Source organism: Cryptomeria japonica, chromosome 9 (genome assembly GCF_030272615.1).
Source record: "Cryptomeria japonica chromosome 9, Sugi_1.0, whole genome shotgun sequence".
NCBI classification, from domain to species: Eukaryota; Viridiplantae; Streptophyta; class Pinopsida; order Cupressales; family Cupressaceae; genus Cryptomeria; species Cryptomeria japonica.
This window is the reverse complement of record NC_081413.1, coordinates 317,924,671-317,996,759: the sequence shown is the minus strand read 5'-3', so window position 1 is coordinate 317,996,759 and position 72,089 is coordinate 317,924,671. Positions and strand designations below refer to the sequence as shown.

The following is a 72,089-nucleotide window of genomic DNA, read 5'->3' as shown; positions in this document are numbered from 1 at the left end:
CCTAACAATGTTGGTTGACATTGAATAATTTTATCTAAACACTCCCACCTCCTGTCGACTTTTATCATAATTGTGTAAACATCGTCAACCTCCTAAGTCATAAAGACTTCCAACACTTCTAATCATACTGTGTCTCAAACTTTTATAAGGCTAAAAGTTCAGTTTGGATGTTATCTAAATTTGACTTATTCTCATCATCACAGGTGCATTCAAAATGAATCACCTTTTTTTTTTGTAGAAGTTTGAGACTTTTTTGTGATCAAGTGGGATTCATTTTATCTACCACTCGCTTGATCTACAAGAAAAGGTGGCATTGATGAAAAGCCTAGCATCCTTGAATGGATGTTATCATTTTTATAAGGATTATAAGGGTCCAACACATTTGGAGAATGGTTATGATTTGGATTATAGTCTTTAAAGATGACTTTTGAAGGCCCAATCTCATAAATTTTGATAATTACTTTAAAGTTTATCTTAAATTGACAACCAACTCACAATTTACTATAATAGGTCTATAATCCAATTAAATGTCATGTTTCAAAACTTTTGAAGATTTCAATATGATTGCATCTATGTTTCTTTAAGTTTAAAACTCCAAGTGCAAAGGATCAATGAGATTTGTGGAGAAAATTTAATGTCATTTCTAAACAAAGTAGAGGAATGTTCAATTTTAAGTGCCAAATTAAATTCAAACAATTGGAGACAATGTAAAATGTAGGCATTCATTAGAACCATGAAATAAAATAGCACAAATATGACTATTGTTAAAGGCAATTTTATGAGTCTACATAAGTGTTCTTCTAATTGACAAGGTCCAAAGTTAAACATTTACATTTTATATCCTTGCAAGATCCATACAAATGATGTGAAATAACAACCAAAACACATAAAATATATTGAAATTGGGTCCTAGCCTAAGACATAAATTAAGATCCAAATCAATATCATTTATTGGAGAAAATAGCCAACAAGATCCAACTTCAGTCCTAAAAGAAAGTTGGATACTATGTATGATTAAATTTCTTTTTTTTATTTGATTTTATTTGAAGTGTACATGTAATGACTAGGTGAAATGATGCAAAATTATAAGATTTGGCATAAACATATAGAAACATAACAAAAAACTAGTATAGAAGGACAAATATGGCAATGAGATGTAGAAAACTTGTTACTGAAATATGGAGCTAAAAATGTTGGTCAGAGGTGCTAGGCACCTTAGACCTAGAGGTGCTTCAATTAGTTGAGGCTTCAAATTTTGGATCACAACTTTTTGTAGATATTTCCCTCCAAAATTTAGTCTAAAAGTGTTGGTCAAGTGTGCAAGTTGACATAGACTTAGCATTTTCACCTATTCAAAGTTTGGGACTATGTGACTTAGTCTACTCTATGCAAATTTGCAACTCTCTACTCTCAAATTTGTAACCTACACACATAGAATACTTCAAGATTTAGAACCTATATAATAATTTATGATTGATATATTTTGGCATTTTTATCATGGAGAACTAGGTCTTTGGGTTCAACTGCAACTTTGAGATAAGCATCCTAGGAGGAGTTCCTTGAGGCCCTAGACCTTAAGGTATCAATACATTTTTATGATTGTTTTTTGTTTTCACATATATTTCAATAGTTTAAAGTTTAAGTTATAGTAGTGGGGATTTAGACACCGAATTCACAATTACATTTATGTATGTTTTAATCAAAGTTCAAAAGTGGTTTTCGTAATTCAAAAGTTCATTTAATATTTGATAGATTTTCTATGTACAACCTCAATGTCAAAATCCAAATGTAATAAATTCAGAGTTAAGATTCATGAGGTGCAAATTAGACTCAAATTCCCTAAGTATTAAAGTGGTGAAATTTGAACCTTGGCAACATTTAAACTCTGGAAAGGAAGCTAACCATTCATGTCTCATTTTGAATTTTGAAAATTTTAAACCCAAAACCCAAATTTAGAGTTTAAGAGAGTTTATTCTTTTTGGAGTTTGAAATTATGAAAAAAAAATGTAGCATTTAAAAATTAAACCAAGAACCCTAATTTGCAAGCATACATGTTATATAATCTAATAATGATGCATCTTTAGGTTTAAACATTAAATGGATTTTCTCATTTTTGTAAGCATTCTAAGGTTCCAACACATTTGGAGAATGGTTATGATTTGGATTATAGTCTTCAAAGATGAGTTTTGAAGGCTCAATCTTTGATGGTCATTCATAATTTTGATAATTAAATCCAATTTGCAAGATGCTTTAAATTTTAAAACTTGACAACTGTGTGTGTGAAACTTGGAATCTGTATCTAAAACACAAACACTCAATAAATCATTGCATGCATGGTTAGTTGATCAAAATCAATAAATGTAAAAACCATAACAAATCGACCTATTTCCTCCTAAAAGATGTGAGTATAGATTTGCTCTCAGATTTATCTAAGCAATACCAGTGACTAGACTACACCAAGATGGAGGATTTAATCTATATGAATGCAAGATTAAGCTATATGAAATCTAGATGCAAGAAATAATTATCAAGTTATATGATTCTATCAAGCTAACATGATTAAGCTAATATGCAATAAGCTAAGATGCAATATTCTCAATGACTCTAGAGCAAAACCAGCATGACAACAATAAAATCTCTAGAATCCTAGATTGAGAGATGAGAGCCTAAATTTATAGAAAATCTAGAGAGAGACCAACGGTTGATATTGATTGATGAGCGGTCGAGATTCTCCAAGAAGAAGCACAATCCTGGTGAATTGAGATGATTGGGTGCTTTTCTCAGTTTCAGGGGAGATAAGATTGAGTTGATCTTGAGATAAATTCAATAAAGCTTGATTTAATGCATTTGGATTATAAGTCTGAGTTTACATTGGAGAAAAATTAATTAAAAATAATTGATTTAATGCATGTTTCCTTTATTTGCTCAAGATTTGTATGATTAAAAAAAATCATAAACGACTATTTTGCTTTAAGTTAAAATTAGAGAAAACTAATTTATTGCATATTTTTATTCAATTTTGAGATATAATTGATTTAATTGCTTTTCTGAGATTTCTCAAGTTATCTCAAATTAGATTTTCAAAATATATCAAGTTGATTTCTTTTCTCAAATTAATTCCTTTTTTTCCAATTAATTCCTTTTTGATGATTAATTTCTTTTTTTCAAATTAATTCCTTTTTCGCTGAGTAAGATGCATTATGGATTCATCTAGAAATTCTATGTTCAGAGGTTGATTATCTTCAAGCGGAGCACCAGCAAGTTGATTTGCAATGACTTGTCCTTTTATAGCTTTGCGTTCTACATACTCAATGTCAAATTTTGCGAGTATCATAACCCATTTATCCAATCTCCCTATGAGTGTTGCTTTGCTTAGAAGATATTTCAAAGGATCAATCTTAGCAACCAGTTTGATGGAATGTGCCAACATGTAATGTCTCAATTTTTGTGAAGCGAAGACCACTGCCAAACAAGCTTTCTCAATGATAGTGTAGTTCATCTCATAGGACACCAACGTCCAGTTGATATAGTATATAGCTCGTTCCTTGTTGTTCTCATCTTGTTGAGCTAAAAGTGCCCCCAGTGATGTGTCAGTAGTTGATACATAGAGAATCAAAGGTTTGCCTTGAATTGGTGGCATCAAAATAGGTAGATTGGAAAGATATTCCTTGATCTGTTTCAGGTGTTGTTCACATTCTTCATCCCAGTTGTATGTAACTCCTTTTCGTAATGCTTTCATGAACGGTTGAGCCTTATCTGCTAGCTGAGAAATGAAGCATCTTATTGATTGGAGCCGCCCTTGTAGAGTTCTCATTTGACTTACATTCTTTGGAGGTGGCACTTTCATTATAGCTTTAGCTTTTTCCGGATCAACTTCAATCCCTTTTGTTGAAACAATGTATCCTAGCATTTTGGCAAATGTAACTCCGAATGCACATTTCTTAGGGTTTAGTCTAAGTTTAAACTTTTCTATTTTGTCTAAGATTAGACCCAATTCTAAGAGATGTGTTGATCTTTTCATAGATTTGACTAGGGTATCATCGACATAGTCTTCCATGTTTATGTGCATCATGTCATGAAAGATTGCAGTTACATCTCCTTGATAGGTAGCACCTACATTCTTTAAGCCAAAGGGCATGGAATTCCAACAGAAAGTTCCCCAGGCACATGTGAACGTTGTTTTCTCTTGATCTTCAAGTGCGATTTTGATGTGGTTGCAGCCGGAAAAGTCATCCATTAGAGAGTACATTTCATAACCAACAGTCATGTCCACTATCATGTCAATGTTAGGTAGTGTAAAATCATCTTTTGGACATGCCTTGTTTAAGTCTCTGAAGTTTGTGTAGACGCGGATTGATTTATTAGGTTTTGAAACAGGTACAAAGTTGGATATCCACTCAGCATAATCAACTGCTCGGATGAATCATGCTTTGAGTAATTTCTCTAGCTCAGCTTTAACAAGCAATGCAATATGAGGATGCATTTTTCAGAGTTTTTGTTTGACAGGTTTGACTTCAGGAGCAATAGAAAGATGGTACATTATAAGGTCAGGATCTAGACCCAGCATATCAAAATATGTCCATGCGAAGTTGATATTTTTCTCTGTGAAGAAATTAGTAAAATCTTTCAATTATTCTGCTAATAGGGATTGAGCCACATGTATCATATGTTGATTTTTCTTTGTTCCAATGTTCATTAGTTGTGTAGGTTCAATCAGTACTGATGATCTCTCTTGAAAGTGACTAGGAAGAATATCAAGCATCTCACCTCCAATTGCCTCGAGGAGGTTTTCACTGTCAAATACATCTTTTATTTTTACTTTCTTCGGTTATGATACCGCCACAGTGTGGTTTTCGCCATCAGAACACTTGTCTTTCTTCTTTTGATGTTTGAGACTAGGATACTTCAAATCCGCTTCTATCATGTTCACACTTTGTTCATTGATGGAAGATTTCATGGGTTCAACTGCATTAAGGTAACATACTAAGGTATAGTTGTTGGAAAAAGTAGGGATATCTATGGGTTGGTCTTGTAAAGTACGGTCAATAAGCTCAGGGTGTACAAGGGATAAAGATTCGATGGGTTCGAGGGAATTCACAGTATTGTCATCACAACCTTAGACCGTCAAGTTGAATTCTAGAAGACTACCTTGCATTAGCATCTTGAGATCAGGAAGAGTCATAACATGATTATCGAATCCTATGTTAGCGTTTAGAGAATCTAACCCAGCAGACCTACCAATAGACCCTTCTCCTACTTCAGATTGGACTATGTATTGTGGTTCAACAGCAATAGCTTCTTTAGACAGAGTTTCAACATTCATGACAAAGTAATCATAGTTTGGTGTTGAATAAGTAATATCATAGATGGAGCTTATTTCAGGTTGATCAAACTTAGAAGATGAAGCATCTGACTCCTCTTCAAGCGACTCAGTAAAAGAATGTATGGTATCAATATGAACATCTTTTATGCTGCAAGTTCCTTCTTGTTCTGGTTCAGTGATAACCTGTTCACATAGCCTTGATGACTTTGTCAGTTTATGTCTTCTTTCCCATTCAACTTCTTCTAGACTGATGACCAGTCCTACTTGACTAGCCTCCAGTTCTTCAGTTGTGTTCCCATACCTGATTTGTTTTGGCTCATTAGATGGAGATACAATAGATGAGTGATTTTCTTGTGCTTTATCTTTTCTCAGATGTTGCCCATAAGCTTCTTGTCTTTTTAGTCTAACTTCCTCTAATTCTCGTTGTAGCTACATGTGTGTTATTTCTCATGCTTCATCTATAGTATCATTGGATTCTTCGGGATTTTCTTCAGTAGATGCATCTGATAGAGGTTTCGGACCCCATTCATACTCATTTGATTTTGTTTATGAATCTCCTTCTGGCATCATTCCCCTATATGTGATAGGAATGTGTAATGGTGCAAACATTTGTTTGATTCTTTCCACATGTTTTCTCATTTCTTCTGGAATTTCTACTTCTGGTCTTTTTCCTGCTGGTACCTTTGGAACTTGGTTATAATTTCTTTTGATCGCCAACTCTTCTTGTTATTTCTCATATTCTTCCTGAGTTTGTTGTCTATTTACTTCCTCTGGTGTTTGATGTGGCTTATAAGATTGTCGCTTTTGACTTGATCATTTATCTAGATGGTATCCAAGTCTGGTTTTATCCTTTGTAGACTTGGTTTGCAGCTTGATGGGTTCAATAATTCCTTCCTTATGTTTTCCCAAAGGACTTGTACCTGAACACCCCATGCGTTGGATTATATGATAGCCTTTACCATATTGTTCAAGGGAAATTTCACAACGTTGCACTTCTCTATCTTCATTTTTTCCTCTGTAAAGCCATTCGACAACAGTCATCTCTTATGTTTCATTTGCAAAGGAAGTAGAGGATTGCACAAAAGTACTATCATAGATGATGTTTGTAGGTGAAGTTTGTGGTTTCATAGCTTCAGATGGTTTTCCAGACTGTCTAGGTGATGGGAGAAGAGACATCAGTGAAAGTACAAGTTCTATCTTGTATCTGCCCATGTCGGCATCTGTGATTTTTAGTTTCTTTTCTAAGTCCTTCATCATAGTTTCTAAACTCTCAACTATAGAGTCTTCTCTGTTGTGAGGAACAAGAGCATCAATACATTTTTTTAATGTGTTGCAAGTGTAGCTGGTATCAACAAGAACACTGACCTCAACTCCATTATAGGGAAAATGTAGATGGCATTGCTTGCATATCATGAATCCATGGTCTGCCCAGCAAAATATTGTAAGATAGAGGAAATTCAAGCACCTGACAGATAACATCTCTTTCCATGGGTCCTACCCTGATTAGTAATAGCACCAGACCCTTAGAGGTTCTCTCTTCTTCATCATAAGCTTTTATTGTTATCTTCTATCTTGGATTTATAACATTCTCAGAAAACCCCAATTATATGAGTAGATTGTAAGTACAAATGTTTAGCCCAATACCTCCATCTATCAAAACACATTTGACTCGGTGTTTATGGATCATGACTTCAATGTGTAATGGTCGATTGGTGCAGGGCACCTAGCACTCCAAGAATGTAAGCTATGATTTCTTTTTAGTTTGTAAGTTAATGTGTGATGCAATAATGGACCAACCATTGAGGACTCGGTAGAGCCACGGTTGGGTCGCCCAAATTTTGGTTTGAGTCAATTGTGCTCAGGATCTTGTTAACCTGAGAAGTGATATGCTTAGGTAGTTCACAGGCAAAATACTCCAGATGAATGTATTCATGAACTAGGAGTAAATGGAGTTGTGTTTAGGTCTTGTAAGGTGTTTGAGGACCTTCAAGAGTCTTAGAGTGCAATAGAATGCAAAAATTGCATCCTGGAGCAAAAGTTGTCAAAAGTTGCTGAGCAACATTTTGCAATTTCTTGCAAAAGTTGCATTTTTGGTTATGGGTGTTTGGTAGTTGGTTGAACCGATAAAAAATAGTGGATATAAGCCAAATTTCACTTCATTGTATGGGTTGGAGGATTAGAAACGCAAGAGCAAGTTTTTGGTTTGTGAAGCAATCTTGTTTCCATTGGTTTTTGACAATTTTGTTTTGTTTTCATTGCTTGTACGGTCCAGTACAGACTAGATGGTGTAAAATCATTGCCATCTTGTATGTTCATTGTATTTTCTTTCAATAAGGTTGATTTGCAGGTTTGATTGTTCCAGGTTGTAAAGATTTCTCTCATTCTTTGCAACTAGGAGCAAAACCCTTGCAAGTAGGGTTTAAGAGAAAGAAATGGCAATTGTTGAAATCATTAAGAATGCTAGGTTAGGTTTTGTACATATTTTTTGAATAGGGTTTGTGATGTTGCAGGTCCAGGAGGAGAAACAATGAAGACCTAGGCTCGCCACTGGGAGTAGGTGAGTTAGGACAGTAAGCAAAGTGCGATTTGTGAGCACTTGGAGATTAATGCAGGCCCAAGTGGCATATGTATGGAAATAACTCAGAGTGTCCTTGAAGGTTACCAAGGTTTTTAGAGCAAGAGTTTTGACTGGTGGAAGGTTCTAGACCAATTTTGTCAATCCACCGATTAAGCCTAAAACCCCACAAAGTAGTGCAGCATTGGAAACCACATCTGTACTGATAACCCAGATGCCCTTTTCAAGTATTGTCTATAAATTCCAAAAGGGTATCCAAATCCATGATTTATTCCTATGCTTGTTTGATACTTTTGCAAATTAAACCCCAAAAACCGCTTAAGGAGAGTTAATGCAATTAGGCCTATTTAGGTATCGGTAGAGACCTGGAAAGCTTGAGAAACCATGGCGATGGAGTTGGTGAGTCTTAAACTTCAAAACACAATAAAGACACCTTATTAATACATTGGGGAACCAAAGAAGAGTTGTTGTGTTAAGATCCTAGCAGGAGTGGTTGGAGCCCAGGAGAGGTGAGTGTGAGTAACTGAGGTGACAACCTCAAGTGGAGGAGTTGATTGTCCAGAAACCATTGGCTATACCTAGGAGGCAAGTCAAGAAGGTTCAGACCTTGGAGGTCTCATTGTCATAACCCTTACCAAATGCCATAGGAAGGACTTGAGTAGTAGTAGGGTTGAGTAGGACAAGTCACTCAAGAAGATGAAACAAACAAGGCTCCAAGACTCTCTACATCATTGATTATGTGGATGGTTCAAGGAATTATCATCTTCTTCAGAGAAGGACAATAGTGAGGTGAGGTTAGGTGACCCACCATAGATTGAAACTGATCCAGATTTAAGTCTTTAGAGACGGTGGTAGCAAGCAAAGCTTTGTCCAAGATCTCTCTATGAGTAGGAGAGATCTTAAGCAGTTTGAGAATAGAGATTTGAATAGTAGTTCGTTTTAGTTGCTCAACAATGTTGTAACCGGAAGAATATGGTGAAACCAGCTGTTTAGATGGAGAAGCCTTAGCAGTGATTGTAGTTGGTTGTTTGTTTGAAGATGTTGGCAGTTTTGATGATGTCCATGGATTTGATGATGATGTTTGATCAGAAAATGAGGAACCAAATCCTTTGAGAATAACTTTTCCTTGAGCACAAGTCACAACATTTGCATCTCTTGGTTTGTTTTGCTCCTCTTTGACTATGATTACATTTCAATGCTCTGATTGAGAAGGTTCAAGCATGTTGATGATGTTATCATTGTTGGTATAGGTGTAATTTATCTTGGCACCTCCCTTGGATTTAGAGGAATCTCCTTGCTCATATGTAGGCAAGGGATCTTTGAAAGCTTTGTGATCAAAGTTGGTTGCATGATTCCCAACAATAATTTTTCCATTATCGATAAGGTCTTGAATCTCATGTTTGAATTTCATGCCTCTATTAGTTGTGTGACCCTTATTTCGGTGATATTCACAGTAATCATTTTCCCACCACCATTTGGGTTTGACTTCAAGATCATGTGGTTTGGATTTGTCAGGCAATGTGATCACATTGTTTGTCAACAGAGTCTTAAGAGATGTTTCATATGATTCTCCCAAAGGAGTGAAATCACATTTAGGCTTTGAAATCCAAGGCTTATCTTTAAACCACTCTTCTGATTTCTTAGGAGGGTTTTCCGTGGCACTTTCAGCAACTTTGAGGCCCTGTGTGTCACTAGTCAGATTAAATATTGTTGGTTTTGGTTTTGGTTTTGGTTTAACAGTATCAACTACTCCATTGTTCACAACATTTCTATTATTATCTTTGTCATATTTCCAGTATTTGTTTTTCTCGTTAGAACTAGAGTCGTGTTGTGTTTCCTTATAAAGTGAGATTTCTCCTTTCTTCACAAGCACATCTTCTATTTGAGAGCATTGTCCACCATCTTATCAAATGAAGGAGGTCCTTGCATTTGAATTCTATATTATAACTCAGGAATCAGATTGTTAACAAAGATGTCCATCTTTTCAGAATCAGGAATGGGTCATGAATATCTAGAGAAAATATTTCTCCAACGTTGCAGGAAAGTGAGGAAAGGTTCTCCTGTTCTTTGTTTTGTATTGCAGAGGTCAATCATGGTGATTGGATGACGGATGTTGTAGGAGTATTATTGGAGAAATAGTTTGACCAGCGCCTCAAAAGATTTAATTCTCATAGGCAGTTTTCAAAACCACTCCATAGCTCCTAGAATTCTTGGGAAGAGACGCATAAGATATGTTTGTACATGCATAAATTCCATACATAGAGCATAGAATCCTCAGACATGGTCTTGAGGATCCGAGTTGCCATCATATTTGTCAAATTTAGAAATTTCCGCTCTTGAAGGAAATGGAGGCATGTGAAGATTCTTGTCAAATGGAAATGAGCAGATTGTGTCCAAGGAATATTGCAAAGAAGATTTATCTTTGCCTTTCATTTCTTTGATCTCAGTTTAAAATGCTTGCAATTGTTTGGTTACCAATGATAGTGGTGTCTCTTCTTCTTTAGTGATAATATTTTCAATGTTGTAGTCAGCGGGAAGTTTGGCTCCTTGTTTAGACAATTCTAGAAAATGTTCTTCTTTTTCTCAGACCATGATAATTTTCATCATTTTTCTGAAATCCTTGTCATTTTGACATTTAACTATAGTATCTTCTTTGGATTCAGAAGGTTCAGAATCAATAAATGAGGTTTCACTATCAGTAGCATGAGTGTTAAGGTTATCGCGAGCATTGTGTTTAGAAGCCTCTCTTTCTTGTCTTTCCCCAGACATATTGGAATATGAAGGTTGATCAATAATTGGTTGGATTGAGGATGAAGGTTTGTCAAAGATTAGTTGGCTTGAAGATGAAGGTTTGTCAAAGATTGGTTGTTCTTGAAAGAATGGATTAGTTTGCAATGAGAAAGATTGTCTCTTTCTTTTGTTAGAATTCTTATGAGAGCTCTTGGTTTGAACAGGCATTTACAATTGATGTGACCAAGAGCTAGAAGTGATACAGATGTCAAGATCAAATTGAAGCTAGATGTTTGTTTGAGGTGATGATTGGATGAAGAGATTGAGATCAAGTCTAGTTTTAGGAATGATCTATCCTGTATAAAACGTGATCTAACCGGATCAGATTCATCAGATTGATGGATGATTGATTGAATCAACTAGGATATAATCGACAAAATTATGTAACACAATGGCAGGGGCATACTATCAAGATGCTATGCTCAGGATGAAAAATATCGAGTATATGTTGTCCTGTGATGTATCAGGTTTTGACCAGGAAAGTATGACAGAGATCTATAAAAGATATCAGAATCATGCAAACAACGTTTTCTGGACTCAAGAAGACATATTTCCGTATGACAAAATGCCTAAGACCATACGACAAACTTAAGGTAATGAGACGACAAACTAGGTTACTCGTATGAGATGTTGTTATAAGTGTTCAAAAGTTGTTCAAAGCAGACAGTAAAATTTGCAGGCTCGTACGATAATACACAGAGGCTCATATGATAATTCTCATATATCATTACAACAAACTGGGCAATTGAGGTCTTGACTCGTATGAAATAGGATCAGACAAGAAATGAGTTTTTGACAGGGAACAGGGTTTTGATCACTAAGTTTGATGCTTCAGTTGATTATTTAGGTTTTCCAGTTTCAGTTTCAGGTTGTTCAGTGATAGTTTCAAATAGTTCAAGGATAAAGACACAACAGATACGCAAGATGGAAAGTGAATTCAATCACAGCACGCTAATCCTAAGGAAGTTGGCTGAGAGAGAAAACCTTTGCTTGCAGACTTAGGTACACACCTAATAGCTAATCAAAATACGGTCGCTGAGTCTCATGCAATAGATTCTCAACGTCGTAGTAGCCGACTCCAAATGCTAATGGGGGCATGATATGGAAAGTATCTTGGGAGAGTTACTATCTCTCTTGCACAAAGATTATCCCCCTTTCTGAGGTGAACCGGGTAGCTTCTATCCTAGAGTTCTTAGTAAATGTTTTTGTTTGAAGTTACCACTTGAAGTCGCACAAGCACAATTGAGGCCTATAGCCTGACAAGGTACCAAGCAAGATGTAGTCACGCAAACGTGATTGAGACCACTAGGCCCTACAAAATGCCCAATATGAGAAATCTCAAAGAGAAAACTCAAATAACTTCGTCCTTCGAGACTTTAATCTCAAAGAGGCCTATTTATTATAGTGAGTCAGAATGCTTGGGTCTACTTGTACTCACTTGGGTCGTTCTCACAAGGTGATTAATTTTTCCCACTATGATAGGCCCGCTAAAGGAACACAAATCTCAAACTAGAAAAGTTTCAAGGGTCTGGATTTTTGATTGTCTGTGCAGACAAGATCATACTCTCCTACCTTTTAAAATTTTCTCAAACACAAAAAACAGATTTGTTTATTTACTACATCACAATTTAGGTGCCTACAAAAAAATTAAGAATACATAAAGTTTTCTTGAATCTTCTAGGGAACCTACAAAAATAACTAATTAGTAATCATATTGTTTTTGAGCGATACAGGCGTATTCCTGGACAAACGTTCTACAAAAACTTTTCAGGCTGTGAAAATCACTTAGATAGATAGAAAAAAAATCAAGTTTAGCATTAGTGCCAAAAAAATCAAATTAGAAAAACCCCTAAAATTACTCTGTTTTTCATGCGAGAAAGCAGAAAATTGTACAAACTTTCTCACCTGACCATACGAGAATTCTCACCTACCCAGACGACAAAAAATAGAATATCGTACTAAAATAAATAGAATGTCATATGATATTTTGTAGAGAATATATAGACATAATCCGAAAGATGAGAATTTGATAATGTGCGATGCCAAAAAATTGAGTTTCTGGCCCCACGGTGGGCACCAAAAATGTGTGTGTGAAATTCGAAATCTGTATTTGAAACACAAACACTCCATAAATTATTGCATGCATGGTTAGTTGATCAAAATCAATTAATGTAAAAACCATAACAAATCAACCTATTGCCTCCTAAAAGATGCAAGTATAGATTTGCTCTCAGATTTATCTAAGCAATACCAATGACTAGACTACACGAAGATAGAGGATTTAATCTATATTATGAATGCAAGATGAAGCTATATGAAATCTAGATGCAAGCAATAATTATCAAGTTATATGATTCTATCAAGCTAACATGATTAAGCTAATATGCATGAGTAAGCTAAGATGCAATATTCTCAATTTGCAGTATTCTCAATGACTCTAGAACAAAACCAGGATGACAACAATAAAATCTCTAAAATCTTGGATTAAGAGATGAGAGCCTAAATTTATAGAAAATCCAGAGAGAGACCAATGGTCGAGATTGATTGATGAGCGGTCGAGATTCTCCAACAAGAAGCATAGTCCTGGTGAATTGAGATGATTGGGTGCTTTTCTCGGTTTCAGAGGAGATAAGATTGAGTTGATCTTGAGGTAAATTCAATAAAGCTTGATTTAATGCATTTGGATTATAAGTCTGAGTTTGCATTGGAGATAAAATCAATTAAAAAAAATCGATTTAATGTATGTTTCTTTTATTTGCTCAAGATTTGTTTGATTAAAAAAAAATCAGAAAACGTTGTTTTGCTTTAAGTTAAAATCAGAGAAAACTGATTTATTGCATATCTTTATTCAATTTTGAGATTTAATTAATTTAATTGCTTTTCTGAGATTTCTCAAATTAGATTTTCAAAATATCTCAAGTTGATTTCTTTTCTCAAATTAATTCCTTTTTTTCAAATTAATTCATTTTTTATGATTAATTCCTTTTTTTTCAAATTAATTCATTTTTGATGATTTAATGGCAAATTGTTTTATTAATTAAATATGCGAGGATATTTAATTAAATAAATAGGATAATTTTTTAAAGAGATTTGATGATTTATTTGATTGAAGTGATTAATTTGCTATGTGACATTGATGATTTAGGACTTAATTAATTAGATGCTCAAGATTGATTTAATTGTCTTTGGTTAGGACCTTGGTGATGTAGTCAAGATTAGGGGCCCATGGTTTAGATATCCATTTTTAGGGTATTACAACAACCAACTCACAATTTACCATAATAGGTCTTTAATACAATTAAATACCATGTGAAATTTTTGAAGATTTAAATATAATTGTATATATTTTGTAAGTGTGAAGGACTAATGAGGTTTGTGAAGAAAATTTAATATCATTTCTAAACAAATTAGATGAATGTTCAATTTTATGTGCCAAATTAAATTCAAATAACTAGAAGAAAATGTAAAGATGTAGGCATTTGATATAACCATGGAATAAAATAACACAAAAATGACAACAATTGTTAAAGATTTTATGAGTCAACATAAGTGTTCTTAAAATTGACAATAAAAGCTAAACATCTACTTTTATACCCTTGCAAGATCCACGCATATGATGTGAAACAACAAACAAAACACCTAAAATCTATTGAAATGGGATGCTAGCCTAAAGACATAAATTAAGATCCAAATCAATATCATTTATTGGAGAAAATAGCCAACAAGATCTAACTATGTATGATTATTTCCTCTTTTATATTTGATTTCTTTTGATGTGAATGTGTAATGAATAGGTAAAATGATACAAAATTCATAATATTTAGCATAAACAAATAGAAACATAAGAAAAAGCTAGCATAGAAGTACGGATATAGAAATGAGATATAGAGAAAAAATCGTTAAAGAAATCTAGAGCTAAAAATATTGTTCAAGGGTGTTAGGCACCTTAGACCTAGAGGTGCTTTCATCAACTGAGGCTTCAAATTTTGGATCACAATATTTTGTAGAACTTTCCCTTCAAAATTCAGCCTAAAAGTTTGGTCAATTGTACAAGTCGACATAGACCTAGGGTTTTCATCTATTCAAAGTCTGGGACTATGTATCTTAGTCTGCTCTATGCAAATTTGTAAATAACCTACATGCATAGAAAAGGGGAAAATGGTTGTGTTGTATAAAGGATTCCCTAAATCAAATGGTGTATTGGTGTTTCCACCTCCACTAAAACTATGATGATAAAAAAAAGAGCTTATCCTTGATAGGACATAAGCTAAATCAAAAATGAAATACTAAATTGACACTATTATACCTTAGGATTATTAATGATGGTGATGCAATTTCCTTTAGATAAGTCCTCCAAGTGTTGATGCAATAACATGACAAATCATGTAACAAAATCTATCATGAAAACATACTTGAAGATAAGGTGTTGTATCTTGATGCTCCTTGAACTTAGATCTTCTCTTAATGAAGGAATTGGGTATGCTTGAATTGTAACTAGTAACTTGTGACTTTAGATTTGTGAATGATAAATAATTACCTTACATAAGGTTCTCAATTTATTATTGCATTTAAGCTGACTTCCAACAATCATATGAAAATATCAGGATTGGATCACAAATGACAGGAACCAACACTCACACACATTTGAATTTGGACACCTTTTGGAGGGACTAGGGCACTAGATGTCGAACTGCACCCAAAAAAAGAACAAAACACAAAATAGGCTCAAAAAGTGGCTTTGAAGGAGGAACACTAAAGCAAGGGCCCAAAAAGAGTGTGAAATTGTAAAGGGGATACAATTTATGACACTACATTTAGTCCCCACTTTAGCAAGAGCATAAATTTACATTCATACTCATGGTAATGTAGAGATGAAGAGATAAGGCAGCTGAGAGAAATACAATCTAGGGATGGGATGACACTAATTTGAGGGATTATTAAGCCCCCAAATTTTGGATATTAATAATCCACACAAAACCTTCAAATATACACACAGTATGCAATGTTAGTACTAAAGAAAATAAAAAATTCTGAGTCAACTAGCTGAAGAGACCTTGATGTCAAAAAATTTCTCAACAGCTATTATCATTCTCGAAATGTTATTTCAAGAGCATAAGTGGACATATATAAAGAGAAAATATCATACATCAATTCAAGATACAAGGTTCCATCAAATGCCATGGAGAAGGCATGAATTCCACTCACCAACAAGGTGTGTTATGTTGGGTGATTCATGTAGTGCAACAAAATTATCACACTAGCAAGCTCAGTTATACTAGGTAATAAATGCCTCAGAAAGCATAAACAACAAATATGATCATGCTAAAAAGTTGTGTTATGCTATGTTTGGTATTTGATGTCAAAGGGGGAGAGATATATACTCTCTGCATTTGTATTTTGATTTCTGGTATTGATCTATTCTGGAGATTGTTGGTTTTTGGTTTTTGGCATTCTGTTTTGGCACTTAGATGTTTTTTCATCTTGTGTTGTCATCAATGCCAAAGAGGGATATTGTTGGTATTATGGATGTGTTGCATTGGTTTTGTCATTGATGTCAACACTACTGGAGATCTTTGGTTATGTTGAACCGGCACATTATGTTCACCGGCAAGTTCAGTGACTTATGCACAGTAACTGGTAGGTTATATTGTTCACCGGCACTGAGGATGACTTGTTATCATCTGAAGATCACTTGGTTATGTCAAAGACATGGTTTGGAGACTTGGATTTGGTATTTTAGTTATTGGTCTAATCGGGTTGACATATTTGTTGTTACCGGCAAATTGGTCTAGGTTATGGACCGGCATGCATTATCTATTCTAGATCAGCACGGCACATTATGGAGATGATTTAGTTAATTGGACATTGTTGTAAATATATTGAGCCGACATGATACATCGCATCTTGACTTATTTGTAATTGGTTTATTGTAATATTCTTGGTAAGCCGACCTACACATTTGGTCTTAGGTTTTGGTATATATGTAAGATCTCATTTGTGAGATGATGTAATAGGTAGAAGGAAGATAACGGTTTATGGTATAAGGTTTTGTAACATGGTATGTACGAATATTGAAGATCGTATGAGCAAACCATAGAGAAGGTCCAAGGAAGGTTTGAAGGTGATTATCAGAGCTTAACCGGTACTGAATCTAGCATTGGAGATGCTACTTTGAGCAGTACATCATCATTGGATTTAACCATCCAATTGTAGTCAATGTGACTCCTATTTTGTGATTGAGCAATGAGCTCTAAGCGGTTGGTCTTTCTGCATGTGCAGACCCCATTTGTATACACATGCTATCTGCAGTAGTATCATCTGATTGTGGGTAAGGTTTTCCACTGTGGTTTTTCCCCTTATAGGGTTTCCACATACAAATCTCTATGTTATGTGTTGTGGATGTTGTTTCTCTTTTTGTTTTATACATTGAGTTTCACCGGTATTAATATTAACTGCTAATTTGTCAACCGGCATTAAGTTTAGTTTACCAGTATCAAGTATCAAGTTTGATTAAGTTATATTTGGGTTGAAATTAATTGACAACTGATTCAACCCCCCCTCCCCCCCCCCCCTCTCACTCCCCTCTCACTTGCCTCTGGGTCCTAACACCTTTGACTATTCAAGCTAGGATTGCTTGAACCCTTAGATTTCAAGTTGGTGTGCTTCCTTTTGTTTATCTTGGGATTCATCTATCGAATCACGCATTGCCTAGGAGATTCTGGCAAGATATTTTGGATAAGCTTCACAAGAAGGTGAGTTATTGGACTTATAGATGGCTTTCTGTTGTTCAGAGAATGACTCTTCTGAAATATGTGGTTCAGGCCCTACTTCTATACAGATGTTTTGTGTAGACTGCCCCGGTAAGTTTTATTAAAGAGTTTTGACTCCCTTTCTAGGCAATTTCTCTGGCCCAGCAATTTGCTCTCCTCTAAGTGGAGTCTGGTAAAATGGGACTCTGTTTGTAGGCCTCTAAAAAATGGTGGTCATGGTTTACATCAAGTAGGTATGAATGGTTGTGTTTTGGCTGGAAAGCTTTTTTGAAGATGGTGCACCTGTCAAGAGCACATTTGGGCTAAAATCCTAAACTTATAATATCTAGGGGGAGTGGATAGCACAGATGTTCCTAGATGCAATATGACAGGAAAAGGATATACGATCTAGAATACTCTCAAGAAAGGAGCACATGTTGTTAAGAAGGGTCTCTTCTGGATTTGTAACAAAGGAATTGAAGCTTTATTCTGGCACAACTCCTGGGATGATTTCCCTCCTATTCTTTCACAATTCCCTCAACTTCGGTTTATTTGTGATAGATTCTTAAGATCTAGTTGAAATAGGGTTGAGGATTTTAAAGTGTTCCAGAGATTGCAACTAGGAAAGTGGCTAGATGGAAAGAACTGCATGAATGGCCTATTGGTTGATCAGTTGAGGCTTGAGATGAGCTGGCTAGAATTTTAGCTGGAAGAATGTGTAATTCCCTGAAGGAGCGAGATGTCCTTGCTTGGGGCCCAGATCTGAAAGGAAATTTTCGGTTTCCTCGGGGTACTTAGAGTTGGATAGTTTGACTTATGGAGAGGTGATTGTTCCCTGGTGGAAGCAAGTTTGGAATAAATTCTCTTCGCCCAAGTGTAATTTCTTCCTATGGCTTGTGGTTTAGAAAAGATGTCTAACTTGGAAAAGTCTTCGTAAAAGGGGATTTCATGGACCCTCTAGATGTTTTTTGTGTAACAACAGTGAAAAGAGCACTTCTCATCTCTTCTTTCAATGTGATTTTTCTAAAGAAATTTTTGGTGGGGTGCTTGGCATCACGCTTGCATTCATGCCAGTACGCTATTAGAGTTCTAGAATAGTCTCGATAGACCCCCGGCTAAAACAAACTTCCTCTATGTACCTTGGGATATTAGACCCTCTTTTATTATTTGGCAATTGTGGTTAAAAAGAAACTAAAGGATTTTCCAAGATGAGGATGTTGACTTAGCAAGTTTGGCAGAAATTTATTAGTATGTTGCAAGAAACTTTGTTGGCAAAATGTGATCTCTCTCATAAAGTGGATTCAAGTGACATATCTATTGTTCAAAATTTGAACATTCTGGGGGAAGTTAGTAGTGTTTCTCTTTTGAGAAGGAATCGACAAGTCAAATGTCGGCATGCTAAGAAGAAGGCTCAAAGACTTGGTAAGTGGTCTCTATAAGGGTCAATACACTAATAATCTTATGGAGCCTTTGGCTATTCTTTATGCTCTTGAACAAGGATGCACTCTTGATTGACGCAAGATTATCTGTGAGTCCGACTCTCAAGTGGTGATGGACATGTTGAATAAGCAGAATTTGGAGTATATTGACTAGCATCTGACAATGGTTGGTAGAGAAATTTTGTGTTTGACAGATTCTTTGGAATTAATTTATTTCTTCTATATTCCTAGGGAATGGAATAAAGCAACGAATTGTTTGGCTTAATGAGCTTTTGAGAGGATCATTGGCTAAAATATTAGGAGTAGTGATTTGCCTTGGGATTGTGCTCAATCTCTTGATAAGATTGTTGAGGATGATATGATAAGGTAGTTTGTGGCCTTTTGTGTCACTTCTTGTTTGGTGCTCTTTGTAATTTCCGCACTTTTTATTCAATAAATTTTTACCTTTTTTTCCAAAAAAATCTCAAGTTGTGAATCTTATTAACATAAAACTATTATGAACTACAGTAAATAAAACTATTATGAACTACAGTATTTAAAACCATATAGAAAGATGCAAATTTAAAGTACATTCAAAGATGAGCAAAAAAAACTCTAGACTCATTATAAATGTCCACGTAAATTTTTTATCAGTTCACAAAGCAATCTCAACATTGCCAGATCACCATCAGTCATATAATTTTAGAAAGCATTCTAATAGTTTACAATATTGTATTTTAGTGAGTTTCATTAGCTTGGACATTTCCAGTGTCTCTTATTTACAGAATATGTTTGCAAAGGAAAACAAACTAGAAAGTGGGGGAATTGGTAAGGGGATGGGGAACAAATCTATAAAAGGAATAACATTAACTCCTAACAAATTTAAAATGCTTGTTCTTGAAAGCAAGAACTTTGTATGATCTCTTCAGATTTGCACATTTCAAAAACTACAATATCACAAGTGAATATGGTATAAAAAGTCAATCAGGCCCTTGGTCTGCTAATGAAGTTGAATGGTTCTGATTGATCCCACCAAAGATCAAGTCTTCATAAGATCAAGGCTCCTGTCTGAGATGAGACCTGTCTGAGATGAGACCGTGATCATGCCTGGGACAACTTTGACAGAATGGATAGTTCTTGATCATTGGCTCTTAGCCAAAGGGGTATCTGCATAAACTCATGCTTCCAAATCGAGTTGCAAAAATGGTCTGGATTTTGACATAAAACCCTCTGTAAAAACAAGGAAAAAAAATAATAATAGCCATAAGGTGAAGCCTGCTATTATGATTAACCAAATAGGCTATGCACCCCGTGTGTGATGGGGAACATGCATTCTTCTAGAGCATTTACTGATTAAACTGATTAGATCTCGTTTCCAAAACTCGTAGCATCAAAGGCAACATGAATAAATATAATAGTGTACAAAAGGCCATATACATATGATATTGACCAAAGCCAGGTCAAATGTATCATTAATCATTACGAAATTTATCTGCAAACCTCTGGGCAAAGATTGGTTTTGATAAACAGTATTGGCTATTTCCCATCAACAATTATAATTTTATAGATATGTAACATTGAAAAGTTAATTATGTAAAATATTATTTTATCAACAATTCCCTGCACTTTGTAGATATGTTCTAATTTTCCATTTATAGCTATATTTATGAGAAAAGTTCAAAAATTAGATGCACTGCCTAGGTATGATTTAATCTTTGCCCAGCAGTCAAACTCGCATGAAATTTACCTAGATTAACCATTAAACCAGATACAAACTACTTCAATTTTTCCATGTATTTCCTGCATTTCTTGGAGTTATTTTAGATTTTACTATTATTCATCATAGCATTTAGTACCTGCGCCTAAGAAGGGTAATGATAAATATGAGCATTACCCTTCTAATTTCTCACTTCTCGCTCTAGAATAACATAACAAATCAGATCGTCAGAAAATAAAGGCAACCTCATGCTCAAAGAACTCAGTAAAATTTTAAATTATCAAAATCGTTGCAATTTATCCCTTTATTTGAAATACATATTCTCTCACAACTCTTCTTTCTTGTCAATGGTATCGTCACCCAATAGCTCATCAAGAGAGAACTCATCTTCCTCTAGAATCTCTCCATCTTTCCCATCCCAGGATTCAGTCTTCTCAAGGACAGGAATGGATTCAAGAGGGAGGTTACCTTTTCCTCCCCGCCCTGCATCCTTCACAAATTCCCTGGTGAAATTCCAGCATGCACACAATTAACTCTTCTCGTATTTAGCTAGCCAAAGTTTGATGCTTTTTAACTGAGACATTTAAAATAGAATACTCAAGATGTCTAATTTGACTTACACAATGTGTTCAAGTTCAAATGCGCTACGAAGTGGAGCATAGACACCTTTCTTAACATTCAAAGCTACAAGGGCAGGGTACCCATATCCACCAACACCAACTGCTTTTTCAAGAGCAGGCTGCTTCCCAGCCGCTGCCCAAACATAGCTGTAATTTTGCAAAACAAATGTCAACCACAAGATAGAAAAGAAAAGATGAACTGTTAGCTGCTGCTATACAAAAGATCAGTGAGTTTTGTTCAATTAAATTTCTTTGAGATTCTTTATAGTGTCTATTTCAACCTTGCTTCTACCACAGGCAAAATATAATATGGCCAGAGTTTCTGGAAACACTAATACATGCATTAAAGACATGCCTGTAGGATTTTCTCTTGAATTTTTCTGCCACGGACAGAAGAAGTTCTAGGTAATTATTCCTTCCTTCTGCCTTTGTGTCTAAAATGTCAGGCAGAAAACTGATAAAACAGATTGCTGATGCTGCACACTTAGTTTCCATCACATCCTGACGAAATAATGGAAAAATATAAGTATGGTGAAATATTTAACCATATTGAGTTGTTTATAAATATGCTCCCACATACCGGTCCTGTAAGTTCAACTACTTCCGGAGGAGAAACATTTGTCTCAAGCTGATCAAGAGCAAAGGATTCAATGGCAGACGCAGTTCTAGCACCTTCATATGGCACTGGACTCTCCTTGTCAGTTCCAAAAACCAAGATTGTAGGGAATCCTTGGACATTGAACCTGCTCATCAGACTCTGCAAAAGCAAATGGGAAAATTGTAAATAAAAAAATCATCTATAAGCATCATATATGTCAAATGAGTTTAATTAGCATCCATTTATATGATTATATCTCATCAAAAATTTGAGCTTTTTATAGAAGAAAAGATCAAAAATTATTCAGTTATATTTAAGAGGATGTTCTGCTGAATGGAAGTTCAATTAGAATAATAAACATAATGCAGTGTTAAAACTTATGCTTAGTGTCATTCTCAGCATTCTGTGAAAATGTACTAAAATAATAGCATTCACTACGAAATTATTTCTCTCTAATTCTAGGTCGTCTTAGAATAAGTTGCTCTAATATATAGAGGAATATATTGATTATCATTAATAAAAACAAATAGCCAAGAACATTAAGTTATTAACATATAGAGGAATGTATTGGTTATCATCAAAAAAAGCAAATAGCCAAGAACATGCCCAGAAACTGATATAACACTGGCAGAATGATCTAATCACATCAGGTCCTGTCCATGGAATGACCTTGTGCTACAGAATGGGTGACACAAGATCGCTATCAATTGTTTGCTCTCTGTGTAGAATGGATTTAATCATAGTTCGCATACTCAGACTCAGCAGACCGAAAATTTCCAACTTGGCAAAAACTCCACAAAACTCAGCAGCTTAAAAAATCCTTCAAAGTCTTAACAGAACATAAATTAGTGCAAAATACATTTTAAATCCAGCAAACGATGGAATTGCACAAAAGGGTAAGTAATGCTGGCAGTGTGAATGAAAATAAGCAACCAATCTCAAGTGGCATTAGGGAACAAATTGCACAGTGAAGCAGTGGTTGCTAACAGGGATCATCATGGCACACAATCTGTGAATGTTTGACTAGCGAAATACCTACTTGTAATCTCATGAAATAACGGAGACGTGATGGCATAATTCATCAATTTACATGTATACCTCCAAATGTGCCAACAAGGGCATCTATTCCACATAATCAAAGACAGTAGCAAAACAAATGGATTTGCATGGCAAACAGAAAAGCACCACCGATGACCCTAACCCCGTGGAAAAGGCAAGAAAGTTCACATTAATAATGAAATTGCATGAAAACCTTGTTTTTCGGCATAAAATCTGCATCACAGCAAGGTTTAGGGTTGTACTTGCTGAGTCGTTGGACTACCTCAGCCCAAGAACGTGATATCCTCAACTCAAATCATGAGGATTAGTAGCACATTGGCTTTCCTTTCCTTGGATTACCCAAAAGGAACAGGACTTGGAGCATCGATGGGTTAGATATGGAGTTCTTGGCTTACTCTAAATTCTATTGTTAAGTTGTGTGCATGTCTTTTAATGCAACTTAAGTGAGCTTAAGTTATTTTAAGAGAACTTAAGTTGTTTTAAGTTATGGGCTCGTCTTTTTAGGCAACTAAAGAGACTTTTAGACAAAATACTTAAGTTGGCCCCTTTTCATGCACTTAAAGTGACTTTTTAAAACATGTGACAAATTGCCAAAATGGGGCATACATCTGTTAGGAGCTGATAAGAACATATTTTAAGGTTTTATTTTGGGCCATTGGATTAAGAGGTGGAATTTTAAGGTGGAGATTAATTCATCTCTTTAGGAATTGTTATATAACTCCATAGGGCTCAGTTTGAGCTCATTATGTGAGGAAGTTTTCTGTTTATTGCTGTTGCATCTTGGCTTGAGGATTGAAACCCTTAAGTATCCCTGATTTCGGTGAGACATATGGGCTCTCCCAAGTCGGAAGAGTGTGTTTTGGTGGAAGAACTCCGGTTTGTAACCCTAGCACATTATTATTTATAGGCTACAAGTATTCATCAGGTTTGGAGACCAAATTGGAGGAGAATCTCAGTGCTGAAGACTCAGATCTGGAATCATCTACAGCTACAAACCATCAATTTCTGAGCACTTTACAGATGGCTGCTAAGGAGCACATAAAACAGACCTAGCATTGACCATTTTGAAAGCCTAGGGCCATTTCGAGGGTTAGCTAGGGTTGAAATTATTCTGAACTAATTCTTAGGTATTTTTGTATTGAAATCTGCATATTTATCCCTACTCTTTTCTCAGAAAGTTTAACGAAAGACATTGTATTTCAGTTTTGAAAATTCTGAGAGCAGTAATGAGGGTTTTTGTTGTATTTTCCTAGCTCAGAAATAATCTAATATCTATATCTTTTAGCAGAACAAATCAGATATTTCAGATCAGAATTATGGTTTTGAAACAGTGAACCACCAAAACGCGTCCCCCCCCCCCCCGTCAAGCCCCATGTTTCGAAGACGTGGAGAGGGGACAGCACGTCCTACCATTGTCCCACCACCGTTGTGAAAAGCGACGCTAATCTTTTGGTCAACATAGAATAGAATGCTGAGTATCCTATCCTCTCTTACATAAGGAAATCCCTAATGCTGTTCTAGATGATCAAAGGGGACAAACTCAAGGTTCCAACTGTCAGCTCTTGACGGCTTGGGATAACTCAGCGGTAATGTGTTTTGCTGGTAAACACAAGGGGACTTACGAATACAACAAGCTGGCCTGCATCTAACAATGCCTTGATTCTCAAACTGAGGAAATAAAAGCAAAAGGATAGGGTTTAGGAAACCTAAGGACAATGATGATAACAATTGGTGTTGCGGATAGACAAATTTCAAATAAACTAGTTCCTGCTTAGCCAGAGATATACTCACAACTCCATAGGAATAGTGCAAGCTCCTAGGAAATAAAAGATTTTCAAACTATGAATATTCATTCACACACCCAATTCTGGTGCAACTTGAGGCAAACACCCACAGTTGAACTAAGAACAGTATTGGGTTCAGACTAACCATGCACAAAGACCTACAATCAACAAGCCCTCAATGGTATGAACCTAAAATCACATCAAATTCCCTAGCACTTCACCATTAAAATCATCAAACATTAACTAACCAAATGAAGAGAAACCATGCAAACAAATTAGGACAAACCACAAAACACCATGCTCCGATGATCCATTTATTTGTTCTAAATGCCATTACAACAATTTTTGTCTAGCCGCTTCTACTCTATTCTACTTCTACTCCAAGTCTATTAACCGTCTAACTATTCTAACTCTTAAAATCTAACCCTTTACAAAAAGAGAGGCACTAGCCTTTATGGATTTTACATTCTAGATCAAGGGCCGAGATTCAACACATCCAATGGCTGTGATTTGCCTTCTAGAAGCCCTGGCAGCTTTAACCCATACCTAGTAACTCTGATAACTTCTCAGCTGCCCTTTTTCAACCACTTCAACTACCACAGGAGTGAATAGATAGCATTGGGCAGGTGGAGAAATAATTGACTTGTGGTACCCCTTTTTGAGCTACATTAAATGGGGCCCACAAGTAGCCATTTTACAATAAAGCCCCTTTGTAATAACACTTGGATACAAAAAACACAGAAAGTCTTGTATTGGCCTATTGAAAAATGCCGAGTTTGAGACACCCCACGATAACAACACCTCGGTATTTTTATCGGCGTTACAAGAAGCAACAACAAAAGTACTTTAAAGCATTCGAATTTTCACTTTACTTTTGTTTCAGCGTCTTAATGTTTCCTTCGAGCCTTTCATCGGCCTTTTCATCGCTCTTGTGAGGTGTGGCATAACAAATGCACTTTGCTCCCATTGACAACATGAACACCCTTTAGGTGTTTTTACCAAGTTTTTCTAAGACGAATATAAGACTCCCTTTTCACTTTAGTGTCCTTGATTCATTTTATGCATTTCAATATTGGTCCTGGTCTTTTCGGTATTTCTTTCAATCTTTAAAACGCCTAATAGCAAGAACTTTCCATTCTTTTCTTTTTTCCTTGAGAGGACGTCCACATTCTTTGTGTTTAACTCTCTAAATGACGTCGTCTTGACATTGTTTTCGGTATTTATGTCGGCTTGAAGGGACTTAATGTTGTTTTTAAGAAATAATGTTCAAATTGTATTTCATTTGACATTTCGATTTCACTCTTAAAAAAAATAACTTAACACTTCCTTTGCTCACTTCAACTTTATCTCAGCACTTGACTTTTAAACGCATTGATTTTGACACTATGCGGGGTTTAATTCAGCATTGGCTAAAGGCGGAATGACAAAATGGCTTATAAAGAGAAGGCCCGAAATTAAAATATTTCGTATGTTTTGACACTTCTTAATCTTTTTTGAGCTTTTCTTCGAGGATATTTTTGGTGATGACTGAGGCGATTTTTTAAAAAAGTCTTGGCTCTATAGAAGGCACGTGAACTTTATTTCATGCACTTCAACTAAAATCCCGACCCTTTTTCGGCATATTTGTCGGTCTTTGAAGGATGATTTTATTCTAAAACTATAGCAAAACCTTCGATTTATGAAAGATTTCATCATATTGCAATGTACAACTACGCCTTAGCCTTTGCGGGATGATCTTCGATGTTTATTTCGATATGGACAGGGAGTGCTTGGTTATTCTTTGCTTCAAATTTAGCATTTGACAATTAGCGGGAGGAGGGGGTTTCTATCAAGTTTAGGTGATGGCTAAGAACGACTCCCCTGAAATCATGCATGAACTTCGTTTCCCTTTGAAATTACTTTTTGCATTCTCAAGAGGCCTAACGACATATGGAGGCAAGGGAGGTTCCCGTCAAAGATGGGGAAGGATGTGCCATGCACAACAGGTTGGAAGTCTCCAAGACAGCTCGGAGATGACTGGAATTCTCCAATATGGCTCGAAGATGCCAAGGCGTCCCTCGAGTGTCTCAGAGACTTCCAGGTATCTCCCAGTTTTCAACATGGCAAAACAATGTTTTGTTTTTATATTTCAATTTTCTTTTTACATTTTAAACAATATTGACAAACCCTAATCTTATGTGGGCCCCACATATGCCTGCCAAAGCTTACAAAACCCCCTCAAATCCTCTCATTTTCTCACATTTGGTTTTCTAATTTTTTAACCAGCTAGCTGAAGACTACCACTCTTGCCATTTGTCTGTTATCTTAGGTTTCTAGTTCTTCAGCTATTGAGAGGAACTGATCTACCTATAGCTTCATCCACTCTCTTAAGAGAAAAACTTACCTCTAGGAGAGCAAAAAAGCTAGTGGCGGTACATAGTGCTTTGCGTCTCATTGACGGCAAGACACAAGTGTACAAAGAGAGTCCAATAGTATGATGGGATGTAGAGTTAGAGGAGCCAGCACAATTTGATGAGGATGCTATGCCTTCAGATGCAAAGCTGGTTGGTGTCAATTTGGCGGGTCTTGACCATGAGGACTCCAATAGTTCCAGTGAAGGAGTTTGGGGATGAGTAGAGGCCTGCCTTTACTACAGTTCCTACTTAGTCTTATTTTGATATCATGCTACTCATTGTAATCATCCTTATGATATTTTGATATATAATAGAAATCTCCAATTCGACAATTCATTTGTCAAATTGCAATTTTTAATTTTATTTAGCATTAAAGTTACAAGTATTTAAATTTTAAATTTATAAATTAAAATGGAAATCATAAATCTTAGTATTTAGTATTTGCAATTTTGCTAATTTTCTGATTTCAACTGGATAAAGTTTCATTTGAAATGTAATTCTTATACATCTTTTCATAACTAGTTATTCAAGTACTATGTGTATATCAGCACTGCCCTCCCGCTACCCCCCACCATCATCCCCAAACTTAGGCCCATTGTCCCCTCATCCCCGAAACTCGTACCCCCATCTCAGAACGCAGTGGAACACTGGTTTGAAATGAAAATATTTATATGCAAATAAATTTCCAGATTTTGTGCCCTAGTTTGCAGAAATTGTCTTTGTTTTTAGCACCCCTATTTGGAGATATTACAATGGTATCAGAGCTGCAAGACGTGGCAATCTATTTGGGTTGGTTGTATGTGTGAAAAAGGTGGTCATAACCTCGAAAATTGAAAAACAGAAGGAAACAATGGCTGACAGCAATCAGCCACCATCATCAAGTGAAGAGGAGGCAACATAAATGTTCGCAGAAATGCTAAAACAGCTACAAAATACCAATCTTTATTTGAGTCAGATGACCCATAACACAGCAAATGGAAGAAATCTGGTGCATATGGAGAGAGAGGCAAGTAACAAAGCTGCAGAAAATAATGATCATTCTACTACCAGCAAACCTACAGGTTCATCACAAACCAAACCTTCCATGCCTACCTTTATGCAAGAGGATGAGTCTACACAAGAGGAAACCATGGAGGACACTAAGGATGCTGAGATTTTGGCTAAGTATCAAGCTTTGGGGGAAGATTTTCAATCAGCTATCTCTTTTAAAGACTACTTGAAGATCACCAAATGCACAAAGCCAAAGCAGAAACAATGGAATCAAGGGAAGCAAAATTATGGGCTACAAAAGAGGTTGAGACAACTATCCTTACCTACTTTTGATGGATCATCCAAGTGTATGGCTAGAGCTTCGATTCAAAAATGGGATGCTTATCTTGCCCTGAATCAAATGAAGGAGATTGAGGCCATCAAATTTGCTACCCTTCACCTTGAAGGAGCTGCACATGAGTGGTTGGTATATATTGATAGAGTGGGTTGACCACAAAGATTCAGAGGCACACTCCAAAGAGTTGGCTCAGTTGAGACATGTTGGGACACTTGATGCATACATTTCAAAGTTTAGGCAATTGTCAATTATGGTTTTTGATGTGACCAAGAAGAGATTGATTTCTTGGTTCACAGAGTGTTTGATAGATCCTCTCAGGGGTTGATTGAAAGCTTTTGATCCACCATCCTTGCAAGATGCTATTAAGAAAGCAAGGAATATGGAGCTATCTACACCACAAGCTAGGTTTATCTAGCAAGTTTCCACAGAGACCCTTATCGCAAAGCTTTCTGCAGAGGAAGGACAAAGAATCAGAATATACTAAGCCAATGGGTGAGGTGTCTAGGCCAATTGGTGGTGCACCTCGTGAGTCGAGGGATGAGTTGAGACGAAAGAGGCTTTGCTTTGATTGTCATGAGCCTTGTACACCGGGACATAAGCATAAAAGTGGGGGCAAGGCCCACTAGATTGAGGTCTTTGAGGAACCTAGTGATGATGAATTTGAGGAGCCATAGGTTCATGGTGAGCAGCATGAGCAAACAGATGGAGAGATAGGCACAAATGAGCATCAGGATGATTTGGCACAGATGGAGGATGCAATTGCAACTCTCACTACCACTCCTCATTATAATGCCTTTAGAGTAAAGGACGTTGTGCAGGGACAATGAGTTGTTGTATTGATTGATAGTCAAGCTACCCACAACTTCATTGATGCGTCCTATGTGAAGGAGCGGGGTTTGAAAGTTGAGAAGCATGAAGGTTTCCATGTGAGGACAGCAAATGGCGCATTGCGTTATGCTAATCTTGTTCCATGGTTGAGCATGTCTTTGGGTAATTATACCCTTACTGATGATTTTTATGTGATCGACATTGAAAGACCAATGTTGTGTTGGGTGTCCAATGGTTGCATTTTTCAACATTTAGAGGTTGAGTGGACAGTGCAATGTTCCATTTTAGATAAGCCTACCAATACAGGACAGTGGATATCATGTTGACATACAGGGCCTATTGAACAAGCATAGTGTGCTTTGTTCAGATTTACCACATGGTTTACCTCCAAATCGTGGTTTTGAGCATGTTATTGAGATTGTGGATAACAAGCCAATTGTTACGGATCCCTACCGTCATCCTAAACAATTCAAGGATGAGATTGAGAAGACTATTCGAGAGTTGTTGGATGCACTAGATGCAAGACATATACGGCCTAGTTCTAGTCCCTTCGCTTCTTCTGTTGTTTTGGTGAAGAAGGATGGTACTAGGAGGATGTGCATTGATTATCGTGCACTTAATAAGAACATCAAGAACAAGTATCCTATTCCATGAGTGGTTGGATGAGTTACATGGAGCGATCTATTTCTCCAAAATAGATCTTGGTTCAGCATACCATCAGATTCAAGTCGGGGTGCAAAATGTGCATAAGACAGCTTCAGGTGCCACTATGGACATTTTGAGTATTTGGTGATGCCCTTTGGATTACCAAATGCTCCAGATACTTTTCAGTCTTGCATGAATCATGTGTTCAATAAGCAATTGCAAAAATTTGTGTTGGTTTTCTTTGATGACATCTTAGTATATAGCAAGACATGGGAGGGGCATCTTCAGCACCTTGATGAGGTGTTGAGTATCTTAGCAGCTAATTCTTGTTTGCAAAAGACTCTAAGTGTGAGTTTGGTATGACTGAGCTATCATATTTGGGATATGTCATCGGGAATGGTAGACTGAAGACACATAGGGAGAAGATTCAAGCTATACTTGATTGGCCACCACCAAAGAATGTGTCACAATTGAGGGGCTTCTTGGATCTATGCACATACTATAGACGATTTGTGAAAGGGCTTTCTTCATTAAACGCCCCATTGATAGATTTGACCAAGAAGGATGCTTTCATGTGGACGGATGAAACTCAAAGAATCATGGATCATCTTAAGAAGGTAATGAGCACTTGTCCTATTTTGGCTTTACCGGATTTCTCTAAACCTTTTGTGCTGGAGTGTGATGCATCCGGTATTGGTATTGGGGCTGTTTTGATGCAAGACAAGCATCCCATTGCCTTTGAGAGCCAAAAGTTGAATGAGGTTGAAAGGAGGTTCTCTACATATGACAAGGAAATCTTGGCAATCATGCATGTGCTTAAAAAGTTTCGTCAATAAATTAGTGGGCAGCAAGTTCATAGTGAGGACTGATCATAATAGCCTCAAGTATTTCATGGAGCAAAAGGGATCGAACGAGAGACAACAACATTGGTTCAGTAAGCTACAAGGGTATGATTTTGACATTGAATTTGTCAAAGGAAAAAATAATGTTGTTGCTGAAGCATTGTCTAGAAATCCTTCATTTTGCTCACTTTCAGAAATTTCAGCTAAATGGAAGGATCATATACTAGAAGAATTCAAAGAATCAGCATGCTTGTGAAATTTTAGATGGCAAAATTGATAATGAAAGGTATAAGGTGCTGAATGACATCATCTATTATAAGCTAAGTCACCGCACTCGCCGAATTTCACCCATGAAATTCGAAATTCGGCGAACTTCAAACAATTGCTAAAAATTCGTTCAAATTCATATCAAACACAATGCTGCTTCGGGCAAACGCGGTAAATTAAAACGACCAGTCATGCTTGCGGGTAATGCTTGCTGGGTGGTTATCGAATTCAGGCGACTGAGCCATACCCTGAAATGGGCTCTACACTGGTCTATCATGATATAGTGCTTCTTCAACGTCAACGGCTTAAACCACTGCTCGTGCCTTAGCATTGATCAAGACAGAATTATGTTCGGAGTGCGAGCAAACCCCCCCCCCCCCATGCTTCCATTAGGAACATTTCAAGACGGTGTTTCCAGGGGACCTCAAGCCCTTTGCCCCTGACGAAAATAAATGTCTAAAATATCGTGTAAATTTTAACATCTTTAATTGATAAATATAACAAATGTAGCTAACAAAGTTTTATGTTATCAATGGAGCACAGGAGGAGGTTAGGGTTTGCAGGTGGAGGCGGATTTCGAACGCGAGAGCTAGAGAATGGCTCACGGTGCCTTGACAACCATCGGTCTTGGTTTCCACCTCGTGCTAACCAATTCCAGCGTTATGGTTCAGATCGAAGAAGGGGGGATAGGGGCAGTTTTGGCGATGCCTGCATTTCCTTTGAGCCAGACAAGAATAAATGGGGCCATTCCACGATCCTGAGCTTCCCTGAGTGGAGTAAAAAGCAGACTGAAGAGCGGTTTTGGAAGAAAAAACCAGCAGATACCAAGAAACCCATCACTGTGGAGGCACCAACGACGACCGAAAAGAGAACCATTAGCATCTATATTGATTCACCGACTTGGAAGGAATCGGTTCAAGTTTTGCGCGCTAGAGCCTTCTTCAGGAAGTGGGGAGGAGATTGGCCTGCTTTTTCAAAGATAAGGAAATGGGTTGATGAGGAATGGGGGAGCCATTTCGAGATCAAAACCCTAACTAACGGCTTTTTCCTAATCATTGCTGGGTCAGAAGTGGAAAAAACTAGAATCATGTATAATGGGTCTTTCATGATGAAGGGAGTAGGGTTCTACATTAAAGATTGGATCCCCAACTTTGATCCCCGGCAAGCCTCCATTGAGGAAATCCCAGTATGGATTAGGTTGTACAACTTACCGCATGAGTATTGGAAGGAGGAAGTTTTCAAGATAATCGGTGACAAGCTAGGGAGATTCATCAAATCAGATGAAGCCATTGATAAACTGGACTCATGCATGTATGCTCGAATCTGCATAATGTGGAAACCACACCCCTTGCTCCCCAAGGCCATTGAAATCTACTCCCCTGAGGGCTTTTGGCGGCAAGAGATGGAAGTTGAAGAGATCATGGTGAAATGTAAGTCCTGTAAAGAGTGGGGGCATGAGGAATCTGAATGTATGGCAGGTCAGAAAGGCAAAGGCAGAGTTGACAAAGCACTGGAGGACCAGTTCATAGCATCAACGGAATCTGCAAAGGATGTGCCGGATGTCACACTCACAGAATTGGCTCCTGCCACCGATTCTCTTGTTTGTCCGGGTGCGACAAGCCTGAAATGCGATGCAAGAAGGGATCAGTTGGTAGTGTCCACAGATGTCACCAAAGATACAATGGAGACTAAGTTGGTTGACCAATCCCCGGTCATTGTTTCTGCAGTAGGTTTAGATGCCACAAATCTGAAAGGTGTTGAAGGGGAGGCTGCATCGACACGTGGATCACTCCTAGCAGGATATGACGGGGAGACCCACGCGGTTTCAGCAAGTGGAGAAGCACTTAAGGGCGGTCTCCATCCAATGATTGGTTCGATCTCGGTGTCAGACCCAGTTTTGTAAACCTCAAGCTGGGGTAGGCGATGTGGGATTTTTTCCTCCCCCGCCACCTCCTCCCCTTACGACTGGAAGGGAGGTACCTTTGGCTGGAATCATGGGGAGACTACCGACGACCCTGATTTCTGACACTGCTGTAGAGTTTGAAGAGTTAAGGGCGGGTAGGTTCAAAGATATTCATGTCTCCCCGGCCAAGGAGGATAATGAGAAATCCGTGGAGATGGAATCTAGAGATGAAGATGACTTGAGTGATGATTCGTTGGGGTTGTCGGCGGAGGTAGGGGAGACGGACACAAAGACCATCAAACAGACCAAATCAAAGCCCAATAAGGCGACTAAAGGGAGTATGAGGGGAAGGATAAATAGACAGAAGTTGCTGGAGGAAGCAGGCAATATGAAGGGACAGACCAGACTTCTTAGATCCGGGAGAGACCTGTTCTCTCCTAGGCAGCAATGAAATTCCTAACGTGGAATGTCGGGGGCTGCAATGCCCCTGACAAAAGTCGCATGATCAAAAGAGGATTTGATCAGGCGAAACCAGAGGTAATTTGCATTCAGGAAACAAAGTTAGGTAGTGAAGAGGCGGCTAGGATACTTGGTGTAAGATAGAGGTGGTCTGGTTTTTTTGTTGATGCGGAGGGGACTTCAGGTGGCCTGGGAATCTTGTGGAACCCCCAATTAGTGAAAGTGGAAGTAGTCTCAAGCTCTAGATAATGGCAGTTCGCAAAGGTAAGCTCACGAACTATTAATTTCTCAGGTTTCTTAATCAATGTTTATGGCCCTATTAAAACAGCAGATAAGTGCCACCTCTGGGAGGAAATTACCAAGACTCTAGAGGAAATTAGGCCGGCCATAACAATTGTAGCGGGGGATTTCAATGCCACCCTTTCCCACTCGGACAAGCAAGGAGGGGTGAGAAGGATGTGCAGGATCCAAACAGATTTTCAGACCTTTGTGGATTCTAATGCTTTGTTTGAAGTGGCTGCTAAAGGTGGGAACTTCACATGGACTAATAGGCGTTTGGGTTTCTCTAACATAGCAGAGAAACTAGATAGGTTCTTTTTGGCAGGGGAATGGAACCTGGCTCCCCTTGTTTTTGAGGCGGAAGTTTTGGCAATCTCCGGCTCGAATCATTTCCCAATCTCACTAGTTTTGTAGAAGGATGGAGTTCCGCTCAGATGCCCTTTTAAGGTGGAAAAGATGTGGTTAAGGGAGTAGGGCTTCAGCGATCAAGTTGTTCAATGGTGGAAAGAGGCCCCTGTGGTTGAAGGATTCTTGTCTTTCAGTTCTTTAAGAAATTAAGCTATGTCAAACAGAAACTGAAAAGCTAGAACAGGACTGTATTTGGAAATATCTTCGAAGAGAAACAAAAGATTGAAGGAGAGCTGGGGGCTCTAAATTCGAAAGTCTTAGCGGAGGGAATGGATGAGATGGACTACCTCACAGAGAAAGACCTGCTCAGTAGATATGGGGAAGTATTGCAGAGGGAAGAGATTTTTTGGAGGCAAAAATCGCGCAAGAATTGGATTAGAGCAGGAGACAGAAATACAGAACTCTTCCACAGTTCTATGAAGGTTAAGAGAAGCCTTAATAGAATTTTATCTCTGCATCTGAAGGATGGAACTTTGACGGATGATTTTGACAAGATTAACCAGAAGGCTGTTGATTTTTTTGGAAATTTATGGAATCAAAGCGGGATTGATTAGGTCAGATTGAAAGAGGATTTTTTGGCTGTGATCCCACAATTAGTTACTAGGGAGGACAATCGGATGCTTGAGGAGCCAGTCTCTCTGAAGGAACTGAAAGCAGCTGTTTTTGGTCTTGGTGTGGAGAAAGCATCGGGCCCGAACAGCTTTCAAGCTTTCTTTTACCAGTATTTTTAGGATTTGTTAGGCAGTGAGTTGTTGGCGGTGGTTGAAGAGTCCAAGACTAGGGGATTTATCCTAAAAGAATTCAATAGTACTATGGTGGCGCTTATCCCAAAGAAAGACAAACCAGTGGGCTTTGAGGAATTCCAACCGATCTCGCTGTGCAATACTATTTACAAAATCATTTCAAAAGTTGCTGCCAATAGACTCAAATTGATCCTGGAAAACTTATAACCTGTGAACAGAGCAGCTTCACCCCGGGGAGGAACATTGTTGATGGGATTATTGTGGCTCATGAGGCGATTCACACGGCTATGAAGAGCAGACAGAGAAGAATGATGTTGAAGCTCGACATCCGGAAAGCATATGACAGAGTTGACAAGTCCTTTCTATTGGCTGTGCTTGCTAAGTTTGGTTTCAGTAAATGTTGGATTAAGTGGATTTCTAGTATGATTATGCAGTTCAATGTTTCGGTATTAGTTAATGGCAGCCCCCAAGGTTTTTTTCCTACCTCGCAGGGTATTCACCAGGGGGATCCCATCTCCCCCTTTCTATTCATCTTGTTGGCAGAAGTTTTAGGCCGATCGATTGCAAGAAAGCGATCTCAGGGGATGTGGAAAGGCATTGTGATTGCTAGAGGGGTGGAACCGACTACACATTCTCAGTTTGCTGATGATACTTGCCTTTTTGGAGTGGCTTCCATGCAAGAAGCAACGGTGATGAAACAAGTTCTTGATAGATTTAGCTGGGCCACTGGACAGGAGGTCAATCTGCAAAAGTCAAAGATATTCTTTTTTCCCAAGTAAGTTTCTTGGTACGCCACTCTTTGCTGGAGCTGGTAAGACGGAGATTTGGAAAGGGCTAATTGATGGTTGTAAAGCAAAAATGGAGGGTTGGAAAAGTAAATGGCTCACATTGTCCGGTCACATTTTAATGTTGAAATCAGTAATCTCGGCAATGCCAATTTTCTCCATGGCTTGCTTCAAACTTCCAGGTATGATCATCAAGAAAATTCGATAGAAAATGAGGAAATTCCTGTGGAACGGTAACCAAGATCAAGACAAAATTCCTTTAATGGCTTGGGATGGAGTTTGCAAACCGAAAGGGGGTGGTGGTGCGGGGCTCCGTGACTGGAAGTTAATCAATGAAGCTATGGGGGCGAAGTTGGTGTGGCAGATGTATAGTAAGCCAGAGCAGAGATGGGTACGAATTCTTTAGGCCAAGTACCTGGACAATGAAGATAGGGAGAGAATACTCACGGTTGAAAATCCCACTAGAGGATTTGCCCTTTGGAACTTTCTAATGAATTGTAGAAGCCTGGTTACCAATCACCTGACATGGCGAATAGGAGATGGCCATAAGGCTAATTTTTGGCAAGATTCTTGGGACAGACGCCCATCCTTGGATGTCGGGGTTCCTCCGCGGATTGTTCAAAAGACCACCCAACAATGGGGAGACAAAGTGAGGGATTTTCTAGTCCCAAAATCATTCGATTTGGGACAGAGAATGACTTGGAAGGATCCTAGCGATCTGGATTTGGGGGAGGATGATCAAAGGACATTGAGGAATAGCCTAGCAAGTAGAGAGGTGACGGGTTCCAGGGAGCAAGATGAAATCATTTGGTGTGGTGCGAAGAGTGGAACTTATTCTGTCAAGCTAGGGTACGCCTTGTTGGAGGAAGATGTCATGAAGGTGGATTGGGAAGCAAAGATATGTTGGAACAACGCTTGTCTGCCCAAAGCAGGTTCGTTCTCATGGCTAGCGGGTAAGAGCCGTATTTTGACCGGGGATAGACTTTAAAGAATGGGGTTTGTGGGTCCCTTCTATTGTGTGCTTTGTAAGGAGGAGGAGAAAGATGTGTATCATCTTCTTCTGAGATGCGAATTTGCCCAAGAAGCATGGCGATTTGGGTTGCAGAGGTTGAGTTGGAAGGGGCCGTTGGCAGGGAACCTGCGAGATTGGCTGGAATCGGCCATCGGTTTTGAACAATTCTTCAACTTTCGCTGCAATTTGGAAGGTCATGCCATCAACAGTAATGTGGGAAGTTTGGAAAGAACGGAATCGACGGCTCTTTGAGGATAAAGCAGAACCCATGTAGCGATTTCTGATCAGATTGGAGAGGGCAACTTCGGAATTAGTCTCTAATGTTGCTTCCCAGGTAAATTTGGCGAAGACCCCATTCACTCAGTTTGATGCTGGTATCCTGGTGGGCTGGCCTTTGTTCAAGTTCAAGCCTACTAATGGGCTTTTGAGGGCTTATACTCCTAGGGCTGTTGAAAAAAGTCATGTGTGGATGCCGCCAGACAGGGGATGGATCAAAATCAACTTTGATGGGGCATCCAGGGGGAATCCCGAGATCTCCGGTGCAGGGGTCATTGCTCGAGATGAGAAAGGTAGTATTTTAGCATTTGGAGCAAAGAGATTGGTGGATGGCACTAACAATGAAGCTAAGTGTCAGGCAGCCATTGAAGCAATTCTTATGGGGAAAAAATTGGAGGTGAAAAAACTACACCTTGAAGGGGACTCCCAGATAGTGGTGAATGGCATCGCTAGGGGTAGGATGGATGCTTGGCACCTGGATAAACAAATCAGAAGAATACATGACCTCATGAATGGGTTCGAGGATTTTAAAGTATCGCATGTTCTAAGGGAAGCGCAGCAGAAGCTGATGTGCTCTCGAACGTAGGTGCAAATGGTTCCTTGGAACAAACATTTTAATTTCTTTGAAGACTTAAGGGATTTGGATCCCTTAGAATTTGTATGAAGAAGCTTTAAGTATGAAAGGGGAACCCGAGAAGTTGTGAATAGCTATGTGTGAACCATTTTAGATATGCATGTTGAGAGGTGGGGAAGGCTCATGTGGATTGAGTACACCGCAATGGCAGCAAGTTCAGAAAATGGCGGCGTAGGTGCAATGATGACAGTGAATGGAACTTTGGATTTGTTGGCGATGTGTGGTGTGAGGTGGTGCGTGCGGTGTAATAAATGGATGGGGTGGCAGCGGGTTGTGACTTTATGGTCCTCGTTTTTGGCACTGCGAAGAGGGATTGCAATTTCCTTTGCGAGCACTGTTTCTTGGCTGTGTGGCAGGGGAACGATGGAAGCCAATTTCTCGCTACTCACTCTGGGCCAAATGCCTGCCTTTCGAGGCCCTATTTCAAGCCATCGTCTGAAGAATGTATTTAGGGTGTTCGTTTGATGTTTGGGGACGAATTCCTGGACACTGACTGTCGTCCGCGAACTAATTTGGACGTATCGTCCCTGTTTGTGGCACTGGCGCTGATGATGGGAAGTTCAAGGGAGGAGGTGACGCGGGTGGCGTCTCTAGTTCTGAGACCAAAATGGTCGGGTGGCCTGGCGGAGTTGGTGGAACGTGCGGAGATTGGTGTGGGTTTGCGAATGGAGCAAGGGTCATGGAGGCGCTTAGGCGGACGAAATGATACAGTGCAGCCTCTGGTGGTGTGGTCGACCTCTCACTCGGTTGAAACCCAATTGGAGGATGCAAGGAAAGGGTGGCGGGATCTGTTGGACTTTGTGCGGAAGATGGGACCGACGAAGCAGGTGAGACTGCGCGACAAGCAGACCCTGGTGAAGTCGCAGGCTCTGATTGGTGAGGATGGGTAGCCGTTGGTGCGTCATCAAATCCCTCAAAAGATTGCAAAGATTGTGGAACGCAACGAGTTGCGAGGACGGTCGAGAACCACGACCAGTATTGGGATGGCGCAGTCCAATGCAGGACTCAGTCATGCCATCCCCAACTTCTCCAGGGAGGAGGCCCTTGGCTGGTTCCGGTAGGTTGGTTTCTTGAGTAGGTCGTTGGTTTTTTTGGGTGGTTTTTCACTAATGTAAGGAATGTAACCTTAGTGGTAGGCATAGCTGGTGTGGTTTTCTGTCTCAAGTTTCATTTTGAGTTTTGTAGGGGCGAGACCCCATATAGTCTTATGATAGTGGAAAGCTGCAGAGCAGCTGAAGGTATGTAATTTTCTCCTTTCAAGCAATATAAATATTAAACCTGTTACCGATCAAAAAAAATATATAACTAATGTAGCTATATTTAAAGGTAAATATATTTAATTTATTAGTATTATTATTATATGTCTAAAATATTATTTAAATTTTTAATATGTTTAATTAATATATATAATATTATATATATTTAACATTTAAAATTATTTAATTTATAAATTACGAATTTAATTTTTATGTTGATTTTGCTCAATAAATATATAACATATCTTTTGTATGTAATATTAAATTAATTTTATATGTTTTTGTTTGAACAAATCTAAATCTATTTAACATTTAAAATTATTTAATTTATAAATTACGAATTTAATTTTTATGTTGATTTTGCTCAATAAATATATAACATATCTTTTGTATGTAATATTAAATTAATTTTATATGTTTTTGTTTGAACAAATTTAAATCTATTTACCAATTTTAAACTATTTTGAACTTTTTGTGAATATATTATTTATATTTTAAAAAATTAAATTTATATAAGGCGAATTTAATGCCGAATTTTTTTTCGAATTTTTTGCCCATGCTGAACTTCATCCGAATTTGATAGTTGCCAAACTCGAATTCGAATTCAAACGCGGTGACTTAGATTATAAGGATAGAATCTACTTAGTGCCCGAAAGTAAGTTAAAACATTAGATTCTCATTACTGTTAATAACAATCAGCTTGCTGGTTACCCTGGTTATTTAATGACATACAGATACATTCGTGAAAGATTTTCATGGAAAGGTATGAAGGATGATGTTCTTAAACATGTGGGGGAGTGCATGGACTGTCTTAATCACCTACCAATGATGACTATTCTAGAAATTCACAATCAATTAAGTGATGACACTCGTGAATAGTGTGAAGAGAAATCATACCTTTTCTGAATCACAGTTCACGTGACCAAAATTCACCTTGCCTTTCAAGCTGTTTGAAGCTTTCTTCCATTCTGGAGCAAGTTTTTTGCAGTGACCACACCTAAGATAATGTTAAGATGCAAATAACACTCTTTCATTAAACATAATAATAGAAGGTCAGAGTTGCAACGAAGATCTCAAAAACTAAAAAGATCACTCAATTGATACAAAAGCACAAATCTATTAACTCAAAGTCAAAAGTGGTTTGTCAGCCATGACAAATGAAGGTGATGTTTGCAAACAAGATTCAAAAAAGATTGTCAAATGGATATAATAGCACTTATCCATAAGAACCAATGCACACATACTTTTTGATGGAAATTTAGCATTAGCATGAAATAAATTGCACTCAAGTATTCAAGGGGAGGCAAACTTTTATTTTTTGTATTCTTATACTGTGGATACTGACACGACAATGTTGAACTCTCTATAACTTCCTATGCAAACACTAAACAGCGCAATGGCACTATAAATAAGCATTAACTAAACAGAACACTCAAACTTCATAAAGAGAAGTAGCTCACCAAGGGGCATAAAATTCAATAAGCCACAGATCTTTACTTTTCAGAACAAGATCATCAAAGTTGCTAGAGTTCAGTTCTATAGATGCAGTTGACGAACTTGATTCACTTTTCTTGCTTGATCCGGTATTCCCATTCAGACGATCTTTAACAACAGCCTTTAACTGCACATCCAAAAAACAATAAAATGTCAATGTTTAAAACAGCACATTGTATTATACCAGAATATTTAATGGGGATGGATGAAAGATACATAATAACAATGAGTAAGACATTGGGTCATAGAATTATAGCATTCCATAAAGGAAAAACCACCAAATCACAGTTAAAACAGAAAGAGATAACCAGACCCCGTGAAGCTGGAAAAGCAGAGTAACACATGTAAACATATTTGTATTATGTTGCCATAGCAGCAAATAAGGTTTCCCTAAAGTAGCAGTTCATACCAAACGAAATTATCAAATTAAAGACTTTGATATAAGAGGTATAAATTGACATAAGTAGGTGAAACCAACTCAAATAGATACTAAATGATTGCCGTCCAATAGGACGCCTAAAATTTAAGGAAAAATATTTGAATCTGCAATGGTGCAAGCACCATGCATTATAACAATGAGTAATATCAGAAGTCAAAAATTTCATAAATGCTATAAAGGAAATACCAACAAACCACAGATATAACACAGTGATTACATCTAGTTTGAATGTCAAAGAGATGATCAAATCTTCAAAAGTGCAAAATAAAAAATACATATTTGTTAATATACTTGTAGAAAGTAGCCAAAGCAGCAGTACAAGTTTTCCCCAAAATAGAACCCATAGCTAGCTACTAAGAATTAAACCAGATATTCTCCATGAGACAAATGCAAAAGTCGTTTCAAATACCTGCTGAATTGCAAACTCTGCAATTGGCTTCACATCCCTTGCTCCTTGGTAATCTATAGGGGATTTGCCAGGAACAAATGCCTTGATGGTTGGAAATCCTTTGATTCCGTATTCCTGCTCAAATCCAAAAACAAAAGACTTCTAATTAGATTTCAGTTGCAAATCCATTTTACATTATATAAATTTATAAAGCTGTATGTTTGCCTCAAGGTTGACCACATGAAGTTTGTTGGTCCCATTTGCAATATCACATTTGCCTCCCCCTATTTGCAAATATACATGACAATATCAATGAGAAAAGCAAAACTTTCTATCAATCAATATCTAACATAAACGCCAATACAAATATCAAGTATGATAAATAATATCCTTAGAATCATAGAAACGTATGTTGAATGAAAGGGTGAACATATCAATAAAATCCTAATAAAGGATGACAGATGAGCAGATACACAGTTTTGGCAGTACATAACATGTAGAAATACATTCTATAAATTTCAACAACCAGTACAAGCTATCTTGGTAGTTCACACGTCACTCCATATTGATTAAGAAGCAGCGTTTAGGATGAGCAGATTTAAAGTGACAATATCATGGAGTCATTCCTTGCAAAAGGCAATCTATGGCAATTTCCATGTGTTTTATGTGGCAACCTATATCATTAGAATGTAGTTGATCTCCTTCCAAGTTGATAGCAGACATGGAGAAGAAGACCAAAGTATTGGGGGTTAAGGGAAGGTGTTTATTGCAGCTGTCAAACATTACAGATACAGAAACAACTACAGTCATGTTGAGCGCATGAAGAGTTTGTTGAGTGCATGAAAAGCTTTTTGAGTTAGGCACACCATACTGAAATCCTTTCAAGCTAGGCCATCCAATGCACAGCAATAGTTCATCTCCTTGTGGCTTCCAAGGTGGCAACCATATTGCCATGTGGCATTCTTTGCTGGAAATTTTGGCAAGGATGTGCCTATAGAGAGAAGTCACATCAAAAGTGTATGAAACAATAAGAATGCTTGATGAACAACATAAAGAAGTGTTTCTAAAGCCTAACAATCCAGGTTTAAGTCACTCTGAGCCTTTGGCCTTGCTATTTGCATATTGTAATTTGAATATCTGTAAGCTTGTGATCATTTTGGGTGCCATTGTCAATAAACATGTTATTAAGTTCGTTGTAATAAAGGATAGAAACAATGCTGTTCAAAAGCCTGAATGAATGTGGGGAGAAAAATTACACCCTCTAGAAGATAATTTGACTCAATTTGTGAATGGCATAAAATTCAGCATTTGGAGAGAGTTGTTGCTGCCTAAGCTCATTGATAAGCCCAATAGGAGGGAGACAAAGAAGTAGCATGCAGTTTGAGCTAGGGTGATCCTAATTGTATGCATATCTTTTTAGGATTTTGCATTTAGACACAATTAACCTTGGGTCGTTCCCCTTCAATTAACCATTAGCTTGTTGGGGGAAGATTAGTATAGGACCCATGACAGTTTTAATGGAAAGGGAATCCAGTTTTATTTGTGGCTCTTCATTACTAAACAATTCCAACCTCTTCAAATTATCAAAGTAGATCAAAAATGCAATTTACTATGGAATCCATTCTTTATATTTTGTCACTATTGTGCATTCTACGGCCCATTTTCTACCATGTTGATTATGAGTTTTGACTCTCGAGTCATCTTCAACTTCTAGTTTGGTGATTTGCATGAATTCTGCTGGTTCAATCCACCCTCTCATAGTACAGCAATCTTCCATAATATCCAAATATTGTCTGTATATCATGGCTAAGGTTCCATTTGCATATCTGACTATGCTTCCTGTTCCAACTATTATTTGTTTCTGCTTCAAGACCCGTCAAAAATCAAATTCACTAATTTGTCAAGGTAGCCCACCAATGTTGAGAAATCACAGTGAGGGAACAAGGCTTGTAGAAATAATCTACCCAAATATTGTTCATATGCTGCAGCTAAGATTCCATTCACATATCTGATCATGCCTTCTATTCCAGCTTCTCGGTTGTTTTCTCCCATTTGTCAGGGGAGGAGCCCACCGAGGTTGTGGAGTCATGGTGAGAGAACAATTATGCAGAAATGATATATTCACCATAACTGAGCTATAGATACATATAGAGTTCTTTGAGATAAAAGGAACAAAGTGTCCCTATGTTTACAAAAGTATATTTTGCCTATCACTATGATCTGATTAGAAATAGTACAAGCAACAATTTCCTAACATGGCCCAAAACTATCGATGCAACATAAGTACTGTTACTCAACATAATGATCCACATCTCCAACAACTCGTACAGAAGTCTTTCTATCTCTGATTACTAGCAAATATATGTGCAAGAGCATAACACTTAAGGCCCTTAGTCTAATCAGCTCAATGAACTACATGATCAAATTATCTATCTTGAGGGAGCCTTTTGGATAGTTCTTGGAAGACTGTTTTACACCATCAGAAGAATCTACATCAATGCAGTATTAGAGCCCATAAAACTAATGTGCTCCTTCTATAGATATTTGTTCATGCACCTACAATTCACAATCATAAATTCCTTTATGGATAAGTAACTAATAGTTTGCTCAGGCTATCCTACTTGAATTTAACAAATAGCTGCTCTCCTGATGTCTGTTCTTGTTGATCAACCCATCATTCTAGAGGCACATCTTTCACATTTTGGTTTTTAATCCTGCAAAATAAGCATTTGCAATACAGTTGTAGGGCTAAGGCACTAGAGTTTTAAATGCCCGATGTCTAGATTTTTTAAGGTTATGAGACACATTACCTCTTCCTTGGTTCTTGAATGAGATAATAAAAAATTATTTAATTAATTTAACACAGACATTAACTCATTTGATAGTTATGTCTTTTCACCAAAAATATCTCACCTCAGGTTGCAGATGTAGATCTTGTACACTAGGTTGCAGACGTAAATTTCCTCATATACTTATAATTAATTTTGCAATTATTATTGTGAGTTGGATTTCATTATTTAAAGGAAAATAGAGAAAATTAAGACAGGGATATTACAAATGGTACCAGAGCTTTCATCCTACCACCCTCTAGTATAAAGCTAACATTCTGGATGCTTCGAATCGAAGAGATTTGAAGACCCATGAAAGTAAGTTGACATGGATCCTCTTCAAGAGTTATTGAACAAACTTGAGGCTCCCAAAATTATTGTAGCAAAGGTTGTCAGAAGATTTAAAATCTTGTATTCCCTTTGATGAGTATTTGGAGGCACTCAAAAACCACCTTCCCAACAAAAGAGACCTATATGACTACATAAGAAGGTCAAAAAGGAAGAACAGACAATATTGGTTGTTGAAGATGTGTCAATAATTGCAGATGATGCCCAGGAAACATCCACCCAATTTTTAGGTAGGGAAGTTATTGAATCATGTAATCATGATTTGCAATGTATGGAAACAAATGGACCATGTGATGATTATGAGCAAGATATTAGTTATGTTGTTGCAAAGAATAATTTGTCTAAGATCGAGCCTTGTTACAAGAAACTGCAAATTTATCAAGAAAAGTCCATGATGATGCACATTGACTACATGAAGATTGACTAGGAAACATTCAAACTCTTTGGTTTCAAGATCAGTGAGCTTGTTGATGGTTTAGTTTGTACTAATGAGGAGGAGACTTTTGACTTGCACATGATGGGTCTAGGAGAGACCAACATGGAAAGTTAAGGACAATGGACATATTCACCAAGTTATCATCCCACCACACTTAAAATGGAGATAGTCACCCCGAGGAGCTTGATGCTAAATGAAGTGAAAGATATGACATGTAGTAAAGGACACCTAGATCCCTTTACGCAATTACAGAACTGGCTTTGCACAAAGAAGTGGGATCCTGGTTTACACAACACTCCCGCAATTCATCATGACAGAGGATGCAACATTTTGCTGTCATTTTGGATGTCAACAATGACAATCAACAGTTTGTATTCATCGCCTGAGATCTTGGGAGAAAATGAAATGAGAGAGCAGAATATAATGGCAAATTATGATCTCATTCGATGTGATCAAGCCAATCTTTCTTTCTTTTTTCGAGGCCAAATTCTATTGAGGAGAATACATATGCTCTTATAGATGTTTTCCAATGGCAGCTAAAAGCAAACATAATGCCACATATATGAATATGCAAAATTTCTGTAGTACTCAGGTTAAGTAAAGTATATTGTTTCATAACAGACGTCAACACCAAAGAGAGGATGGCACATGAGAATGGATTTTAGTAAGCAAGGAGTAACTTGGGAAAGCTCCCTATCTGCTACAGGGAATGACAATGGTACAAAATTTCCCATCTTCTTATTATGGTATTAACTGGAAGGAACCTTTGTAACATCAACCTGCAAAACTCACACTAGTGTGTGTAAGCTCATACAAAAGAGGGAAATTAGTTTATTGGATTATAATAAGAAGAACATATCCCTACCATCTATCTATGAAGGGACTCTATTGCAGAGTGGAGATCATTTTGTTATCAATGGAAATCAAGAAGAGGAATTTATCAGCACCACTATTCCAAGGTAGCTAGTACCATCCGGCATCCATAATACATAACTGTAACACTCCTATGTCTTACAATTTGGATAAGTGGGAAGGAAGGCAAGTAAAACATCACATTGGTTCTTACACAGAAGAGTCAACCAATATCTGATCCAAAATTCATCTGGTTGTCTGGGCTAATAAAAATCAAATGTCAAATATATGGGCTAACCAAAATCAAATGGAAGCTATACTTCAGACAACTCTAATCATAATCAACCAATATCATGAGGCTGAAATGTAATGCATAAAGACACCAAAAGAAATCAGGCTTTGGTGTAAAAACTTTGAACATGACAATAGTTCATTTAAGAGAGAAGATAGTGATGAAATTTGGATTTTAGAGTCTGTGCATTATGTCATGCACATGGCCTGGTTCAGGTGTTCAATGGGGTAACCCTATGTCCTGGGCTCATTTGATTATCAACCAGGGACGTATCTCCAAAGATAGCACTGGCCTAAGCATGTAACCATTCAAAGAACCAACAACCACCTAGGCCCCTCAACATAACGGATTATACAAACCAAAACATGGCAGAAATGAAGTTATTTTCCAAGAGAACAAAATGGTATCACAGCCAATTACATTGAGAGAGAAGAGTTAAGCAATAACACAAGTCAACATTGAATCTTTTTTATATGAGAGAAGGTCCTCACAAGTATGCCTTCCAATTTTTCCAATGAAAATGTCATCCTATCAAATTCTCTTAGTTTGATTGGCGGTGATATCCATATATGTCAGGCATGGATTTGAAGGATAAAATTTTAGTGCCATTATGATTGTACAAAGAAGCTTTACTATGATGACGCTGAAGAGATGAATGAATTCTACTAAAATTACCGTTCAGTTCACCTTATTGGCCTCCCTCTCCATCTAGGGCAACTAACATTAACAGTAGAAGCTACAAAGTGAGTATTGCCAAATTATTTACCAATGTATTGCATTCCCAGTATTGGAACACCATTGTAAACACACAATGGTTTTCGTTAAGTTAAGGAAAACTTCAACCAGCATAGGTAATTGTCGTTGCACCAGGGTATTGTAGGAAACTTCATTCGGGCAAGATCCAAGATTCTGAGAATCAATCTTGGTAAGCAGATTCTCAAACCTGTGCTCCTAGACATTTGCATGCCGTACCAAATTCCATGTGCCTCTTCTAGATTACTTGGTTGGATCCCCACTGCAATGGCAGATTGAGGTCAGCTCCGCTTATCATAGAGCATATCCCTAAAACTCATCTTTCCTATTTTTCCCCTACCCTTCTCTCACCACCCTCTCCTTCATCAGATTTCAGAATCCAATCTTTTAAACATAACTGAAAATTCAGAGTTTATCTTTTCCATGCACAGATCACATATACCGAACCCATCTTTGTATTCAAGTTGTAAAGCTTGAATTGCAGTAGTTTACTTTCAGAACGGAATCCTTGATCTGCTATGGATCATTGCAATCTGATTTCTGAACAAAAATCCTGAGTTTGGCTTCCCAAAGCTTAGATTTCAAATAATATACAGAACTTCTGCTCTAGGACTCTTTTTTCATTTTTTCTCAAATTTTCACTGCTAGGATTCTCAGAATATTCGCGATCTCGAGATTTGGTTCTTAAGCAATTGAAATCAGCTCATCGGCGGTTACATTTTTACCTGAGGTTGTCTCATGGAAAAGAATATATTCAACTTGAGGTTCGATGCCACCTTGTAGTCCTTCTGAGAGGGATTTTATTTATTGTGATCGCTTCTGGTTTCGATTGTGTATGTTTGTAAGCAAACACACAATCGAAACCAGAAGTGATCACAATAACTAAATGGATTGTGGAAAACTAATATCTTTAACGGATTTTATTTTATTCTTAAACATCAATGCTTGCAAATCAATGAAATAGGACTTAAAAATATAACGGAGACAGCTGTATTAACCCAGAAAGCATAAGTGGGCTCAAGAGAACAGCCCTGGTTAAATGTAAACGGTCAAACTAGGGAAGGTAGGGTTTTTCAAAACACAAAATATGACTAATCCTGCTTAGTTAATTAACAAGGATCGGACCATGCCATACAACAGCGACCTTGAAATATTGTTTGGAAGGAACTAAAAACCAGTTTATAATAAGATGTTGTTGTGTTTGAATAAAGGACACAAATAAAATAATCCATAGAATATATGTTGCAGGTGTGCAATTAATAGATTGTTTGCGAAAATAAAAAGTTAAAGTACAAAGGAGGGCATGCCTGCGCAAGAGACTGGTGTGCATCGGCATCAAGAGCAGCAACTGTGACAAATCCCTTCAAAACAGTAGCTGTCTTTTCCCAAATGGGGGCCAGCGCCTTGCAATGCCCGCACCAGGGCGCATAAAACTCTACCAACACGAGTCTTTCTGAACTCAATACCTACAGTCAAACAACAGCCAGATTATGAAAAGTGCAAATAAGTTGTGCTTGAAGAGGCACCCAGTCCATGACCTTAAGCTACCTTGGACTTAAAATTGGAGGGAGATAACTGAAGCACGTTGGATGAGGGCCCATACAGAGCTTCCGCCACGCAGACATATGCCACTAAAACAGTCACCCAAATCCATCTCCACTCCATCCTGCTCCCAGACAACAATTCTGAGTCTTCTTATTGTTATTATTATTATGCAGGATCTGCGCTACAAATTCTTTCTTTCCTTCGCTCTCCACAACTCTAAAAACACCTGTAACTTGAATTTACCCCTCGCCCAAAAACTGATACGTGTTCGCACCAATGTTCTACTGACACGTACACTCATCGCCACGTTCCATTCCTTATGTATACTAAGGAGATTAATGATTGGTTCATTGCCCCTATTCCATATGTCCCTTTAACATAGTGTAGGTGATGCAGAAATTTGCTTGACCGTGAAGGAATTACTTTAACATAACTAGTGGAAAGTTATAGAGGGAAGATGATAGATTTTAGAGAACTCGGATACTTCATCTTTTCCACAGTCGTTTTATTAAATAAATTATATTAGAAGACAGCTATCAAGATATGCACATATTTGTTCTTATTGTTTTTGAAGGCAACATATTCTAAAATGAAATGAAATGCTTTTCTATTTTCATGTTTTTGGAAGTACAAAAAAAATACACTCTTTCTTCTCAAGCTGGATTGAATTTATTGATATAATAATTCTTTTTTTTCGTTATCTTTATATCCCAAATATATATAGTTAGGTCTCCTTTTTACATAAATTAGGTTATATATATATATATATATATATATATATATATATATATATATATATATATATATATATATATATATAAAAAATTGTTCTTGTGTTTCATTATTTATTTTTATTTTGAGTAATCTTGTGATGTGTAAGATTGATCTCATGCTATGTAACATTGATTTAAAATGTTCATTTAACAACATTTGTTTATTTTATTAGTCATTATGTGTCAATTTGTTGCACGTATATATAGCTACTATTTATTTCTTAGTATTGAAATGCATTCAATATGTATAAAATTATAAGTAAGAATATTTGGTTCATATTTGAAGTTCCTATGCATTGACAAGAGAATTAGTCTACGAGCACTTTGCTTTAGAGTACCAAAAGGAACCTAATTATATACAAATCATTCTAGGACAATTGCATGACTAGATAGCATTGTTTTCAATCGTTTCCATGACCATAAATTTGATCCAATTAAGGGGTCAACCTAGGAGAACTTAGGTCCTATGATCTAGTAATTTCCCTAAAGTATTTTTCAATATTCTCAATCCTTGCCAAACAACAAAGAGTAAAGACCATGGTAAAACAAGTTGCATCTAACCATAATTAAATGAATAAAATTCACTTAATTCATTGTGCAACTTTTCGGTGTCTACAAGTACTTTTAAGGTTCGAACTGATTCACCCTCTCCCCCCCCTTAGTCCTATGGCGTGTTCAATAATTTCTCAACTCAATACATCATTTCTTGATGAATTATATTTCTCTCTTTTTATGAAAGTGATTGTATTTGCGATCCTAGCTCAGGAACATTTCTCCAACATGTATGTCCTTGGAATTTTAGCTTCTCCAATCTTTTGTTCTCCCCAAGCCGAGGTAATCTACTCAGTGGAATAAGCAAGGGAAAATGGGAAACTAAATTAGGATGGAAATGTTAAAAGAGCTTGGAGACTACACAAATCATGGAGGCTATAAGAAAATAGTGGAGTTTGTCTTGGAGGGATCTATAATTGACCTTCTAACCTACTCAAACGAGCATGAAAAGATAAGTGAACAAAATTTAAATTCCCACAATAGGTAACCAAAGACCCCCTATGAGTTTAATTAGGGTTGTATATATTGACTTGAAATTTCAATTAGATCCATAACTATGGGAGAATAAAGAGAGGATAATGTTAGGTATAATTAAAAATGAGTTACGTTTAATATCAAGGCCAAAAATGGTGGCAAAATGATTAGAATTAAAATTTTCACGCATCATAAAAATTGCCAAGGCCACCCCTTTTTACAAGGAAAGTATTCCCTTAAGTTGGGACAAGTCACCTAAGTGATCTTGAAGATGCTCAAGTGACCCAACCATTTGAAGGGTAAAATTTTCATTTTAGAAGAGTGAGAAGGAACAAAAGCAAGGTAGAAGGTGAGGAGGACAAAGTACAAGAAATGGAGGATTGTAGATGTTGATTATACACTTCCATCGAGGTTATAAAGGCTAAGAGGGAGTCTTGTTCATGTCACGTGGCTTGTGAGTTAAACAATTAGATCATCATTGAACTGCCATGCATGTCCATGCAATTGTGGGCATTGAAGGGATAAGTGATCTAAAAATCACACTCTAAGGATTTAAAGCTATCATGATATGTGTAAGAATCATCATCGGTATATGTAACTATGTTATAAATAGGTGGAAAGATAGAACTATACCATCTATGTTCATTTTATGAGGTGTGTCACAAGGTAAAACTTCATAAGACATGTAGTCATCATATGATAGTCATGGGGTTTATGAACAAAGGTCACATGTATTTAGTAGTCATGGGCAAACACTACTAAATTCTAGAGGGAAAATGGAAAGAATGAGACATGATAAAAGAGAACCTCTATAGAAAACATATCCTTATCCTCACCATGTTGTGTTATGAGCATGTCAAGGATAGAGTGATGACATGTAATGAAAGATAAGAACCTATCTAAATTGAAATATGCATGAATATCAATTGTAGAGCCCAAAAGGAGTCATAAGGTAAGATTTCTATGGTAGTTGGATGGGATAAAAAGATGCATATTATCATGTATACCCAAACCCTTAATTAAGGTATGATAAGAACGTGAAACATTAAATAAATCCAAACCCTTGGAAACCTATAGATATTGTTTTAGAAAAAAATTACATTGATCTAAAATTCCTTAAAGCTAGCTAGGGTATAGTCACAAGGTCAAGCCTTAAGGAGTGGAAGTATGGACAAGTTCACAAAAAATGAAAAGTTTAATAACTTAATTTAAGATAACTAAATAATTCACACAAATTAAGAACAATTATACCTAGATTAAATAATTAAAACTAATAAATGATCATTTGTACAGATTATTGTTGATTTTAAACAATGCAATGGAAAATGAGGTACTCAACTTGTGGAACAACAATAAAAAGTAATATCTAATACTGTTGAACTCCACTTGTATTGGTATTAGGTTAGAGTGCTCATAGTCTAATATATTCCTTGGGATCAAAATAATCTTTAAATTTATCATGCGTCAAGTCTGCATTGTGTGGGATCACTCCCATTTGATGTTAGAATGTCCTAAAATGCAAGGTGATCTATAACATGTGGGAATATATCTGCTTACAATAAATCTTCTAATTTATTAAATTAAGATTTAATTAATATCCCTATTCTTCTAATTGCCTATTAATTAAATTAAGATTTAATTAATAAACCCTTCATCTATCTAAGCCATTTAATTAAATTCACATTTAATTAAAATCCCCCTGTTAGCCCATTTAATTAAATCCCCCCACTTGCAAAAACCTACAAATGAAAGTTGCAACCACAATTGAAATAAATTAATTTTATTTTAATTAAATTCTATTTTCCCCACCCACTTGCAAAATCCTACATCTCCCACTTGTCTCCTAAAACCCTTCTAGATTCTTCTAATCACTTCTAAATTAGCCTAACCCATCTCCTAAATATTGTCACATCCCTAAGCAAAGGGAAGTCACTTCTCAAACCCTTAAAGTCTTTGAAAACCATTAAAGCCTTTATGCCTTCAACAAGCTAACTTGTTGAATACCCCCAAATTTGGAAGGACTCTTACAAATTTGTCCCCAAAGTCTTCAAACCATTAATGGTTAACTAACCCTTAGTGGCATGGTTAGAGACTTTTTGCCTAACTTAACCCTCATATAACCTAGGGGTCTCATCAAGCATTCGTTGCTTTGACCATGGTTATCCCTTTAACCTTTGCACAAGAGTTTACCCCTTGGGTAAAAGCTTTATCCATTGGATAACCCTAACCTAACCTTAACCCTTACCTTCTAAGGTAACCATGAGGTCTTCTCAATCATTTAATGCTTCTTACCTCTCCTCTCAAGCAATCTTATGTTGATAATTGTCACCATTTCATTGGTGGAAATTGTAAACATGGATTGATAACTTTCAATCCTAACCCTTGATTAACTCCTTCAATCCTGACCTTCCATTGCCCCATTTTCACTATAAATAGAGCTCTCATTCCTCCATTCCAAAAAAAGATCATCCAAGCTTTTAGTATCTCATTTATGCTCAATTTTATCAATACATCTAGCCTCTCTTTGTGTAATAGGAATTAATCTAATAAGCATTTTAGAGTATTTCTATTATCATTAGCTTAAATCTTTAACTAGTATATCAACATCAATTTCATATCAACATCAGTCTCATATCAACTTTTCATATCAAATCAATTCTTCATAACTGGAGCATCATCAATATCAATCATCAAATCTGGGGCATCATATCGACATTTCAACAATACTTACTTACAATCCTTTAAACTTTAAACAACAATTAAATTGTCTTTGCAATTGCGAAACATGAAACCACAAAGCACAACACATACACAAGAACACTAGATTTACGTGGCAAACCCAAGAAGGGAAAAACCACGCTGAGAATCACAGTCACAATATGAATAATTGGTTACAATGTTTTAGGCTCAAGGCCATAGACCTTACTACACCTAATTGAACTTACAAGACTAAGGCACATAACCTTAGGGCAAGATACAAAGTACTTGCATTACTAATATGCACAATCTTAGGGCAATATACAAAGATTGCACAAGTTGCCAAAGGACTCACTGTCTTTTGGCAAGTATAGGTAATAATGAATTATAATGAACAAGATCTCTTGATCCTAAAACTGTCCTTAAACAACTGTGTCTAACAAACAATATCACTGCAAACATATCAAACATCACTTGTCTTAAAATAGGTCATATTGGAGATATGATCATCAAAGCTCATCACAGACTGAAACTTGCACTTCTACTTCTTCACTTGCACTTGCATATCATTCACATCCACACTTCCACTTATACAACGTTATGCATTGAAACCCTTAACTAGGTCGGTCACTGGTTCGTATGAATGTTGATCATTGTTGATCATTAAAATAAGTTGTGTTTGTGCGAACAAGTTTGTTACAAAAATGTTTGTCAAACATGTTGATCGAACATGGGTTCAATAAAAGTCCTCAGGGTTTCAACGAATCCCCTTAGATCAAAGGGGTATTCATTTGAAGATGCTTTCTATACATGTCTCCCCCAATCTCTGCAAATTTATGCAAATTTTTAGCCTTCAAAACTCTGGTTGAAGGCTCAAATGGAGCAATATTGACAACCTAAAATGCAGGATGGTAGTCCTTGAAGCAATCTTTCCAATGACTCTAATTTTATTACATATTGAATTTTTTATTTATTTATTTTTTATTTTTTTGCTAAAAATAGGTTTTTTCCCAAACATCAACTTCTCTATTCAATGCATGTGAAAAAATAGTAAACTAATTCATAAAAATTCTAAAAAATATATATGCCCTAGGTATTGATGTCCTCTTTCCAACCATAAATAAATAAATTTATCTCGATACATACAAAACAAGTTACAAGTTCAAATGTGCACCTATGTCTAATTTATAATTAGTTTGACTTCAAAACTTAATAAAGTAAAAAATATTCAACATATCATTATGAAACCAATTGCATGACCTAGATATTGATATTATAAACTAAAATTCGAAAGAATCAAATTTTTGTCAATTTTTAAAAATAGTTATGTGCTATAGAATGCACATCACTCTTTAAAAATGTTGTTTGCTATTAAAAACTAGTTCTCGAAGGAGATGGAAAAATGAATACAAATTGATTCAAATATTTTTTTAAAAATTATATTTAGAATCGACAAACAAAATGTCACAAGTCAGTAGTTTACATCATCTTCAATTTCCTAATGGTTTAGCAGTTATAAGTGTTGGAAAGTGAAGGTTTTTTTTCAAAATGTTTATTTTAGTGTCAAAGTTGGCCAAAAAGTATGACCCACCATTGTGGGATCACTATATACATGAATTACATAAAGTTGGCCTCCTAGAACAAAAATAGATAATATGATTCACTTCAGGAGATGGAGGGGACCAAAATACGTCATGGCACATCTTCCTAAATCAATTCTAATTAACCGCGCATGCTAACACTTCCTCCAAAGTTGGCATCAAACATAATGTGTAGAAAAATAATAAAGAATGTTAACTAGACAGCCTAAAAACATCACCCCATGCAGATTACTCGATGCAGATATACACACGCCATAGTGAGACCCATGTGAACATTCTAAATTAACCTCCAAAGCACATCTATACCAAAAGAGCAAGATCCAAATAATATAAATCAACTGAATCGGTCATATACAACACAACTGACGGAGTCAAACATAGGACAACATAACTTCGCTTGTCGAACAAACCAACATAATAAATTTGAACTAAAAGACTGCACAAACCATATGAACATGTCCCCCAAAGTCATAGCACTTGAATCACCATAGCGAAGCAATATAGAGTATTCTCCAAATCGGTCCTGATAGACAACCTCATTGTCAGCAAATCGCCACAACCAATTTCATCATCGGAGCAATTGAAGACCTGAAAACATGATAGTGCAACATCTATAAGATGTAGACATTATATCAAGAAATTCAAGTTGTCATCATCAAGAACTAGAGGAATGCATGTAGCAATCTTCCATAAAGACATTAGATACTCTTTCTTGCATATTGCAACTTCCACTACTATAGCCTTTTCAGAAATACCTCATACTTACTTAATATCACCACCAAACAACATAACAACATTTGAACACTCAATTCTAAACCATATACAACATTTGCACAAACCAAACAAGTTTGAAATTAATGACAACACAACTCAAATTCCAAAAATCTCCCTCTTTGTCATTGATGGAAACACTTGTACCACAAACCAACAATAGACTCTTTCCGATCGTATCTTTCTCCCCTTTATTGTATCTCTCTCCCCATTTAACATCAAGGACAAAGGATGCAAAACTGTAAACAATAACTCTTTATACCCTCTCCATTTGATAGGGACACCAACAACCATTTTCCTACTACCAGGAAACCACAACCTTCACTACTCCCCCCTGAGAGCAGCCACCACATCGATCCAAGAGACAAAAGATAAACTTTAATTCCACCCTAAAAAGATGCACCACTTATATGCATCTAGTTTGAAGGAGGGGCGAAAAACCCTAACCTCTGTTGAAGATACTAAAAAGTATCCTTCGCTAATGCCTTCGTAAATATTTCTACAATATAATCCTTTGCAGGCACATATTATAATATAACTTCCTTCTTTGCAATGTTATCTCTTAAGAAATGATACCAGATAGAAATATGCTTAGTCCTTGAATGTAGTACCAGATTCTTTGAAATGTTAATTACACTTGCATTACTGCATATAATAAGATTTTCCTCATCATGCATCACCTTAATATCTCTGAGATTTTGTTCCCTCCACATGACCTGAGTATAGAAATATGTTATTGTAATATATCCCACCTCTATCGTAGATAATGAAACTGAAACCTTCTTTTTGTTCAACCTAGAGACCAATATGTCTCTCAAGAAAAATGCACCACCACTTGTACTTCTTTTGTCATTAGCACATCTAGCTCAATTAACATTTATGTATGCTTTCAAAGTCAAATCATCATTCTTCTTGTACCACAAACCAAAATCTAGAGTCCCTCTCAAATATCTAAATATCCTTTTCATTGCTTGGTCATGAGATTGCTTTGGATTAGCTTGATATCTAGCAACCAAACAAACAACATGCATAGTATCTGATCTTGAAGCAATTAAATACAACAACCCTCCAATCATAGACCTGTATTGTTTCTAATCAACTCTTGGAGATCCATCGTCCTTACTTAACTTGCAACTAGTAGACATGCGAGTTCCAATCAGTTTATAATCCTCCATACCAAACTTCTTCAACTTCTCCTTGATATACTTGGTCTGAGAAATTGAAAATACCATCTTATGATTATGTTATATGAAGACCAAGGAAAATTGAAAACTCACAATTAATTGACATCTCAAATTATTTCTACGTTTCTTTTGCAAATATCTTACAAACACTATCATCTCCTCCAAAAATAATATCATCAACATACACAACAACTGCTAACATTTTATCACTTTCAACTTTGAAATAAAGATTACTATCTATTGTACCTTTATGTAAGTTATGTTACAATAAATACTTATCCAACCTTGCATACCAAGAATAGGGAACTTGCTTGAGTCCTTCGAGTGCCTTCTTGAATCTGCAAACAATATATGAATCTTTTAACAACTAAAACCCATCTGGTTGTTCAATATACACATCTTCTTCAAGTTCTCCACTCAAGAATGTTGACTTGACATCTATATAATATACATTAAAGTTATTATATGCAACAAATGTAAAAAATGTCCTTATAGCTTCCATCCTAGCTACCGGAGAAAAAGTCTCCTCAAAATCTATGTGTTCAACTTGCGAATAGCCTTTACACCAGTCTTGCCTTGTTCCTTATGACTTCACCATCTTCATTAAGCTTATTCTAGAACACACACTTTGTTCCTATCACATTCTTGTCCACTGGTCTAGGTACCAACTCCCATGTTCGATTATTTTTTATCTAATTTAACTCCTCTTCCATTGTTTTCATCCAACCTTCATCCTTGCTAGCTTCTGCAAAAAAAATTATCTCTACCTGAGATAGGAAACAAAAATTTGCTTGTTTATTAGTCTCAACAAGTCTTCTTTTTGTCTGAACTCATTTGTCTCTATCTCCAATGATCTAATATTTTGAATGGTTCTTTCGTAAATACTTTGCAGGTGTCTTAGGTGCTTGTTCAAGTTCCTTTTCTTCTTCACTTGTCTCTTCTTTGTCTTGTAGGGCCTCCTTTTCTTTTGCAGCAATCAGAGCATCCTCTATTCAGGTGCAACATGATTTCATTCTTCACTGACTTTGACATTCATACTTTCCACAATCTTCTTTAGCCTCTTGTTATAACACCATTATGCATTTATCTTTGTAGAGTATCCCAAGAAATTTCCTTCATCTAATCTTGCATAAAAAAATTCCCAAGTCTTCTTCATCTCCCCTTGTGTAGCACTTGCTTCCAAATATCTTGAAATACTTGACAGTGGGTGATCTTCCATGCAATAGCTCATAAGGTGTTTTTGTGTGATTCACTCTTACTTGTACCATATTAATAATATAAACAACAATATGCACAACTTCTTTCCAATACACATTGGGAAGGTTAGCATCTTTCAACATAGTTCTATACATCTCAACAATAGTCCTATTCTTCCTCTCAACAACTCCATTCTGTTGAGAAGTCCTGGGTGTAGATGATTGCCTTCTAATACCATGTTCTTCACAAAATATATTGAATTCATTTGATGTGAACTCTCCTCCTCTATTAGATCTCAAACACTTGATTTTAGTATCTATTTTATTCTCAACCATAGATTTGAATATCTTAAATCTATCAAATGATTCATACTTTTCTTTTAAGAAAGTAACTCATGTCATTCTAGAATAATCATCCATAAGCAACATAAAATACCTTTCACCATTTAGTCTTATTGTCCTCGTAGGTCCATATAGATATGTATGAATCAACTCCAAAGGTCTTGTAGTAGATTATTCCTTATACTTGAGCTTGCTCTTTATTTTTTTTCCCATATGACATTCCTTGCATACTATATTAGCAAGTTTGAACTTTGATAAATCTCTCATAGCATGAGTTGAACTGGTCCTCACCGTATTATCAAAGTTAACATGTCCCAACCTTTTGTGCCATAACCAACATTCACTACTCTGCGCCAACAAATAGCTACTTCCTTTGTCTTCCTTCACATACTAGACATTCTCGTTTGTTCTTATGCCTTATGCAACTAATCTTCTTGTTATCCTCGATTTTTGCAATACAAAAATCTGAGGGTACCCCACAATTTTTTTGCCCATTTGTGGTTTCAATGCTCTATGCACGCTTGTTGAGACGTTTTGTCGTCGTTAGAGTGTTTTTTTTACTTTGTCTCCTTTTTCACTTAGGTGTGAAATTCAAGTGAAAATTGGGTTTGTAAACCCAATTTACACCAAGTATGTCTTTTAGGTGCAAATTGGGTTTACAAAACCGATTTACACCTCATTTTACTTGTTTTGCCCCTCTAGGTGCAAATTGGGTTTACAAACCTGATTTGCACATGTTTATTACTCTTGAGTTATTAATTGATCATTTGTAGTTTTTGTTTAGAATTCTATCTCTTGGTTTAAATCTTTTTATCCTCCATTTTTCATCCTTATTTCTTCATTTCGAATTGCTTGCAGGGCATGGAGGAGGATTTGCCATCTCAAGCAATCCCATTTTTCTCAAGTGAGTTTTATTTTATTTTTTTAAGGTAAGTGCTATATTTACGGGGATAACGCCCTATATTAATGTATCAAAATACAGTTACATATTGTTTGCCTTCAGACATAACATAAAAACTAAGACTATCCACCTCCCACCTTGATTACATAATCCCGATCCAAGATATCTCTTGCCCTGCATATCTTGGGTTGGGATGTTAATTCCTTGGATTTTTTAACTGATGCCTTCATGTGAAGAATCCATCTTGCTCAGCTCAATAATGCTTTCTGTCATCGAGTATTTGTCAAATGTGATAATTTCATTATTGCATTCAACTCCGAGATTTGCTAGATGGTTTGCCAACCGATTCCCTTCTCTATATACATGATTGATATCGTAAGTTCCAATCGAGCTGAGTAGCTAGTTAATTCAGGGAAGCCATTTTTCCAAATTCCAACTGTGAAAATATGATTTGATTATCCCATTTATAACAATTTGTGAGTCTCCCGCAATGATGATTTTGGAGAGTCCTTTTTGTACACATAGATTCAATCTTGCCTCTAAAGCTCTGATTTCTGCCACAGTATTGGTGACATGGCCAAGGTCACCATATGCTCCGTGAAGAATATCTCCCGTGTTATTTCTGATTATGACACCTAGGCCAACTTCTCATGGGTTTCCTCTACTCACACCAACGAAGTTTAGTTTTAGCCAATCCTCTTGTAGAGCTTTCCATCTGACGTTCTTTCTATCCAGTTTCTTATTGGTGGTGAGTGAGATGTATGTCTATCTTTTCAGAAGATAGTATTTTTCCATCATGCGATCCCATTCATTATATGCATTATTTTTATATTTGCTTACTTTTCCATTGATAGTTTCTTCAATTGCACTTTTGATATTGCAGATGAGTTTGTCTACTGGGAGCTCTTTTTCTTTAAATATCCTCTTGTTCCTTTCATTCTAGATATGCCATGTAATCAATGATGGTCCAACTATCTAGAGGTCGCTCCATTTTGAGTTGTGCTTGATAGGCCGTGCAGTGAGGAAGTTATATAACTGTTCATTCCTGACACATTTGAAATTTGTATTCTCAAAGAACCAATTCCAGTAGGTTTCCGCATAAGGACAGTTATAAAGTAGATGATTGGCAGTTTCTTCTTGTGTTCTACACATGATGCACGTGTTGGGGCCCTCAATGCCTACCATTTTTAATCTATCCCCAGTTAGAATTATGTTGTGGAGTGCTATCCACAAGAATGCTCCTGCTTTTGGTTGGAGCTTCTTGTCCCAGCATAACTTGTATGGCCATTCCGGATTAGAATTTTTATTCCTTTGAACTTCATATCCAAGTTTTACTGAATATGCACAAGATTTGGCAGCACACCAGAAAATCTTGTCTTCTTCTAATGATATTGGGATGACTCTGCCTTTTAGTATTTTGTTTGTTTGGTTGCATAATATTGGGCATCCATTGGTGAACTGTTTCCATGCTCTTTTCCCATCCTTTTCTTTAGCTGTGTCAAAGTAATCGCCCACAAATTGGCCCTAAGTGTTTTCCATGCTCTCGATCCAATCATGATTGTTGATTAATTCCATCAGAGCGGGTTCCCCTTCCCAAGAATCTCTCCAAAATTTAGTCATTCTGTCATTCCCAACATGCCAAGAAATATGCTCTGTTATGATGCTTCTGCAGTCCCACAAAAAGTTCCATGTGGCTGATCCTCTTTCAAAGTTCGCCATAGTAAGAATTTTGTTTGGGTTTTTCGAGTCCAGATACTTCCTTTGGAATATCCTGCACCATAGCTTCTGGGGCTCAGTGTACATTTTCCATGCCAGTTTTGCGCCCAAGGCTTTATTCTACAGGTCCATTTTCCTTAGTCCAACACCTCCTTCTTCTTTTACTAAGCACATTGTATCCCATTTATGAGAGGTATCTTTTTGGTCTCCTTAGCTCCTTCCCATACAAATTTCCTCAGAATATTGTCTAAGTTTTTTCCAGCAGCATATGGAAGCTTGAAGTAACACATACTATAAATTGGGATAGCTGAAAGTATTGAGTTTACCATGGTGAGTCTCCCTACCTGTGATAGCCATCTATTCTTCCATTGATCTGATTTTGATAAACAAGAATTCTTCACATCATCCCATATTTGTGATTTTCTGCAACCTTTGTCTATTCGGACTCCAAGATATTTGAGGGGGAGGTCTACAATTTCTGTCCCCATGAGATTTGCAATTCTTTGCTGAGATTTCTTACTAGTGTTCAAAAATATTACTTGTGATTTCTGCTTGTTCATAATCTGCCCGGACTATTCTGAGTAGTTGTCCAATGTATTCATAATGCATTTTGCTTCCTCAATTGTCGCTTCTCCAAAGATAATGGTGTCGTCGGCAAACTAAGAATGGGTGACAGCTCTCATCTGTTCATGCACTTTGATTCCTTTCCATGTGTTTTTTGCTTGTCTTTTTTGAATCAATTTTCCTAACACTTTAGCCATGAGCACAAAAAGGGCTAGGGACAGAGGGTCACCCTATCGTAGACTATTGGTGGCACCAAAGAATCCACATACATTTCCATTTACCAATAGTGAAAAGTTTACCGTAGATATGCAAAATTTGATACACTCAATCCATTTTCCAGGGAATCCAATTTTTTTAAGGACACATATTAAGAAATTCCAAACAACACGATCATATGCTTTAGCTACATCAAGTTTGATGATCATACCTTTTTGCTTTTCTTTATGGATAGAGTGAATGATTTCAGAAACCAAGATGATGTTGTCTGTTATTTCCCTTCCTGGAGTGAATCCATTTTGATTTTCTGAGATGAGTTTAAGAGGCAGTTTCTTTAGTCTTTCAGCCAAGGCTTTGGAGATGATTTTGTAAATTGTGTTGCACAGGGATATGGGACAAAAATCCTTCATTGATTCACAATCCTGCTTCTTGGGTATTAGCGCAATTAGAGTGTGGTTTATTTCTTTAACGAACTTCTGCTTCTTTCTGAATTCCTCAACTACAGACCAGATGTCTTTGCCCATAAAATCCCAACATTTCTGGAAGAATTCTGCAGTCAGTCCATCCGGTCCGGGTGCCTTATGTGGATGTAGAGCAAAGGTAGCCTTTTTTATTTCTTCTAGTGAAAAAGGTGCAAGCAGCATTTCACAATCCCCTTATGTTATAAGTTTGTCAATCACCTCTGAAATTATAGGGAAATTCTCATTGACATTCTGGTCCTTTTCTCCTAATAGCCCTATGATGTAATCTAGTGCTACTTGCTCTATTTCTTTCTCAGATGTTTTTAGTGAGCCCTGTTCATCCTTGATTGCGCTGATTTTGTTCTTGGCTCTTCTAGCTTTGGAGGATGCATGAAAGAATTTTGTGTTCAAATCTCCATCCGCTATCCACAGTTCTCTAGACTTGTCCTTCCAGTATGTTTCTTCCCTCTTTAAATTCTCCCCATACAGTTCTTTTAATTTTTTTCTAATTCATAGTCAGAATTTGTCATTCCGTCCACCATAACCCGATTACTAATAGTTTCCATTTCCTCTTCTAATCTGGTTTTTTCTGCAAATATGTTCTTGAAGGAGAATCTAATCCAGATTTTGAGTTTATTTTTCAAAAAGTGGATTCGTTTCATGAATTTGTAGCTTGGGGAACCAAAAAAAATGTTTCCTTCTAGCCACCAATTTTTAAGATTGGTCATGAGATTTGGATCATGCCACTACGTGCTTAAAAATTTGAAATAGTTTTTCTTACCAGTTAACTCTTGCATGATTGACAGGGATAGAGGGAAGTGATCTGAGTCGATTTGAGGAACAATGTTAGTCTCCATGACAAATTCACCCCTTATCCACCAATCCCCAACAAAGAAGCGGTCTAATCTTTCTGAGATTTTTGAAAAATTAAGTCTTCTGTTTGTCCAAGTAAACCGACCATTTTTTGGTATAATATCTATCAATTTGCAATTTGATACAAAATCTCTGAAATCATCTATCACCTTTGTAGCTTTCCTAAGACCTCCCTCCTTTTCATCGATGTCTAGTATAGCATTGAAGTCTCCTGCCATTATTGTTTTATCCAAATCGAGCAGCCTAGCTTGATCAGTAATTTTTGTCCATGCTTTCAGTTTCTCTTTTGTTCTAATAGGTCCATATATGTTGAGCAAAGGAAAATTGAGGTTTGTTGTTTTATGGTGAATAATGCATGTCATCCAATTGTTGCATGATGCAGTCGGATTGACCTCCACACAAGTCGAGTTCCACATTAATCCCAACCCTCCAGTAGTGCCTTGAGCATCTTGGAAAACACCTTCCCATCTGAAGCAGTATTTCATAAGTTCCATATCTTTTTCTCCACTAAGCTTGGTCAACATAACTAGATCTGAATCTAACTTGTTTAAAACTCTTTTGAACAAGCACTTTTTGTCAGGGGCAGATAGGCCCCTGAAATTCTAGGATGTAATCTTCATCTTTCTCCAAGGGAGGGGTTTCCTCCCTTGGGTACTTTCATGTAATCCAATATACTAATAATTCCTTTTTCTTTTGCTCTTTGTTCTCTTATCATCCTGTGGCTCCTTCTCCCTCTCATTCCTTTGGATCTGCCAAGAAAGGTGTTAGCGGATTGACTTATGCATCTTGGATCTAATATATCGAGCTCATCTATGTCCTCTGTTGGTTCTGAGTTCTCCTAGCAAGTTTCAACTTGTCCTTCCAAGTCTTCATCTTGATTGCCTTGTGCCTCCTTCTTAGTTAATTTTGGCTCAATTCCTTTGTCAAATTGGTTTTTGTCCGAAGACTTGTTCACTAGTTCCTCAGAGGGGGTCTGTGAGACGTTCTGTGAGGTGCTATCTGTTTGTACTTTCAGGGGGATGACCTCTAATCCTTGGACTTCCTATGGCGGAATGTTTTCTTTTCTTCTCCAAACTTTTTTAGGGTTCCTTTAGGGTCTATCAAAATCTTTTTTAACAAAAATTCTGCAACTTTTAGTTTGATGTAGTCTACTTCCACATTTCGTGCATGGCTTTATTTCCTTTTCTATTTCCTTTTCTATTTCAATGTTTTGGATCCATTCTCCATCCATTGATAGGAGGGTGATTGATTGTGGAATCTTTTTAACGGCTACATTTTTCAATCTCGCATATGTGTATAGATCCTGTTCTATAATTCCTTCGTCAATTTCTAGCAGAATACCCAATGTTTGACCAATTTTTTCTAGACTTTGATCGCTCCAATACTCTATTGGCAAACTAAATAATCTTATCCAAACTGGTGTTTCATATTCCGCCAAGGATGTTGGATCAAAATTTGGTGCCCATGGTTGGATGTATAGAGGATATGTGTCTAAAAACCAGTTTTTTAGATCTAGGGTGTAATCTTTGTCCATGCCATCTTTGAATACAACGACAAAGAAATTTTTGGGAAGAAATTTGATGACAACATGCTTTCCCCAATTTTTGTCCACCCATGTGCGAATGATTTTCCTGGGCATTTTTGGTCCAACAAATCTGGCGATAGCTGCATGAGTTTCAAGGATGTGTCTGTCTTCATCTACTTCCTCAGTGAGGTCGATTTCAATTGTGTCGCTTTCTATTTTTTGTTTTGGATGCCAATTGTTCCAGGCATTTGTGGTTTTCTCCATTGGTTTGTGACACGCTTGTTCTGCTTGACTGTTTGGCATTCCCTGATCATCCCAGTCTACTTCCAGTATTTTCCATTTGACAGGTTTTCGCAGGTGGTCTTGCCCTAGTTTCTCTCTTTCGCATGCATCCTGGTGGCTTTCGCTATTCGGCTACTCCTTTTCGCAATTCGGCTGCTCTTTCTCGCTCCCCGTTGGCAATTTCCTTATAATAATTTTCGGGTGAGTTTCATTTACCATTATCAGTTACTTTAGGGTTTCAAAACCCTTTTAGTTTTGAATGATTTTCATATTGTAATGTTTTACAGTTGATTCTAGCGTTGATGGGTTTTCTAGCCCAAACAACACCACATTTTTTATGTTGTTTGGGTCAGCAGACCTATCGACATCTTATTATTTCTTCCTTCACATTACTCCCTTTTTTTGATAGTGGTATTGGCGGGGTTGTAAACCCACCAAACACCACAGTCCATTGAGGTGTTGGACGAGTTTACCACACCAACCCACACCAATATTTTCTTTTCTTTTCTTTGCATTACCTTTTGTTGTCGGTGTGTGGTGAGGCCGTAGGACCACCACATACGATACATGAGGGTGCGTGATGGGTTTGTGACCCCATCACACACCATCCTTATTTCCTTTTTCTTTCTAATACCATTGTGGTGTTGAGTGGGGTCGTAGGCCCACCACACACCACATTATGGTGCATGGCAGGTCTGCAACCCCGACCACCACCATCACCATCTTTCACTATCGCAAGTCACACACCATATATAGTGCATGGCGCATCTAGAACCCCACCAAGCATTGGTGCCCTTCCATGTTTTCTTGGCGTGAGGCAGAGTTTTAAACCCGCCCTCCACCAAAATATTGCCTTCCAATAAGGTGTGAGGTGGGGTTAGAAACCCGCCTAGAGCATTTTGAGTAACTAACTAAGGTGTGTGGCGGGTTTATAACCCCTCCCTACACCTCTTTTGTAATTGGACTTTTTCATGTATAATTTGGGTTTCTAATCCCGAATTACACCTCAATTTGTTCCTCCCAAGTGCAATTCAGTTTTAGAAACTCGAATTAAACCAGTCATCCACACTTACTCATACGTGATATTTAAAGCTTATAATATTGAAGTTCACTTATCACACACACATAAATTAAGATTTTACATCCAATTTAACTTGGAGATATCAAGTTATTATGAGGGTTTTGGAAACCCTAATGGTCCATATTACATCATTTTTTGAAGATTGTTCAATTCAGATGAACAAAATGATTGATCAAATGTATAGTTGTAATACTGACGATTTTCCTTTTCTCAGTGTTATTATCAAACATATGACAAAAGCTTCTCCAAGTAAGAAGGTAATGAAGTTCAAAAAGCAAGACCCCTCATCTGGTCTTCCTGCCTTCTTTAGTCACATCCACTATTGATCATATTAGAGATACTGAAATAGGTCATGTTGACCTATTTGAGTTTTTAAAGAGGGTTGAGAAGCCTTCCTCCTACCGTCAGATGAAATATATCATCATCAGTAGTACTCACTTGGTAGTGGCTTTCCCCATGTCTACTCAGGGCTTTGAGTTTGTGATGGATGTTGCAAATCACTTCGATCCAGTCAGTAGAAGTGTAAAGATGAAGCTGGAAATAAATTGATTAGGCTTGATGAGGAATTATTTGATTCTATCTTCAAGTATCCTAGTATTGAGAAGTATTCTGATATCATGATGCAATCAACTATAGCCTACATTGATAGAAATTATGATAAGTGTAGGAAGAACATGAATAATATCTTAACCAAGGGAAAACCAATGCAAGGTCAGATGGTTAGTTTAAACCCAAATAAACATAAAAAACCAAATAAAGTATAAACCGAGCTTCTTATACCTTGCAAGAGAGAGTTCTCTCTTGTTCCTCTGATTGAGCTATTGGTGAAGCTAAGGATGTGCCCCTCCTTAACTTGTTTGGATTAGCTCCTTGACTGGGTTGTGGATTGATCTCCACACACAACAAGATTGGTTGGATTTGGATTGGATTGGATTTGAATAATGATGATGGATTAGAGGGATTTGACTTAAATGAGGGAATATTTGGGCATTATGATGACATGATGAAGAATTTTGATTCTCAAATGGACAACATAAGATTGGATAAAAAGTGGATGAAGGGATGAAATGGCCAGCATAATAATGTATGAAAAAAGTGGATCTGGAAATGAGGGGAAGAGACTCCAATTTATAGATTGGAGGAGGCCAAAATGGAGGGCCAAGATTGATTTTGGGATGAAGGGTTGAGATCAATTTGAGAGGGAGCACGTGGATTGAGAGGACAAGGTGTGGGATTCAAGAGATATGTCATAAATTCATTTCTTGTCTCCACACCTCTCAAGGGTCATGGGGAAGAGCTCCCAAGTACATTAGGATAAGAAAAAGGAATATTAAATTCCTTGGGGGAAGGAAGAAGGAATGAAAAATTCCAAAATAAGAGGGTGTGGGAAGACTAAATGAATAAAGGAGTTAAGAATTCCTTGGGAAGAGGATGCATGGGGAGATTCAAAGAATTTGAAATTATTTGAAAGGATCAAGGTGATTAGGGATGTGCAAATTATTATGGGGATTGATTAGGTGGTTTAATGAGGGATTAGAGTGCAAGTGGGAAAGTTAGGAGGATGTGACACGAGGAAAGAGAATGAGTGGAGGAATATGAAATTGGAGAATAAGTATGATTAAGGAAGAATTAATTAGGCTATGCCAATATTAGGGAAAGTGATTAATAGGAATCACTTTTCTTAGGTTAATTAATTAAAATTAATTAACTAAGTGGGTTTTAGAAGAAATAATGGTTAAGGTGGCTTTAGAATAATGGGGAAATAATTAATTTATTGATAGATTAATTATTGGACTATAGTGATAAGATTGATTAAATTTGATTTAATTAACCTTAAGAAGAAGGGAATTAACACAATTAAACTGGTTAATTATGTTGACGAGCTTAAATTAATTAAATATTAATTTAATTAATTTTAGGTGTCTACAATATCTGGCTAAAGATCTTGAGGCCTACCATTGCTAGATGGTGGGAAACTCTTCCTAGATGTGACTTCATTGAAGAAGTCAATGATTTGATAACTCTTTTGAGAAGGGTGAAGGGTCTTCTCAACTCCAACGCTTACTATAAATGGATGTATCAATACATTCATGTGATCAAACAAAATAAGGAAAAGATATTTTGGGGAGAACAAATCAGTGACACCATTTGTGAACAACTCACCAAGGTACCTACCACACTCAAGTTCTACATGACTTTATACTTGGTGTACATTGCGGCTTCAATGAGACATTTCCATGGGTTGTCTACAACTGGTGATAGGAGGCAGATTAAGGTACATAAAAACTATTCCTAGTTGGTTCTTCAAAGTAGTCATAGTCATTTCTGGAGAGTAAATGATGCATTCTTCAATTATTATATGGTTACATTGAACAAAAATTTGTATAATAAAAGAGTATCTGATCATGCTTAGAAGGTGGTGAACCAATATGGATGCATGTTCCTATAATTTACAACCTTCACATACCTCAGGGTTGGTTGTTTCAATGGCAAGCCTTTCATTCTCCCTAGGTATCCTTCTAATAAAATTGTGTTGATAAAGCTAGCTCGTCAAATGAATGCAGTACATGAGGCCCAATCGGGCTCTCATAAAATAGGTTTGAAATTCTCTATTACCATTACTAGATATTCTATCAACTCTATCTACAAATCCAAATCAATGAAAGAGGAGATGAGAAGAGTTACCATGAGGTTCTTGAAATCTAGGAAGGACTTCAACTATAAAGGAATGTGAAATAAGCTGAAGAAGGCATATGTTCATGTGCATCGAATTGAAGATATTTGGAGTGATTGCAAGTCTCAACATGATATAAGAAAACTTGGCTATTGTCAGCTAACAGTTGTTCCAATCAGGGAGTTCGACTTCGCTGATGTTGCAAATGACTTAGAGGATGATGGCAATATCCTAGATTCTTCCTACGTTGATAATAAAGTTTCCTCTACTCCTTTTCCTCTCATCCAATGGTTGCAAAAGGAATGTACTTCCATTAGATAGCAGTTTCGAAGTATTCTTACAAATAAAAATACGTGTCTTTCAAGCAAAGGTATTCAATTGAAACCTTTCTCCTCTGGTTCTAATGACAATTATGTTGGCCCAACGAGAAGAAGGTTTGAAATTAGAACCAAGAACAAATAGGATCCCACCACTCTAGCCAAAGCTCCAAAATTGAAGTTCATAGTTGGAAATAAGAAAGGGAAAGACCAAGGAGATCCATCGGCCTCTAAAGTTCATGTGGAGGTCGAGCATCTTGATGAAGAATCGATTGATGTTGATCAATTGGAAGAAAGACAAGGTGGTGATCAGGAACGTGTTGAATTTGATGAAGAAGAGTTTACAAGCAATTAAGTCCTTACTCCAGGTACCTCCTTCTTCATCTACATTACAAGTTTTGATTTCTACCTTTGAGTCAAAGCTACCAGTGGTTACCTATGTTTCTTCTCCAAATGTTATTCATGTATCTTCCACTAGTGCTAGTGAGTCTGCTCTAGATACTCCTCACAATAACATTGAGAATGTCTTCTCAATTTTTCCCATGTTGTTTGAAGTGTCTGCAACCATGCTAGATGATTTTGACAAATTCATGAATGAGTCAGCTCCTAGGTCCAACGAATCATCTCTTGATGATCCCACCAATGTAGTCACCATGACATCTCTTATTGTAACTACCACCGTTCAGGATTTTATCAATCTCTCTTAATATGTGGTAGGAGGTGAGGATGTTGATTCAACTTTACCACCTTGGTTGATGTCCAATGCGTTGAAGAGAAAGAAGTAAGTTGTCTCTCTTGGAGACTTTGATTTTAGTCAACTTGTTCCTGTCAAACCCAATGTTGCCAAAAAAGCTAAAACTTTGTCAAGGGTAAAGGTTGACAAGAATAAGAACAAGTATGTCGAGGTTGTTGGTCCTCCTCTAGATGTAGTTATTGGTCAAGTCCAAGATTCAAACTATGTCATTTGGAGGATTGACTTGGGGAAGCAAACTCATGATTCTATGGCATAAGATGCTCAGTCAGCCTTGAAAGCCCTAGTTTACAAGTATGATGAAGAGAAGGCAAAAAAGGATCAAACCAAGGCATTAATTGAGAAACTCACCTCAATTCTTATCAAAGTGAGTAAGTCTTCATAAACTATTGAACTAGTAGCCTCATCTTTGGACAAACATGTTGTCAAAAGGGCTGAACAAGCAACATCATGGAGTAGAGTTGTAGGAGAGTGGATGGATCAAATGTTGAGCCAAGGCGCACGACTCATAAGTTCAACCTGCACCATTGTTAACAATATTAATGCTGTGAGGACAAAGGTAAATAGCACCATAGAGGTCTTCTCCCAGGAACTCGGAACACGATAACAAGATTTTGAAGGCTGGTTGAATTTGAAGACTATGATCCAGATGATCTTATACAAAATGGTGTTATTACCTCATGATGCATGTACATTAAGCAACGAGGGGCCTTACAACATAAAATGAATATCCTAGAGTGCCTAGTCAAGGATATGAGGAGGGGCTCAAAAATAAAGTGCAAATAAGAAGAAAGAAATTGTTGCAAAAATCTTTGAAATCCAACGTGCTTTTCTCGAGGAGAATGAAAAGGTGCTTGATGTGGATGAAATCATCGAAGAGTTCAACTTTCTCATGACTACCGAAGTTCATAGGGAGGGTTTTTCTTTGTCCTCAGTTGATAGACTACTTGATCTTCAATTCATCTTGGATTTTCTGGACTCACTTATGAAGAAACATAAGAAGTGTTGCACTGACTTAGAAGATTCCAACAATAGGGTCAAGGTCATCATCGACGACACTCAAGGACCTAATGGAGTTCAAATGAAGAATGATTTAATGACACTTAGTCATTTTCATGTCTTTCCTAGTGGCATTTGATTATGTCAATCGACACGTCAGGTGTCATTTTGTAATTGCTCATATGCAGCTTTTGAGTGCACAAATCCTAAGTCAAATTGAACTCTTCTTTTGACTTAGTCTTAGAATTAGTTATAATTTCCTATTTTTATGTTGCACCCCTCTTCTATATATATGAGGGTTATTATTGTAATAAGGATATTTTTTCCATCTTTGTTTATGCAATGAAACTTTGCCAAAGTGAAGAGCAAATTGAGACTTGGTGTTTGTTTTGTAAATTTTCAATTTAATCAAGAAAGAGAGAAGCTTTGCATTTAAACTTTGTTTTGAGTACAACCTTTTATGTGGTATGAATGTTCTTATGTCATTGGTATCATATGTTCTTAAATATTTAAAGTTGGATATAGTTCTTGGTGTTGAATATTGAATAGTTTTTTGAATCTTTGCAAGTAATCTTTGAGTTACTTCATAAATTTGGAAATTGGAGATTAATTGAGACAAAGTTGATTTAAGTCTTTGAGCATTTACAAGTTATCTCTAGATTTTTTATTTAAAAGATAAAAAGTAGAGTCTTTGTGCTATAAGGACTATTTGGTTAGAGTAGAATATCTTTTAATATATTTGTGAGTCTTTAAGATGATAATATATTTGGGTTACAGTGGTTGATAGGAGTTTTAGTATACAAAAAGAATCTTTGAGTTCTTGGGTGTATGTAATTCTTGTCCCTAGGTCATTTCAGAAAAGGGGAAGTAATGAAAGACTTTGTTCTTTCACAAAAAATTTACTTCCTAGATAGATTAGTTAGACATTACTACAAGTTTTCAAGCTGTTTAAGTTAAGAAAAAATATGTTCTTAAAAGAGAATTAGACGTAACTGGATCTGAAGGAAGAGGACTAAGTTGTTATTGTACCTTGGATTAGTGTAAAGTTAGTAGGTAGATAAAATAGAAAGTAATTACAATAGAAAGAGGGAGCCTTCCCTTATAATTAGGAGGGATTATATATTGCCTTATGAGAGATATAATCCCATGTGTTGTCGTGAAACACACATTTTGTGAACCTTCACCAATTTACAAAATTTTCACCAAACAATTTTTTGGTGACTCTGCTAGGGAATCAAGCTCCAACCAGTTTTCTACTCTAGTCGGACAAAACTATACTCAAGGGAACAAAAATCAAGGTATTGTAGATCTTATCTATGAACTTTTACAAAAACATCATTTTCATTACTTACTTGTGCACACAAGTTCTTCCCTTCAGAGAACAAGGAGTTTTCCACCTAGAAGTTAAAGGTCTCTTATTCCAAGTGAAACTTCAAGTGCACCAAGGCCCTTGGTAATTCCACAAGTACAAATGTTTGTGATTCCTCCATTTCAGCCATGACAACCGGTTGCAATGGCCGCTCAAGGACCTTGGGGACAAAATTTTGGTCCCCTAAATTTGACTCCACTACTTCATCCTCTTTCGCAAGGGTTAAGGAAAAATATCCCCAAATTCTTTGGGGATGGTAATTAACACTTGAATGAACATATTGTAGCATTCCATATTACATGTGGGATTCTTGGTGTGGAATATGAAGACATAGCTATACGTCTTTTTGTTGAAACTTTACAAGGTGTTGCAGCTGATTGGTTTTATCATTTGGCACCTCAAACAATTACAAATTGGGACGTGCTTAAGGCTCAATTTGAAGTATGTTTCAAGCCAGGTGAAGATGCATATGCTCTTTTGGCTCAACTGACTTCCATGAGGAAAGAGCGACATGAACCCATGAGGGATTTTGTGGCTAAGTTCAACAAGTTGAAGAAGAAAATTCCCACTACTTCTTAGCCAACTGAGGAAATTTTGAAATGTTTCCTTATAAATATGCAATTGCTAGAAGTTAGCTTCTCATTGAGGAGAACACCTCCGACAAATTTTTCAGTACCACAAGCTCGAGCATTGGAAATGGAAGAT

At 36.9% G+C, this 72,089-nt stretch overlaps 1 protein-coding gene across 1 annotated transcript; it reads right to left on the bottom strand.

Annotated features, from left to right (window-relative positions):
* Window positions 1-20,821: 20,821 nt before the first annotated feature.
* LOC131029755 (protein disulfide isomerase-like 2-3) lies at window positions 20,822-48,417 on the bottom strand. Its single transcript, XM_057960402.2, has 9 exons — window positions 48,069-48,417; window positions 47,828-47,986; window positions 41,033-41,146; window positions 40,151-40,311; window positions 39,588-39,687; window positions 21,773-21,949; window positions 21,548-21,693; window positions 21,193-21,339; window positions 20,822-21,075 (listed from the first exon to the last, which is right to left on the bottom strand). The coding sequence occupies exons 1-9, from the start codon at window positions 48,183-48,185 to the stop codon at window positions 20,898-20,900; spliced, it is 1,299 nt and encodes a 432-aa protein (XP_057816385.1). The 5' UTR covers window positions 48,186-48,417; the 3' UTR covers window positions 20,822-20,897.
* Between the last annotated feature and the right edge of the window lie 23,672 nt (window positions 48,418-72,089).

Excerpts from the sequence above, each read along its gene's own strand:
- LOC131029755 (XM_057960402.2), bottom strand. The coding sequence starts at position 48,185 with ATGGAGTGGAGATGGATTTGGGTGACTGTTTTAGTGGCATATGTCTGC. Across the intron at positions 21,694-21,772 it reads TAGTTGAACTTACAGGACCG|GATGTGATGGAAACTAAGTG; the intron begins GTATGTGGGAGC and ends TTATTTCGTCAG. Across the intron at positions 21,076-21,192 it reads TTTGAACTTGAACACATTGT|GGAATTTGTGAAGGATGCAG; the intron begins GTAAGTCAAATT and ends GAATTTCACCAG.